Here is a 72,089-nt window from a genome sequence, read left to right as displayed (position 1 = left end):
GAAGCCCGTGGGTCCTTGTACGAAGCCCAAGAGGAGGCTATCCGAGGGTCCTTGCATTGTAAGCCCAAGAGGAGGCTATGGGAGGGATAATCGAGGGTCCTTGCATTGTAAGCCCAAGAGGAGGCTATGGGAGGGACAATCGAGGGTCCTTGCATTGTAAGCCCAAGAGGAGGCTATGGGAGGGACAAGTCGTTTGTACAAAGCCCAAGAGGAGGTATGGTATAGTTGGTTTGAGCTCTTAGAGCGATTTCACCGGGAAACCATACTCTATGTCCTAACCTAAACTAGGGAGATTCTTTGCACGAAGCCCAATAGGAGGCTATGGGGAACCTAGTGTTGTACTAAGTTGAACAAGCATACATAACACAATCACAAGTATGAACAAGTACGAACAAATATGAACAAGTACATGAACAAATATGAACAAGTATGAACAAGCACATATATATGACAAGGTGTGTGTATACAATGGAGTTTATGAAGGAAATATACCTGTAAGCATGATCCGTTTGTAAACACGGGGCTCGGGACTTATACTCGGGGAGAGACCCACTTGAGTTTATTCAAAAGCTATGTAAATAAGTATTTACAAAAGGGCTTGGGACTTATACCTACATGGAGGCCCCTGGTATTTTTGGGAAGATTTAAAGAAAACCTTCATTTTTTGATTTGTTATTCAAAGTAAAAAAAAACAAATTGAACGAGATATATACAAAAAGGTGTGTGTACAATGAAATACCTAATTTCATGTACAGGAATGGGACTTATACCTATGTGGAGGCCCCTGTTTTATTTACATAAAACATGGTTGATTGTTTTTTTTTTTGAAGTTTTGTTGTTTTGAAAATGATTTGAAAACTGTTTGAAAAGGTTTTGTTTTGAAGAAGTTTATTGTTTTTTTAAAAAAACTGTACAAAAAGAAAAGAAATGGGACTTACACTCTCTAATATTCGAGAGGCCCCACATCGTTTTGAAAATCAATTGATCAATCAAAGAGATTTAATCAATAGTTTCTTTTGAAAAGAAAAATCAAAAAGAAATGGTTTATCGTTTTGAAAAGAATCGTGATCGCTTGTTTAAAACGGTTTGAATTTTGACAAAAGCCAACTTAATTAAGTTAAAAAACAAATTTTAAAGCTTAATTAAGACCTAAAAAATTAGGGTTTGATCACAAAAATATTTACAAGTGATTAGGTTTGAAAAATCAAATGAAAAACAATATTTAAAGTATTAAAAAACACTTAAAAACATGTCATTTTAAACCTAATTAAAAATGTATTAAATAAATATTTTTTGGTGATTTTTTTTGGTATTCATAAAATATATATATTAAATGAGAAGTGTGTAAAAAATGAATAAAAAGTGAGTTAATTTGATTGGTCAATTAATTGAATGAAGTTGTTAAGAAAATGAAGGAAAAAAGTGTTTAAAAAATGGTTTTGGCCCTGCCAGGGTTTGAACCCACGCCCTAAGGTTCACCACTCAAAACAACAACCAACTGAGCTGCGCGCGCAGCTTGTTAATGACACACACTCATTTAATTATATTTGAAAACTAATATTTGAAATTTCTGAACAGAAAATGGCGCCAAGAACACCATCCCCATTTGATTTTGAAAATTCTTGAAACTGGATTGTTTTGATCAAGTGGATAGTCTAACTCACTCAAATTTTAACAAGGAACATGATGGTACCATTTAATTTCATTTATTTTCACTCTAAGATCATTAATTCTCTGATGAACACGAAGAACCCTAATATGACAAATCATTGTGAAATCGTGTATGATCATGATATGATGCAATTGATTGAGGGTTAATGATCCTCATAGGTGCAGAAACAAGATGATATATCAATATTTCATTTATGATGCGTGTATGTATGAGTTTGAAGTTCATGAGCACTTACCTCAAAAACGGACAAACTGAGAATTGAATTTTGATCTGGAGGTGTTACAGATGCTTTGTGATGATCTGGATAGCTTCAATGATGATTATGGAAGGTGCCTGGATGCTTGGATCAATTTGAATTCACCTGTGCAAAGCTATGGAACCCGATCTGCAGAGCCTTGGAGTGAGGATCGAATTTGAAAATTCTGATGTTACAAATCATATGCGAGTGTTTGAACAGTTCATATGTGATATATATGAGGTGTTGGAAGTGTTAGTTTGGACAGAGATGAGCTAGAATGGATTTTGGCATGATAAGGCTAGTGTTATGCATATTTGGGAAGTGAGGTAGTGATTTTGAGGTTTAGGTGTTTTTGGGGTGTGTGGATGGATCAAACACATCCCATATGATGTTTATGAGTTGTTGGAACCACCATCTTGGCCAGAACTTCAATGGTTTAGAGGTTGGGATTTCTACCTCTTTGAAACTTAAGAAACTTGCAATTCAAGAAAGAAAGAGAAAACCTATAATTTGTGAGGTTTTGGTGTGATTTTGGAAGTGATTTGAACCTCTATTTATAGGCCAAGAGTTCTGAACTCAGACCTTTGCAAGTTGATCAAGAAGTGATGATTTGGCTTAAGAGATAAAATGGAATCTTTCACATTAAATGCAAATGGTTAAAAGTGACTAAACCATGGTTAAATCTCAAGCTTCTTATCCTCTTCCATTCTGATCTCAAACCAGAAAAATATCTTCCAATTATTGCATTGGTGTGTCATCACTTGGATTATAGATCATGTAGTATTGAAACTTAGTGAAAATGGTTTGAAATTTCATGCATAATGACCTCTAATGACAAAATTCAAAACCATGGCTACACTCCATATTTTTTCATGCTCTTGGACATTTTGGAAAGCTCATGTTATGTACTTCAAAACCCTAGTTGAAAGTTTCTTCAAGACCTTTAAGGAAATGGGTGAAAAAGATCCATGAACTTTGAAGAAAATGAGATTTTAAGTGAAATTTTCAAAAGATACCAACTTTGAAGCTCCATATCTCTTAAATGGTTGATCTTATGGAAAAAAATTATATGTGACAAAGTTGTTCATTGGATCAAAATCTACAACTTTCATGTTGGAAGTTTTTTTCAGTTTGTAGGTGAAATTTTGAGTTATTCCCTTCCAAAGTTTGGAAAAAACCATTGAAAAACACTTGGAAAATTTTCTAAGTATGAAAGTCAAACTTTTGACTTTTTGATTCTTGCTTGATTTTCTTGATTTTTCTTGACCAAATGACTTCATATATCATATATTGATGATTCAAAACTTCAAAAGTCATGGTTGACCAAAATTCCCCAAAAGTCAATGGTGATCTTGTACAGTTGACTTTTTCAGACGAATCGCGTTTCTGGAGATTTCAAATGAATCAAGCTATCCTCATCAAATGAGTGGTATGAATGGATCATATTGAGGTATTGGAGGATATTGAATCATAGTTTGAGTTGTGACACCATGTCCTGATTAAAAAGTCAGTTGTTCAGATGAATTAGGTCAAAAACCCTAATTGTCGACCAGATGAAATTGATGACTGTAGGTCTTGAATTGAGATAAAATTTCCATTGGATGTTGTCATAGGGATTATTTGAAGATGATTGAAACATTTGAGTGACTTCCTGGGGATTCTTAGGGTTTCCCAAATGTGATCCCTGATTTCAGTCCCTGATAGTTCAAAACCCTAATCTGATGATTTGTTTGATCAATCTCTGTGTGAGGGATGTCTTGAACCAATAAATTAGGTCAAAATGATGTACTTGGGGTCTTGAGGTCATGTCCCAAGTAATTAGGTCAAATCCTGAGCAAAAGTCAGGAGTATACTGTCTTCAGTCAAAACCCTAATCTGGTTGAGTCACAGCTTTTGCTTGTTGAAATGAAACTTTGAGGACTAAATGTTGATTTTTGATGAAGATGGTTCTTTTGAGATGAAGGGAGAACAAAACCCTAATTGATTGTTGCTTGTACTGATGAGTGATTTCTTGATTAAACCCTGCTGAGCACAAATAGCAAACACAAGCTATGCAATTTGTTAGAGATGCAAATGATGCATATGCAGATGATATGAGGTGGTATCTTAGGTCAAAAATTGGGGTATGACAGATGCCCCTATTTAAGTTTCTTCAACCTGAGATATGAAGATTGAAAATCTTCGTTTTGATAGGGTGGAAGAGACTTAAATATCAGAAGACGCAAATTTTGGACCTAAGATACCAAAATTGCGAATGATGCAAGGATATCTTTACCGAGGGGATATCAAGAACTGACTCCGCTGGGGAAAAGAGATCGGGAAGGATTCCTCAATCCATTTTAGAAAGAGAATCCGTTTTTCGGGAAAGCAAGTGTATGCTTCACCGGGGAATGATAGCTTTGCAAGAAAAGCTTACCTATCGACATTATCGACTATCAACATGGGGATAGACTTGTTTAATAATGCGAAGGTGAAAGGTATGAAACTGTGTTACCGACTATCAGCATGGTGATAGACTTGACAAGGTAAAAAGAGTTTCAAAGGTTCGGTTAATATTACCGACTATCAGCATGGTGATAGACATGTTTAATAATATAACCAGAACAAAAAGGTTACCGACTACCAGCCTCGTGATAGTGGTTCTGAAGACATGATCAATTATCAGCCGAGTGATAAAAATGATTCTGGAGACTTTGCTAGGGAAATTACTGGTTATTCAGCCTTGTGAACAGTAATAAGGCCCTGATTGTCAAATGGTCTTCATGATTGATTTCCTAGAGAGGAAAAGTCTTTTGAAAGAGACATAAGCTGCTCGAATGATGAGGCTATTGCTTATTGTCTGTTTTTTTTTTCACGACTCTGTTTGAGGAATCGGAATTTGAATCTCTGGTAAAGACAAGGTTCTAACCAAGAATGAATTGGAAAGAAACAGTCAAACAAGACTTTGTACCCAATGAGGAATGAACTCGACTGGGGTTTTTCTCCTTCGTTTTGAGAGGAGAAACTAAAGCAACATTCTTCCACAAGGAATGATCTCAGTGGGGAACTGGAGAAAGAAGATGTTCTTTCTGCTTATGGGTGACAACCTACTGGAGAGATGACACGCCCGTACCTGTTTATTTTTTTCTCTTTCTTTTTCTTTTTTTTGCTTTTTCTCTTTTTTTTTTTTTTTTTTAGGATAGATATACCCTAAACAAGTGATTTCAAAGCAAACATTGAAAAATGCAAGAATTCATAAATGATGCAAATATGTATGAATGATGAATGTCATGAATGTCGCATGCATGTTGACGATACTGACAGACAAAGAAGTATATACTGGAGACGGACCAACGTCGCAATACAACCAGATACTTGGCAAATGTTCTTCAACACGGTGTAGATAACACAGGTGATGAATGGTGTTGCGTGCTTTAAACTTCTCTGGGGAAGACGAGCATCTTTTCTCACTAAGATGGAAGAACTTCTTCATTGGAGATAGAAAATCTTCGTTACTGGGGATAAAAGACCTTCTTCACTGGGGATAAAAGACCTTCTTCACTGGGGATAGAAGAGCTTTTCCTATCATAATCTTTGATTCATCCTATGGAGATAGCTGTTGATGTTCCTTCTGTTGTTCACAACTCAAAGGAAAGTTTCGCTTTTATTTTGAAAAAGAAAAGTAAATTCATTTAAAACTTTTTTTTTCTTTTTTTTCTTTCAAAAGTGAATAACACAATTAAAGCGTCATTTTGCAAGCTGAAAGAAATTAAAGATTGCAAACAAGTGGGCATCAGGCTCAAATTTATTTAATAGGATGGTAATCAGCTAAAGGCGTGATTCCATTGAGTATTTACAAAAGTTGGAAATGGTAATTATGCGGAAAAGGCTACATTGAAAGCAATAACCACTATTCTCCCTAACAACTTTGAGTTCCAACTGTGCTTGTCGCTTCAGATTGGCGATGATTTGATTGAATACCCTTTGATGAAAATACTCTTCAGGTGACGAAGTACGGACTGATGCAGTTACTTTGTCATAAATCCCTAATTTTTGCCTAGATTGCCCTTTCAGGTTTTCAATCTACCAGGATGAATTTTTTCTGTTTATTGTCTCTAATTTTTGCCTGGACCGCCCTTTCGGGTTTTCAGTCCACCGAGACGCTCATTTTTGCCTAAGTCGCCCTTTGCAGGTTTTCGACTTACCGAGCTGTTCTTTTGTTCTTTTTTAGACAAAGTATTTCTTGACTGCGTCAGCATTCACAGGATGTGGGAGTTCATCACCATCCATGGTTGCAAGAGTCATGGCGCCGCCAGAAAATGTTCTTTTGACAACATCCGGGCCTTCGTAATTAGGAGACCATTTGCCCCTAGAATCTGGTTGAAAAGACAAGATCTTTTTAAGCACGAGGTCGCCTTCTCGAAATTCACGAGGTCGAACCTTTTTGTTGAAGTCTTGTTTCATCCTTGCTTGGTATAACTGTCCATGGCATAGAGCAGTCATACGTTTCTCTTCGATTAAGTTCAACTGATCATATCTGCTTTGACACCATTCAGCCTCTGATAACTTAGTCTCCATGAGGACTCTCATTGATGGTATTTCAACTTCTACGGGGAGCACAGCTTCCATGCCGTATACTAGAGAAAAGGGAGTTGCCCCTGTTGAAGTACGCACTGAAGTACGGTACCCATGTAAAGCAAATGGCAGCATTTCGTGCCAGTCTTTGTAAGTGACAACCATTTTCTGGACGATCTTCTTAATGTTCTTGTTAGCAGCTTCAACGGCGCCGTTCATTTTTGGTCTGTAAGGAGAAGAGTTATGATGCTCAATCTTGAATTCCTCACACAATTCTTTCATCATTTTGTTGTTCAAGTTTGAACCATTGTCAGTAATGATCTTGCTGGGAACACCATATCGGCAAATGATGTTATTCTTGATAAACCTCACAACCACTTGTCTTGTAACGTTGGTGTAAGATGTTGCTTCGACCCATTTGGTGAAGTAATCAATTGCCACTAAGATGAAACGATGACCGTTTGAAGCTTTCGGTTTGATCATTCCGATCATGTCGATACCCCACATGGAAAAAGGCCATGGAGATGAGAGAACGTTGAGTAGAGTCGGTGGCACATGGATCTTATCTGCGTAGATCTGGCACTTGTGACATCTTTTCACATGTTTATAACAGTCAGATTCCATTGTCAACCAATAGTATCCTGCTCTTAGTATCTTTTTGGACATCGCATGCCCGTTTGAATGAGTTCCAAAGGACCCTTCATGCACTTCATGCATTAACATGTCTGCTTCGTGTCTATCCACGCATCTGAGCAAAACCATGTCGAAATTTCTTTTGTATAGCACATCCCCGTTCAGTAAAAACTGCCAGAAAGCCTCCTTAGAGTTTTCTTATCTTTGTTTGATGCCCCAAGTGGGTACTCTTGAGTTTGAAGGAAGCGTTTGATGTCGTGAAACCACGGTTTATCATCGATGACTACTTCAGTTGCAAATACATAAGCGGGCCTTTCAAGGCGCGTGATTCTGATTGTAGGCATATCGTTCCAATGATTGAATTTGAACATGGAAGATAGAGTAGCCAAGGCGTCTGCCATTCGATTCTGATCTCGAGGTATATGATGCAATTCAACTTTGTTGAAGAAAGTCAACAGACGTCTTGCATAATCTCTGTAAGGAATCAAGCCAGGGTGGTAAGTTTCCCACTTGTCTTTGATTTGGTTGATCACAAGGGCTGAATCTCCATATATGTCCAGGATCTTGATCCTTAAGTCAATGGCTTCTTCGAGACCCATGATACAAGCTTCATATTCCGCGATGTTATTGGTGCAATCAAATAGTAATCTGGCGGAGAACGGGATATGAGTACCCTTGGGAGTGATGATGATTGCCCCAATTCCATTGCCAAAAGTGTTTACTGCTCCATCAAAAATTAGGCCCCATCTTGATCCAGGATCAGGACCTTCTTCAGGTAACGGTTCGTCACAATCTTTCATCTTTAAGTACATGACATCTTCGTCAGGAAAGTCAAACTTGAGAGATTGATATTCATTAATTGGTTGATACGCCAAGTGATCGGCAAGAATGCTTCCTTTGACCGCTTTTTGAGCACGGTACTCAATGTCATACTCAGATAACAGCATTTGCCATCGGGCAATCCTTCCTGTTAAGGCAGGCTTTTCAAAGACGTACTTGATCGGATCCATTTTGGAGATTAACCAAGTAGTATTGTTGATCATGTATTGGAGGAGACGTTTTGAAGCCCAAGCTAAAGCACAACATGTTTTTTCGAGCATGGAGTAACGAGACTCACAGTCTGTGAATTTCTTACTCAAGTAATAGATGGCATGCTCCTTCTTACCAGTTTCATCTTGATGTCCAAGCATACAGCCCATGGATTCTTCCAACACGGTAAGGTACATGATTAGTGGCCTTCCTTCAACTGGAGGAATCATTATTGGTGGTTCTAACAGGTATTCCTTGATACTGTCGAACGCTTTCTGGCAATCTTCAGTCCATACAACCCCTTGATCTTTGCGGAGAAGCTTGAAAATTGGCCCACAAGTAGCAGTCATTTGAGAGATGAATCTGGAGATATAGTTCAATCGTCCGAGAAATCCTCTTACTTGCTTTTCAGTTTTTGGTGCAGGCATCTCTTGAATAGCTCTGACTTTGTCGGGATCTACTTCAATACCTCTTTGGCTGACAATGAAACCCAAGAGTTTTCCAGATCTAACCCCAAAAGTACATTTGTTAGGATTCAAGCGAAGCTGATATTTCCTTAGTCGTTGAAACAACTTCAAAAGGTATTCAATATGTTCTTATTCTGTGCTGGACTTGGCTATCATGTCGTCCACATAAACTTCAATTTCTTTATGCATCATGTCATGAAAGAGAGTAGTCATTGCCCTTTGGTAAGTTGCACCTGCATTCTTTAATCCAAACGGCATCACTTTGTAGCAAAAGGTACCCCATGGGGTGATGAAAGATGTCTTCTCCATGTCTTCAGGAGCCATCTTAATCTGATTATAACCGGAGAACCCGTCCATGAAGGAAAAGACGTTGAACTTAGCGGTGTTATCAACCAGCATGTCGATATGCGGTAATGGAAAGTCATCTTTTGGACTGGCCTTGTTCAAGTCACGGTAGTCAACACACATTCTGACTTTTCCATCTTTCTTCGGAACTGGCACTATGTTGGCCAACCATTGAGGATATTCTGAGGTGACAAGAAAACCTGCGTCGAGCTGTTTATGAACTTCCACTTTGATCTTGTTAGCCATATCAGGGTGAGTCCTTCGCAATTTCTGCTTAACTGGCGGACATTCTGGCTTCAATGGCAAGTAATGCTGAACAATATTGGTATCCAACCAAGGCATGTCTTGGTAAGACCAGGAAAACACGTCAACATATTCTTTGAGAAGGTCTGTCAACTTACTCTTGATATCAGCATCAAGCAGCGATCCAATGGTCACTTCTTTTTTGTCTTCTTCAGAACCCAAGTTGATCTTTTCTAAAGGCTCTTTGTGAGGCAGAATGGCTCTTTCCTCGTGCTTAAGTAATCGAGAGATCTCGTCCGGGATCTCCTCGTCTTCCTCTTCTTCGGCTTCGAACACAGGAAACTCAAAGTTGGGACAGGGCATAGGGTTATTGCATTCAATGGGTTTATTAATAGTTAATCTGCACATGTGATTTATATTTATTTCAGAAAATTTATGAATGCAAGAGTGTATGCAGATTTTTTTTGAAAAAGTTTTTTTTTTATTTTGGTTTTTTAGGATTACCATTTCCAGAAAAAGCAAAAATAGAATATATAATGTAGGGAATTCAAAATGACGCTTTATTTATGATTCATTTTTGAAACAAAGCCCTAAACACAAACTCATTTGTCTTGGGCAGGACAAAGAGGGAAACTTTTAAAACAAAGCCCTATACACAAAGTTATTTGGGCGGAACATTTAAAAGCGAAGCCCTATAAAACATCTCTCTGCTTTGGGCAAGGCAGGAGGTCAAAATAACAGCGAGGTGATTACTTTGAGCGGCGAACAACATTCTGAACGTCGACAGCTTTCCAGTAGCAACGAACTCCTCTGTGTATTATGTATTCAGGAAAATTATCCCCAGAATTATCTTCAGTATTGACATTGACCGCTGGTCGAGCAGGATTTGAAGGTCCTGGTTTGTCACCCTTGTTCTTTGTAGAGTTGAAACGGTCTTCTTCTACTTCTTGAAGAGCATAAGACGAGTCACAATCTTCAGAATTTTCAGGATGTATTTCCCAGTCTTCAGGATGAAGAGACTCATTGTCAGAGACACTTTCCGAGTCAACCGCGGGACCATCCTCCCCTTCATCTTCAAAAATGGCATTTATGTGATAATAACCATCTTCAAGATTATAAATCTTGGTAGATGCGTTGAAGCTGAAATCTTCAGTAATTTCAGGCTGCTGAGAAAATTGACAGGGCTGATAAGCCTCTTCTGGTTGACTATTATATTCAAAGGAATCTCCTCATCCAGTTGGTTGGATATCTTCAATCGCAATCTTTGAACTTTCAGGTGCAGTATATTTCACCATATAATCATATTTTCCACTTGGTTATCCCAAGGTGTCCCAGATTTCTGCAGGAACAGGCTCAGTTTCTTTAGCACTTGTTTTCTCTGAAGGAGGATATGGTTCTTCCTGAGATATGTATCCTGAGTCATTGAGATAACATTTCCATTCTTCTTCAGTATCGGAGAGACCTTCTTCGATGCATTCTTCAATAAGGACATTGACCTCTTGAGGAATTGGGTTAAGGAATCCTCCACTAATGAATGTTTCTTTGATCGGACGAAGGGTTTCATCCTTCTTGGTGCAGTTTGAGAACATCGGTGAACATCCGAGTCCTCCTCTAGTTTCATTCTTGGTAGGGATCACAACTTGCCCCCAGCCAGTGGTAGTTCCATCTTTCACTACTTTTACTGCCTCTTTGTAAGAAGAGATTGATGCTTTCTTCTTGGAAGATTCGTCTTTTAAAGAGAGACCTTGGAACTGAGTTCCTTCCACATCATCAGCACCAATGAAAGATAAATTGGATAAATGACTCACCATTAAGGCTTGTTCTCCACTTATCGTTACCAATTTTCCATTTGTTACAAATTTTAACTTTTGATGGAGCGTAGAAGTTACTGCCCCTGCTTCATGGATCCATGGTCGTCCTAACAGACAGCTATAAGCAGCTTGAATGTCCATGACTTGGAAAGTGATTTGAAATGTATGTGGGCCAATTGTCATGGGAAGGTTGACTTCACCGATAACAGATTTTCGCGAACCATCAAATGCCTTGACTACTACACCACTGAACTTCATAGGCATTCCTTGGTAAGACAAACGAGCAAGAGTCGTCTTTGGCATCACATTCAAGGAAGATCCGGTGTCTACCAACACATTGGACAAAGAGTCTGACTGACAGTTCATAGAAATGTGCAAAGCAAGATTATGATTTTTACCCTCCTCGGGGAGTTCTTCATCACAGAAGCTTAAATTGTTGCAAGCTGTTATGTTGCCTATTATCCCATCAAAATGGTCAACAGTCACATCATGATCCACAAAAGCTTGATCCAAAACTCTCATCAGGGCTTCCCTGTGGGCTTCTGAATTCAACAGCAATGAAAGTATTGAGATTTTTGAAGGAGTCTGCATAAGCTGATCCACAATCTTGTATTCACTTCTTTTGATAAGCTTCAAAATTTCATCAAAGTCAGGATTGACATTGGTTCCACTGGATTGACCAACATCAGTGTTTGTATTACTGACAGGAGTTTCCTCGGGATTCCCCACTGGTGTATTAACAGGATTTTGTCCGGTTGCAGGAGCAACAGGCTGTTTTGAAGGTAGTGGAGTATACACACGTCCACTTCTTGTTACTCGACTCACATCGGCGATATTTACGACAGATGAAAGAGTAGGTAAAGGAACTTCTTGTCCATTCTTTACCATTGTAGCATTGTAGTTGTATGGAACTGCCTTGTCAGAGTCATAAGGAACAGGTTCAGGTAGACAAATGATCAAAGGAGCAACAGGAACCTTTGGCTTGTTGTAGGTAACTTCTATGCGCTCAGGCATGTTGAAATGAGGAACAATGACGTTAACTTTAGGCATTTCCGAGTTGATATCTGAGACTAAAAGCTCATGCGGATAACATCCTATCATGTTAACTTCATCTTCATTCCTATTTCTGTAGATCTGAATAGTACCATTATCCAACAGAACTTGGAGATCTCTTCTCACAATCGAACATCCGTGAGGATCTACACAACATATGCTACAGGAACCGTAGTGATGCTGGCGAAAATTCTGCCCTTGACAGAGAGTAGCGTGCATTTGTACCAAATCTTCTCTTGAGAAATTGATATTATAGACTCGGTATGGACCAGGACATCCATACACCATGTTTACAACATGCCCTCCATGATTGGGCAGCGGATTTGCTTGCACGTTTGGATTCAAATTTCTGAAAGAGAGGAGATTAGATCTAACCAACCTCTGAACTTCATATTTCAAGGCTATGCAATGCTCGAGATCATGGCCAGGTGCTCCTTGATGATAAGGGCACGAGACCTCGGCTTTGTACCACCATGGGAGTTTCTCAGGTACGGGTGGTGGTGCTTTAGTTTGAACAAGACCTCTTTCAATCAAAGCAGGATACAATTCTGTGTAGGTCATTGGAATCGGGTCAAACTGTGGAGCTCTTTGTACACGATTTTGATTATTGTTAAACTGTTGAACCTGTTGTCGTTGAAACTGCGGGGTAAATCCCGGATTCGGTGCTGTATTAACGGCTGGTGCAATAGCAGCTACCTGTCGTTGACGATTGACATTTCCTCTTGGCCTCCCTTGGGATACCATGTCAACACTTTGCTCCTTCTTCTTTGGGAAACCACTTCCGAACTTTTTGGTTCCGCTTGAAGATCCACCTTCTTTAGTTAGACGTCCGGTTCGGACCCCTTCTTCTAGACGCATCCCCATGTTTACCATTTCGGTGAAATCACTTGGAGCACTAGCAATCATGCGTTCATAATAAAACAGGCCAAGAGTATTCAAGAAGATCTTTGTCATCTCTTTCTCTTTTAACGGTGGATTAATCTGAGCAGCAGTTTCTCTCCATCGTTGGGCATACTCTTTGAAAGCTTCATGGTCTTTCTGAGCCATGGATCGAAGCTGATCTCTGTCTGGAGCCATATCCGAGTTATACTTGTATTTTCGGACAAAGGCCTCGCCTAGGTCATTGAATGTTCGAATATTAGTGCTATCCAAGCCTATGTACCACTTCAGTGCGGCACCAGTCAAACTGTCTTGAAAGTAATGGATAAGCAACTGATGATTATCTGCATAAGTAGACATCTTCCTAGCATACATCACAAGATGGTTTTGTGGACAAGAACTACCTTTGTACTTCTCAAAGTCAGGGACCTTGAATTTAGCAGGTATTTGTACATTGGGAACCAAACATAGTTCCTGGGCATTCTTTCCAAACAAATCTTTTCCACGGATAGCTTTAACTTCCAGTTGTATCTTGTTGAACTGCTCTTGGAGATCTTCCACAAGGTTTCGCTGATTTGTGCTATCACCTTGATCATGATAAATCTCATTGTCTCCGTAAGGAACAGTATGAACCATAGGAGTCGGAATTGTCATAGTGGGTTGAGAAAGTGCCATAGTGATTTGGGAAAAAGTTACCCCCTGATTTGGAGTGAACAGTGAACTTTGTGCAACGGGCGCTTCAGTTGTGGTTGTTTGAACCCCAGAGAAATTATGGCGAAAACCTGCACCAAAGCTGAAAGGCGTGCCCCAACCTTCTGGCATGGAGAAAGATGGAATACTGAATGCAACTGTAGAAACTGGAGTAGTGACTTCAGATGTTACTGTTGCTTGACTGTTGGGTGGCGGCTGCTGATTCTGTGCGGCCATTAGGGAGTCAACCAGAGTAGTGAGACTTTCCAACTTTTCCTGAAGGGTGGTCACCGTACCACGAAGCTCAATATTCTCTTGTTCAGAGTGTTCCATTACTCTTCTTCTGCTTGAACGAGTATTGTATCTGTGATCTGATTGCGAGCGCGGTCGAGAAACTTTGAGACGCGACAGCTTGACGATCTATTGGAGAAAGATCCAAAAGATGAGACTCTATACAACAGACTCGATATGATGTATGATGTATGCAAAAAGAAATTTATGATTTTTCCAAATATTTTAAAGATTATTTCCTTGCAAACATTTGAACACAAACTATTCTTTTATTGAATAAATGGGAAATGTTACAACATTGGAGCGTAGCTCCTTACAAAAGCAAATGATAAATAAAAAAGCTAAACAATCCTAAGCATCTTCATCAGACGAAGAACCAAATGCATTGTGCAGCTTGAGCTTCATGATTTCTTTCCCATAGTAAGCTTTCAATTCGGCCTTTTCGGTCCTCAGTTTGTCAACAACATTCTTCCAATCATCAGGAGTCGGAGCGTTGCTTGTTGAGCCTTCAAGATTCTTCTTGCTTTCTTTGATGTACCTCTTGATTGCAGCGTCTTTCTGACGAATCCTCTCATCTTTGCTCATGAGCCATCCATCTTGATAATAGAGAGTTTCTTCGTGATCTTTCACTCTTTTCTTCAACTTTCTATTTTCCACATCAGTTCTACGAAACTTTTCTTCCCAAGCGTCTTTTTCTACCCTCATCTTGGCCAAAGTGTCTTGATATTCCTCCATAGTGGGAATGTTGGGTCGTTGAGACACTGCAGGAAACATGGGTTTTTCACAAGCATAAGGCATTTGGAACTCTTTTGCTCTTTTCTTTACCCAGTAGGTGTAGGCGTCCATGGCAATGCAATTTCTTGCCTCACCTTTTTCTTTCCATCGGACGTCGTACCAAGCTCTCACCATTCTTGCTTTCAACCTTTGAGGATTATCTCCTTCTCGGTAGAAGTAGCCTTCCACTGAGGGACCAATGGGTTTAGTTGAATTTGCATACCCGAGTTGTCGTCGGGCTAGGACCGGGTTGTAGTTAATTCCTCCTTGTGTACCAATGAGGGGTACGTTGGCGAATTCTCCGCAACAGTCAATGGTTTTTGTACCACAGCGAGCCAAGGTATACCAATGAATATCATGATTAGTAAGAGACATAAGTCTTCGAGGCCAACGCAAGCCTTCTCGGTTTTCCGTGAAGATAGGAGACTCAGGTAAGTGTGAAACAATCCATTTGAACAACAGAGGTGCACAACATACAATGATTCCACCGCCTTGGCGATTCCTATGATGGACAGAGAAATACATGTCACCAAGCAAAGTCGGAACAGGATTTCCATTCAAAAAGATTTTTATGGCATTGATATCGACAAAGTTGTCGACGTTGGGAAAGAGAACTAACCCATAGATGAGCAAGGCTAGTATAGCTTCAAAAGCTATCATGCTACCAGTTTCGATGAAATCAAAGGCTTTCTTTATTAAGAAGTATGAAATTAAACCCGGGAGGTTTCCTTTGGTAGTCCAATTACTACCTACTTCAGACTTCTTCAAGTGGATACTTGCTGCAATGACGTGTGACTTAGGAATGGCTTCCAGACCATTGAAGGGTATTTTGTCAGACACAGGAATACCCAAAAGATTGGCATATTCTTCCAAGGTCGGTACCAACTGGTAGTCTGGAAAGGTGAAACATCGGTAGACGGGATCATAGAACTGAACTAGAGTTTTGAGAAGTCCTTCATCAACATGAGTGTTCAAGATAGGCAAAAGCTTTCCATAACTTTTCCTAAAATCGGGAGGATCTTGTACAAAAGATGCCAACTCTCTCAGTTTTTCCACATCAGGCGCTTTGAAACCGTACTTTTTGGTATACCTTTTTACCCCTTCCATAACTTAATCCTATAATGTTTGCAAGGAAAATTCTCTAAATTTTTTTGGAAAAATCATGTTTTTATGGAAAAAGATGGGTTTTTTAATGAATGTATGAATGCATGGATGCATGGATGCCACATATTCAAACATGGTAAAACAAACATGGTAACACGAACATGGTAAAACATGGTAATACAAACATGGTACACAAACATGGTACACACAGGTTCAAAGGTCCAGCGTCACGAGCATGAGGTCAGAGAACCAAAAATGGGATAGTTCTAGTTAATCACCTGCACAACATGTTCTACTGATACGTCAGAGTCTACATTCTTCTTTCGGATATTACCGGCTTGCACAATTAAACTTGTGAGCCAGCAATATTCTCAAGAAAAACTCGTCTGAGTGTGGTTCTCCGCATGACAACTAATCCAAGTCTTCACCTGAATAGTTTCTGCACCACAACCTAATAAGGCCAGGATGGGTTGGGGTTCTACGGCCAACTCATCTTCTACAGTTCAATGAAAGTAATAATGTCTTCGCTACGAAACATGCTAAACATATATTACCAACAAGGAACCTCCACTGAGCGGAAGGATTCTCACGTACGCCTGTACATGACTATACCCTCCACCTAATTCTTATGTGTACTTAATCCGGGTTAGGATTTGTCCATAATGTATCACTTGTAACAGATCCACACAAGTAACAGAACCAGAACCACACATGTAACAAAAAATGAAATAAAAAAATATAGAAAATAGAATTAACCATTCCTTTGGAAACAATAAAAAGATTTTCCCCAGTGAAGTCGCCATTTTTCTGTCGCGGGGAAAAATCGTATCTTTTTTGGGGATGGGACACCTGATGCCTTCTTTGGGCTCGAGTGCTCAAAAAAAATGATTTTTCTTTTGTTCCGACCAAACTTTTTATTGTTTCCAAAGTAGGAAAAGGAAAAAAGCTGCAATAACCTTAAAAAGTGGGGGAGAGATCTTTGGGTAAGAGGGTTGGTTATACGAAGGGAAGGTTTTAGCACCCAACGTATCTATAGTACTCTATAGGTTTCTTTTCTATGTTTTTCATTCCATGTTATTGAGAGGTTCTATTGTGAGATAGGTGGGACCTAAGGTGTTTGTTTGATTATGCTCGCAAAGATCATCGCGATCCTCTGCATACATATCCCTTAGAGGGAATCATAGCATCTGTAGCTCGGGGTCTACGGGTGCTAAGGTTTGAGTGGTTTGAGGGAGAAGTTTTGCTCGCCAAGGATACGACCTTGTGCCTACGTATTCTCAAAGGGATGTTGAGAAAGTCAGAGCAATCGTAGTTCCCACTTATGCTAGTGGAAGCAAAGGAAAAGAGACAAATGTCATCTAAATGTTCGATGTATCCAATCTATATCATCACATACATCTGTTTGTTTTTTGTTTGAAAATCTTTTCATTATAAGCCCTGGGCTGTGCCACTTATGGCGCTTAGAATGATAAAGATGTTTTTTAAGCCAGCCTTGTGGCAAAAACTTTCAATGAAGTCAGCCTTGTGACAAAAAGTTTTGATTAATCAGCCAGCCTCGTGGCAAAAGTTTCAATGAAGTCATCCTTGTGACAAAAACTTTGATTAATCAACCAGTATGGTGGCAAAAAGGTTTGATTGATTAGCCAGCCTTGTGGCAAAAAAGTTAAGTTGATTGATTGATTGATTGATTGTTTGTGATGATATAGAAGAGATACTCCTATCATAGAGATGATAAATGTCTAATCTCCTAGGGTATTTGATTTGGATATTGGGGATGCTTATAAGAAGCCCGTGGGTCCTTGTACGAAGCCCAAGAGGAGGCTATCCGAGGGTCCTTGCATTGTAAGCCCAAGAGGAGGCTATGGGAGGGACAATCGAGGGTCCTTGCATTGTAAGCCCAAGAGGAGGCTATGGGAGGGACAAGTCGTTTGTACAAAGCCCAAGAGGAGGTATGGTATAGTTGGTTTGAGCTCTTAGAGCGATTTCACCGGGAAACCATACTCTATGTCCTAACCTAAACTAGGGAGATTCTTTGCACGAAGCCCAATAGGAGGCTATGGGGAACCTAGTGTTGTACTAAGTTGAACAAGCATACATAACACAATCACAAGTATGAACAAGTACGAACAAATATGAACAAGTACATGAACAAATATGAACAAGTATGAACAAGCACATATATATGACAAGGTGTGTGTATACAATGGAGTTTACGAAGGAAATATACCTGTAAGCATGATCCGTTTGTAAACACGGGGCTCGGGACTTATACTCGGGGAGAGACCCACTTGAGTTTATTCAAAAGCTATGTAAATAAGTATTTACAAAAGGGCTTGGGACTTATACCTACATGGAGGCCCCTGGTATTTTTGGGAAGATTTAAAGAAAACCTTCATTTTTTGATTTGTTATTCAAAGTAAAAAAAAAACAAATTGAACGAGATATATACAAAAAGGTGTGTGTACAATGAAATACCTAATTTCATGTACAGAAATGGGACTTATACCTATGTGGAGGCCCCTGTTTTATTTACATAAAACATGGTTGATTGTTTTTTTTTGAAGTTTTGTTGTTTTGAAAATGATTTGAAAACTGTTTGAAAAGGTTTTGTTTTGAAGAAGTTTATTGTTTTTTTAAAAAAACTGTACAAAAAGAAAAGAAATGGGACTTACACTCTCTAATATTCGAGAGGCCCCACATCGTTTTGAAAATCAATTGATCAATCAAAGAGATTTAATCAATAGTTTCTTTTGAAAAGAAAAATAAAAAAGAAATGGTTTATCGTTTTGAAAAGAATCGTGATCACTTGTTTAAAACGGTTTGAATTTTGACAAAAGCCAACTTAATTAAGTTAAAAAACAAATTTTAAAGCTTAATTAAGACCTAAAAAATTAGGGTTTGATCACAAAAATATTTACAAGTGATTAGGTTTGAAAAATCAAATGAAAAACAATATTTAAAGTATTAAAAAACACTTAAAAACATGTCATTTTAAACCTAATTAAAAATATATTAAATAAATATTTTTTTGTGATTTTTTTTGGTATTCATAAAATATATATATTAAATGAGAAGTGTGTAAAAAATGAATAAAAAGTGAGTTAATTTGATTGGTCAATTAATTGAATGAAGTTGTTAAGAAAATGAAGGAAAAAAGTGTTAAAAAAATGTTTTTGGCCCTGCCAGGGTTTGAACCCACGCCCTAAGGTTCACCACTCAAAACAACAACCAACTGAGCTGCGCGCGCAGCTTGTTAATGACACACACTCATTTAATTATATTTGAAAACTAATATTTGAAATTTCTGAACAGAAAATGGCGCCAAGAACACCATCCCCATTTGATTTTGAAAATTCTTGAAACTGGATTGTTTTGATCAAGTGGATAGTCTAACTCACTCGAATTTTAACAAGGAACATGATGGTACCATTTAATTTCATTTATTTTCACTCTAAGATCATTAATTCTCTGATGAACACGAAGAACCCTAATATGTGAGTGTTTGAACAGTTCATATGTGATATATATGAGGTGTTGGAAGTGTTAGTTTGGACAGAGATGAGCTAGAATGGATTTTGGCATGATAAGGCTAGTGTTATGCATATTTGGGAAGTGAGGTAGTGATTTTGAGGTTTAGGTGTTTTTGGGGTGTGTGGATGGATCAAACACATCCCATATGATGTTTATGAGTTGTTGGAACCACCATCTTGGCCAAAACTTCAATGGTTTAGAGGTTGGGATTTCTACCTCTTTGAAACTTAAGAAACTTGCAATTCAAGAAAGAAAGAGAAAACCTATAATTTGTGAGGTTTTGGTGTGATTTTGGAAGTGATTTGAACCTCTATTTATAGGCCAAGAGTTCTGAACTCAGACCTTTGCAAGTTGATCAAGAAGTGATGATTTGGCTTAAGAGATAAAATGGAATCTTTCACATTAAATGCAAATGGTTAAAAGTGACTAAACCATGGTTAAATCTCAAGCTTCTTATCCTCTTCCATTCTGATCTCAAACCAGAAAAATATCTTCCAATTATTGCATTGGTGTGTCATCACTTGGATTATAGATCATGTAGTATTGAAACTTAGTGAAAATGGCTTGAAATTTCATGCATAATGACCTCTAATGACAAAATTCAAAACCATGGCTACACTCCATATTTTTTCATGCTCTTGTACATTTTGGAAAGCTCATGCTATGTACTTCAAAACCCTAGTTGAAAGTTTCTTCAAGACCTTTAAGGAAATGGGTGAAAAAGATCCATGAACTTTGAAGAAAATGAGATTTTAAGTGAAATTTTCAAAAGATACCAACTTTGAAGCTCCATATCTCTTAAATGGTTGATCTTATGGAAAAAAATTATATGTGACAAAGTTGTTCATTGGATCAAAATCTACAACTTTCATGTTGGAAGTTTTTTTCAGTTTGTAGGTGAAATTTTGAGTTATTCCCTTCCAAAGTTTGGAAAAAACCATTGAAAAACACTTGGAAAATTTTTTAAGTATGAAAGTCAAACTTTTGACTTTTTGATTCTTGCTTGATTTTCTTGATTTTTCTTGACCAAATGACTTCATATATCATATATTGATGATTCAAAACTTCAAAAGTCATGGTTGACCAAAATTCCCCAAAAGTCAATGGTGATCTTGTACAGTTGACTTTTTCAGACGAAATAAATGAGATATTGAACTTTGTCAGACAAGTGTTAGAAATGACTAAATTTCCAGACGAATACTGGAAATGATTAAATGGTCATACGAGTACTGAAATGATTAAATTTTAAGAAAGGAACGGGAAATGATTACTTGGTCAGATGAGTACTAGAAATAATTGAATAGCCCAACGAGTACTAGAAATGGTTAAATTGCCATACAGGAATTGGAAAAATGAAGATTACCAGACGGGTAATAGTTTAAAAAAAAAAAGATTACCAGACATGTATTGGTTTTTTTATGAAGATTATCAAACGGGTACTGTTTTTTTAAATAAAGATTACCAGACAGGTACTGGTTTTATTTAAAAATGAAGATTACTAGACAGGTACTGGTTTTATAAAAATGAAAATTACCAGACGGGAATTAAAAGGAAAAAAAAGAAGATTATTAGACAGGTACTGGAAAAAATGAAGATTACCAGAAGAGTACTGGAAACAACAAAGATTACCCAACGAGGACTGGAAAAAAAAGATTGACATAAGGGTATTGACTTTAAAGTGAAAATAATTAGATTTCCAGACGAGTACTGGTCTTGAACTGCCAAACTAGTACTAGACTCTGGAATGCTAGATGAGTACTGGGTTTTGAGATGCCAAACGAGCAATGGACTTTGAAATTAGGTTGGAAGATGAGTACTGGCTAGACATGTACTGAATTTTAAAATTCAAACTACCATATGGGAACTGAATTTGAAAAGGATAACTGCCATACAAGAATTGGATTTGCAAATTGGACTGCCAGACGGGAATTGGACTTATAATTTAAACTCCTAAATGTGAAGGGCACTTTAAAATTAACTTCAAGACGGGAATTGGAACTTAAAAATTTACCTGCTAGACGGGAACTGGATCCGAAAACAGCCAGACGGAAATTGGACTTTGAATGAAATATTAATTTTTTAGATGAGAACTAGACAAGAAAATAATTAAATTGAATAAATCATGCAGACGCGTAATAGACTTAAAACATAAATGATTTAATTGTTAGACGAGTACTAGAAAAAATTAAAACTGTCAGACGGGTAGTGACTTGAAAATGATTAACTTGCCAGACGAGAACTAGACCTTTGAAATTTAAATAAACTACCAGATGGGAATTGGGATTTAAAAATGATAAACCTCCAGACAGGATCTGGGTTTGAGAATGGTTAGATTTTCATACGGGAATTGGATTTGAAAATGATAAACTTCCTGTCGAGAATTGGACTTTGAAATCTAAGTGAATTCTAAATGAGTATCAGATTCTGAATAGGAAAAGGGTTTTGAACTTTTTCAGACAAGTATTGGTCTTTGCGGGTGCCAAGTGGTATTGGGCATTTTAAATGCCAATGAAAATTGGGCTTTGAAGTTGCCAATGAAAATTGGGCATTGAAGGATTTAAATGGTATAGTGCTGATGACAGTCGGTCTTCAGGAATGAGGGTGAACTCCACAAATGACTCGTGATATGCATGAGATTTTCTTTTATGCATGCAGTATATGATGATGCATGAAATGAAGAATGGTTAATGCATGCAATGTGTATATTTTGGGTTGTGCCATTGAAGGTTGGGCCTTTTGGTTGTAGATGTCTGATTTTTTTCTTGTGTTATAAGGCTTTCAGGCCTTTGACATATGTGTGATGCCATGATGCACGAGATGAGATGCACAGTTTGATGCTAGAGCAGTGAAAACATGGTTATGTAAGGGCAACGCCAATAATAACTAATGCATGATATATGTAAACATGATATATTAATCGTCTTCAGCGTAATGTAGCCTTTCACCTGCACCTGTTCTCTATAGAACCAACCCAGTGTTCCCTTGAAAACTTTTAAGTCATCTAGGTCAAGGCAGAGCCTCATATATTCCAATATATGATATTTGCAGAGCTCCCTTGATCTACCAAAGCTCTGTTTGATTTCCTAATCACTGTACCTCATAATGATAATTATAGGGCCGTCATTGTGGAGGTGGATATCTGCGGCATATTTTTTTGAAAAAGTGATCTCGACCTTTTGCATCTTGGTCTCGCCTCCCTAGGGAAAATCCTCTATATTTAATACTTGGAGAGCATATCTTTTTCACGTTGGGCTAGTCCCTCTACCCACAATAAATCCTCTTACAATAGTATTGAGCTTATGGCGTACGACCTTATCGCCATCTTCTTTGGATGGTTCCTTTCCCTTTTTGGGTATGGGCATTCCTATATCATCTCTCCCATGGGAATTGGAACCACTTGATCCCTAAGAGGATCCTTCTTTGACATGCTTATTAAGATATCCCTCCTAGATCATATGTTCGATCTACTTCATGAGCGAGTATCTATTTTTTGTGTGGTGTTCTTTGAATTTACAAAACTTATACCATCTGTAAGGCTCAAGTCTCATATCACCCTCTTTTGGATATGGAAGTGTAGGGATATCATGCAAATGGATAACCTCCCTTAAAATTTGTGCACGATGAGTTTTTAGGGGCGTTAAGCTCTCCACAACCTTTCCACCTTGCTTGAGTGTAGCTTTGTCCCTGATGGGCGAGGTGTAGTTTTTCTTCCACAAGTGTTGTGAGTCTTCGGCGCTAGGAACACTCTCTTTTATGTCTCATGCCTTATTCTCGGTGTTACTTTCCTCGCCTTATATGTAGCATTCCACTTTTGTGACCACCTTTGCTAACAAAGATGATGACCTTTGTGCGAGAGAATTTTTAAAGTGCCATACTATGAGGCTATTATGAAATGATTATATGAACATTTCTTGCTTCGGGTGGACGAAATTTATGGTGGGCTCGTTGAAACGGGAGAGGTATTCCCTTAGCGACTCTGATTTTCCTGAATGCTGATTGGAGACTTTAACGACATCATTCATCTGAGTGAACAAAAGGGAGGTAATTTTAATCATTATAGGGCAACAACTTTGTTTAATGTCATTGATAAATGAAATTTAGTTGAAGTAGACATGACTGGTGGCAAATTCACTTGGAATAAGCCTTGTACTGGTAATAGAATGGTCTATCGCAAGCTGGATAGGGCCCTAATTGACGTTGATTGGCGCATGGCTTTCCCCAATGCATATGTTGAGGTGTTATATAAATTTCATTCTGATCACAATCCCATTCTCTTTAGGTTTGACCTTCCCTTCCAAGACCACGGGTTGCATCCTTTTAGATTTGAGGCATCTTGGATCACTCACCCATAATACTCCAATATAGTCCAGACTTCTTTAGGGAAATCACCATATGACATTGTAACTTGTCTCCAAAATGTGCAACACGATTCTATCATTTTCAATAAGGAAACTTTTGTAACTTATTTCTTTCTGAGGCTCTTATCACATTTATTCCTAAGGAATATTTCCCCCTAAAATTTTAAAGAACTCACGTCCATTAGCTTGTGCAACACTATATGCAAGCTTATTACGAAGATTATGGTTAGTAGATCACTTCCTTATCTAAATCTGATAGTTGGATTTCATAATAGTTTTTTCCTGGTAAAGGGACAACCACAATTCATTCTGTGTATAAATCTAAAATGAAAAAAATTTGTCATCGTGTTTAAAATAGATCTTGAAAACCCTCTATGTTTATGCTTTGGGATGGGAAACATATACCAAATTTTGTTTCGACTAGAGGATTACGCATAGCGACCTCCTTTCACCCTATCTATTAGTTATTTGCATGGAATTCTTGTCATAGACAATCATCAGGGTAGTCGATGAAGGCCATTGAAAACCTCTTAGGTTATCTCGTAATGGACCCCCCCTCTATCACATTTATTTTTTGCTGATGATGTTCTTGTTTTTGTGAAGGTTTATAACTCTTAGGCAATGATCATTTATGATATCTTGAATAGTTTTACCATGTTTTCTAACCTTAAAGTGAATGTTGCTAAATCAAACATATTCTTCTCTGCTACCACGAAGAGGAGTAAAATGGATTTAATTGTCTCCAACATAGGTATCAAGAGAACTCTTACTCTAGCGAAGTATTTGGTTTTACCTATTTTTCGTGGTTGTCTTCGATGTAGGGACTTTGGGTTCCTAAAGGAGAAAATCAGCCAGAGGTTAGGATCTTAGCAACATGAATTATTAAACAAGGTTATTCATTTCACTTTGGTTAGCAAGTAGCTTGGGTACATCACCTAACTCGTGACTTTATTGATATGATGTCTAGGATTTTTGGTGGAAAGGTAATTGAAACTTTGGTGTGCATCTTATTGGTAGGAATAAATTCACTAAGCCCAACAATCTAGGTGGTATTGGGATCTGGAAAGCAAGAGAGACCAATACTTCTATGTTGGATGAGCAAGAAATTGGAATTAGTTACTTTGAATGCAATTATGAAAGTTTTCTTTGCTCTTGAAGATGGATTAGATCGAGGGATGATAACTCCTCTTTTTGTTTTTCCAATTGGTCTGGGGTAGGGAAAATACTATAACAGGTTCTCTATGTGAATATCTACGATCTAGAAATGCGAGTGATGGTCTTTACTTGGATGAGAATTGGAACTCTAATTTATTATATACTAATATTCTTTCGGTTGTTTATGACGGCTTGAAAGTGTTTCCCATTTGTTTGAATTCTCTGGTGTCTGGTCGATTAACTTGGAAAGGAAATTTAAATGATATTTATACTGCTCGGGATAGTTATAACTAGCTCAACAAACTTGAATTTAATAACTCTTGGAAGTGGGTGTGGCATATTCCCGCTCCTAGAAGGTGAAATTCTTTCTTTGGACGACTTTACTAAAGTCCCTTCCTACGTGATCAATGATGTGTCGTGGTATGCGCCAGACAAATCTATGTCCTAGATGCAATTAGGACGATGAGACGACTCTACACTGCTTGAGAGACTGTGAATTTTCTACTCGCTTTTGAAAATATATCGGCTTCTTGGATCCACTATTCTTCCATGAGAATAATTTATATGATTGAATTAGACATTACATCAGAAACTACCAAACCTACAAGTCAAACAACTAGAATAATCATCCCTCTAATCATACAAATCTACTAAAAATCTCTCCCAATCAAGAACAATCATGACATTAACAAAGGAGAAACAAACCAATCATCCACAAATGGTGAAGCCCAAATCTCCTAAAGATTTTATTTTGAAGAAACCTATTATTAATTCAAGCTTGCAGTGTGTTAGCGATGAGTAATATGTAGTGGTAGATTATCTAAGTAACAACAAAAAGCATGATTAAATTGATTGCTTTAAAATTGTATGAATATTATCGTCCCTCGTCTTTGTAATTAAAAATCGAGTTTTCCTCACTCAGTCTCCATCCCCAATTAAGTTAACTTTTCTACATTAAACTCGAGGCATGAGTAGTCAGATCGGGCCGAATTTGATTTTTTTTTTTTTTTGCCATGCCTAAAAAAACCATCCCAATCTAAATTTTAGATTTTGATTAAAACCTTAAAATATGATAGTAATGATTAAATAATTAACCAAATAATATAAACAAAATTTTATCAAAAAAACAAGAAAAAAAAAAAAGAAAAAATATCCATTGAAAAAAAGTGGCCACGTGTGTGAACCTAGTTAAGGTAGTATGGAAACCGAACATACCGAAAAACATGGTCACGTTTTCTAGAACTCTCCAAAAACTGTTTCATGCTTTCAAACTCTCACTCCTCACTATCTCTTCACACGAACAAACTCGCCGCATAATTTGATCGGAGTTTTCATTCTCCGATGATGGCATCAACGACGTCGTTTTCACATCTCATACTTCACCACTCTCTTCCAAATTTCCGTAACAGAAAAAACACTCAATTCTCTCCGTTTCAAGCTTCCCTTACCTCTCAATTGAAACCCACTTCCCTAAACGCACTTCCTTTGAAGAAAAGAGAAGCTTTTTCAAATGGGGTTGCGAGAATTAGAAGAAACCCTAAACTCTTCACTGTTCGCTGCGCAGATTCAACTGGAAAGGTATAAACTTTTATAACAATTTTCATAACATATAACTTGTGCACAAGTAGAAGCTCAATATATGAGGAAGTAAATATTCAAGCTTAGTTTAATGCTGGAAATTGCATTTGTTTGTAATTTGGGTCATTTGTGATGCTAATTGTCAGAGTCGTCTCAAATTTTCGGAGGCCATGTGTAGATTAGTTGCAGACTCTATTTAGTTATGGTTTAACTGACAAATTTCGGGGCCGTCTTGCCCGCTCTCGAAGATGACATTGCTTATTGTGTCTGGTTGGATTTTTAAAGTATAGTGGGTTGAATTGTTTTTTTGATGCGATGATAGGTTTCACAGCAAGAATTCACTGAAATGGCATGGCAAGCGATTGTGTCTTCGCCAGAAGTGGCGAAGCAGAACAAGCATCAGATTGTGGAGACTGAGCACTTGATGAAAGCTTTATTAGAGCAAAAGAACGGGCTTGCTCGTCGAATCTTTACCAAGGTTGGAGTTGATAACACTCGGCTTTTGGAAGCTACCGAAAAGCACATTCAGCGCCAGCCCAAGGTGATTGATTGACCGAGTCAAATATGCTTTGGTGCTTATGGTTATTTATATCCGTATTTTCTTTCAATTTCCTTTACAGGCATGTTTTTTATTAGTAGAAGTTGAGACCTAAATAGGAATTGTATTGAAGTTTACAATTCTTATTCAATTATGTTAGGTACTAGGGGACTCAGCCGGTTCAATGTTGGGGCGTGATTTGGAGGCATTGATTCAGAGAGCCAGGGATTTCAAGAAAGAATATGGGGACTCGTTTGTATCAGTTGAGCACTTGGTTCTTGGTTTTGCTCAAGATCGACGATTTGGGAAGATATTGTTTAGAGATTTTCAAATATCCCAACAATCTCTAAAAACTGCGATAGAGTCCGTAAGGGGACGCCAATCAGTTATTGATCAAGGTCATTTATTATTCGTCTTCTATTTATAGTTACTACTAGTAAAAAGACGTAACATGCCCGTTTGTGCGCTTTTTCAATGTTTCTATATAATCTCAATTTATTTAAATTTTAGTTTCAATAGTTATATCGTATGTTTTTATATTTAAATTTGGAAAAATTTGTGTTGGAGATGTACTTACTCTAAATATCGTATAGTACTTGAGCTCGACTTAAATTTGTTATAGATCCTGAAGGAAAGTATGAAGCCTTGGAAAAATACGGGAAAGATTTGACAGCAATGGCCAAAGCAGGAAAACTTGACCCTGTGATAGGAAGAGATGATGAAATACGGAGGTGCATTCAAATTCTCTCCAGGAGAACAAAGAACAACCCTGTGCTAATTGGTGAGCCTGGTGTTGGAAAGACTGCGATTTCTGAAGGGTAAGTTCGTAATTATTTTTAGCACGAGCAGGTTATATACTTGCTCGTATCTTATATGGATGCTTTTGTTAATTTTTTCACTAATATATTCTGCACATTGACCTAACTCTACGTTTCGTATAGTCTTGCTCAGAGAATTGTTCAAGGAGATGTCCCTCAAGCTTTGATGAATCGAAGGGTATGTATCCAACTAGGCTATTCTAATATTCTTGATAATACCGAAAATAGAAGAAACAGAGACAATAGCGGTGACAATTTACACTCTAAAATTTGTCTTGTTTTGTTCTCCTTCTTGAATTGTGTATCAGCCAGAGTTGATGCAAAATTGATATACTTTGATTTTTTCAGCTTATATCTCTTGATATGGGTGCACTTATTGCTGGAGCAAAATATCGGGGAGAATTTGAGGATAGGCTGAAAGCCGTTCTCAAAGAAGTTACAGAATCTGATGGTCAGACTATACTTTTCATCGATGAGATCCATACAGTTGTTGGCGCAGGTAATGAGCTTCAAAGTTTCCGACAGTTGATTTTATTACTATTGTAAACGTTGTTTGAAAGGCGATTTATAGTTAACATATGGATGTTGAATTTGAATGCAACTATAATCTATTATATGCTATAGGTGCTACAAATGGTGCTATGGATGCTGGTAATCTCTTAAAGCCTATGCTTGGTCGAGGGGAGCTACGATGTATTGGTGCAACAACATTAGATGAGTTTCGGAAGTATATTGAGAAGGATCCTGCACTAGAACGCCGTTTTCAGCAAGTTTATGTTGACCAACCTTCAGTTGAAAATACCATTTCAATACTAAGGGGGTTGCGGGAAAGATACGAGTTGCATCACGGAGTTCGCATTTCTGACACTGCTCTTGTAGATGCTGCGATTCTCTCAGATCGATACATAAGTGGGAGGTTTTTGCCAGACAAAGGTAGTAACTATTCTGACACCTCTGTAAAAAGGCGTGTCTGTGTCTGTGTCGGACGACACCTACACTTGTGATAATGTTCGATTTATTCATTTTTTCAAGTTATTACCAGTGTCGACGTATCAATGTCGGTGTCCGTTCTTCATAGATAAAAACTCTTATATTGAACAAAGATTGGGAAATTTCATTTTTTCTAGAAAATAATTACAATTATATTCTTAGGATAGGATGCATCCCGAGTTTAATAAGAATGTGGTTTGGATTTTCGGTTAGCACATTTTCTGACAGATTTAAGCATTGATAATGCTCATAAAATTCTAACTGCTAGATATTTATAAATTTCAGCTATTGATCTGGTCGACGAAGCAGCTGCTAAGCTGAAAATGGAAATCACTTCTAAGCCTACTGCGCTTGATGAGATTAATAGGTCAGTTTTGAAACTAGAGATGGAGAGGCTATCACTCATGAACGATACGGACAAGGCTTCTAAAGATAGGTTAAACCGTCTAGAGACAGAGCTCTCTCTCCTAAAAGTGAAACAGGATGAGCTGACTCAGCAATGGGAGCATGAAAAGTCTGTAATGACCCGTCTTCAGTCAATCAAAGAAGAGGTGCGTGTAATCAGATTTTTATCGCTTTTGCTAAAAGTTCTCTTATTTTGTTATTTAAACATGATCTATGAAGCACGAACACCACACAACACCGACATTAATATGTCGACACCGGTAATAAATTAAACCTAATCACAAGTGTCAGTGTCAGTTTCGGACACAGACACATTTTTTCAGAGGTATCGGTGATACAGAGAACATGATTTTTGTTTATTGAAACTTGAATATCTTATTCTGATCATTTCCATGTATTGATGTATGCAGATAGATAGGGTAAACCTTGAGATCATACAGGCTGAGCGGGAGTACGACCTTAATCGTGCTGCTGAACTGAAGTATGGCAGTCTAAATGCTTTGCAACGACAACTCGAGAGTGCAGAGAAGGAGTTACATGATTATATGAGCTCTGGTAAGTCTATGTTGAGAGAGGAAGTTACCGGGAATGATATCGGTGAAATTGTGAGCAAGTGGACTGGTATTCCAATTTCTAAACTTCAACAATCAGATAGGGAGAAGTTGTTATATTTAGAGGACGAACTCCATAAACGTGTTGTAGGTCAAGATCCTGCTGTCAAGGCGGTATCCGAAGCAATCCAACGTTCAAGAGCAGGTCTTTCGGATCCCCATCGTCCGATTGCCAGCTTTATGTTCATGGGCCCCACGGGTGTAGGAAAGACTGAGCTAGCCAAGGCCCTTGCTTCCTACATGTTCAATACAGAAGAAGCGCTCGTGCGAATTGATATGAGTGAGTACATGGAAAAACACACGGTTTCGAGATTGATCGGTGCTCCTCCTGGATACGTTGGGTACGAAGAGGGAGGGCAACTAACAGAGACAGTTCGTCGAAGACCATATGCAGTTATTTTGTTCGATGAAATTGAAAAGGCACACTCAGATGTTTTCAATGTTTTCCTTCAAATTTTGGATGACGGAAGAGTAACCGATTCACAAGGCCGCACAGTAAGTTTTACCAACACTGTCATCATCATGACCTCAAATGTTGGATCACAGTACATTCTCAACACAGACGATGACACTGCACCAAAAGATTTAGCCTATGAAATCATAAAGCAGCGAGTAATGGATGCTGCGAGATCAATTTTTCGCCCCGAGTTCATGAATAGAGTTGATGAGTATATTGTTTTCCGGCCTCTTGACCGCGACCAAATAAGTAGCATCGTCAGGCTACAGGTAATTTTGTCCTCACTAATAGATAGTACATTCTAATATATATTTCATCGTAGTCCTCGATTTTTTAGTTCCTATAGTATATGCAGAAAACTTGCTTGTTACATGCTAAGAGTCGCTTATTTATTTTCATTATTGCAGTTGGAGCGCGTGCAGAAGAGAGTTGCAGACCGAAAGATGAAAATCCAAGTAACAGAAGCTGCTATTCAACTTCTCGCAAGTTTAGGGTATGATCCGAACTACGGTGCTAGGCCGGTGAAGCGAGTGATTCAACAAAATGTGGAGAATGAACTTGCAAAGGGTATTCTTAGAGGAGAATTCAAGGAAGAGGACACAATTTTAGTAGACACAGAAGTCACAGTGCTTGCCAATGGTCAACTTCCTCAGCAAAAGCTGGTTTTTAGGAGGGTTGAAGCTGATTCAGAATCTAGTGCTAAAAACAGCAGGGAAAGCTTTCCTCAAACTCTATGAAGGCAATTTTAATGTTTTTCTTTATATCTTCACATGCAAAGTTTACTCAAATTTTGTGTATAGCTTGCATATAGTTTACAATTATTCATATATTACTTTTTATTGGTTAATACAAATTATCATACTTGAGAAAGTATAGGTTCAAGGTACAATATCTTTAATTTCATGGAAACTGTATGTGAAGTGACATGTATTTTACCACATGTTAGAAATTTTGATATTTGGGGTAAAGTTATGGTTACTACAAAGATATGAAAAAAATTAAGTAATGTTTGATTTTGTCAATGGTGATCAATTTGATTCACATATTATCTTCTATGGATAATGTCAGATCATGTAATACTATGTCTGTATGTGTATCTAAATGGTCAAACCCAAATATTATCTAAGGTAGTTCACTAAGAAATTACATTTTTCAAAGAGCAAACATGTCTAATGATGGAGGGCCAAACCCATTGAAGATAAGAGGTGAGATAACACAACATGGCAAACTACTACTAAGATCATCTTGGAAAACTAACAAACTTATAAATCAAACTAGAAGAACACGATTCAATCTCCTGTAACTGCGATGAGAGGGGGTTGAAATAACTTGATGTCATTAGCTATCTTGAAAACAAAGTCGTGTTTATTCATGGATGATTTAGCACAACGACGCTATCTTGAAAACAAAGTCGTGTTTATTCATGGATGATTTAGCACAACGACGCGATCTCCATTAGCGGCGTGATTAAGTAGAGGCACGACACAATCTATTGTTTTTAGAGATTTCAAAATTTTAAAAGTCTAGGGCCTATTTTGACATTAAGGAGCAAGGAAAACAAAAGTTAGCATTAAAGAATCATCCATAGTCGTTGTAAGTTTTAATTTCTACTTTCTACTTGTAAAATCCATGAAACCTTTAAGGGTTCTCTTAGATTTAAGTTTTTCATAGATGATTTACACCTTACAATATGCATAATGGAATCTTTCTTGATTGTCTCTGTAATGAACTTCTAAAGTTAGATAATTTTATTCGTGTGCAATATTTTCTATGTCTATGGAATTGAGAGAATTGATTTAGATTTCAATGAGATCCAACTCGAGATTTGTTTGCCTGCTTAATAAAAGTATTTGACTCTTATAATTGCTCGAATATTGACACGAATAGTCTCGCCAATTAGTCTAGTTTATGCATTATAAAACTTTCGTTTGATACTATTATATGTTCTCCTAACATCTCAGGGGTTCAGACTAAGTTGGTACCTTGGCCATCGATTTGTTGGGTAACTATATTTTGTAAAATAGACTTATTATTTATGTGTTATAAAACATTCTCAACTTACGATTATATTCCTCAAAATTTTAGGGGGACCACTTCAGACGAAGCGGGTTACTTTGCAATTAATTTGTTGAGTAACTATGTTTTGTAATATAATCATAATTAAAATAAAGTCATTATTGGGTTAGTTATGAGTTTCTCACAAGTAGGGGTAGATGATTCTAAAAGGGTACTTAATCGATTTTATAATCATATTTGTTAAACACTATTTTAGTTTGTTAGTTTCATAACTAGGCACAAATCAATAAACCTCTCTCTGCACACCCCATCACGAGAACAAATTCCATGTTAAAATCACAAGTACATTCACCTTTTTCTTGTACGGAGTTAATACAATTTTTGTAGATACGATAACTTACTTATTATTTTCTGATTTTTTTTTTGCACAACTTCTACAACACGTGTTTTACATCCAATACTAATCATCAAGGAAATTAATTTAGGTTATTGAGGGTTTCAACAAAGGTAAAGATAGTAGCGAAGAAAAAATGAAAGACATGATGGGAAATCAATCATTCATAGAATCTACTACCAATGAAAAGACATGTAGTATGCATCCATAAATGATATAAACTTGTATCATGCAAAATTTACCGCTAACTTATTGATGTTAGGCAAAAGATATGAACCGTTTGGACATGTCTTGTCGAGGTTAGTGTAATCGATGCACTTGCGTCATTTGCTATATGCTTTATTCACAACACTATGTTGGACAATCAATTTATGGTGGACTTCAATGACCTTCTTCGGGACTTCATTAAGCTTATGGCGACCTTTGAAGAAGTGAGAGAATGGACATTCAATTTCTGGTGGTTCTTTCCAAAAAAATAATTTATAATTGCATCTTGAGGAGACCATTCGCAGTAACCCTTGACGCAATCGTTTCAACCGTCTAATAGAAGACGAAATATCATAACATTCATGATGAATTAGTGATTATCTACGCAATCTTACATGAAAATGTCATTTCCATAAATCCTTATAGAGAACCCTAGATACAATTTCCTTATAGCGGAGCGAGATAGTAAAATATGTCATTTCTTGTGAACAACAACCCGTAGACGTCAACGCCACAGACTTCAATGCACATATAAAGGAAGCCACGTTTGAGGATGAACACGACTTGGAGAGACCTCTTCATGGATAGGCTAAATTGAAAATCCCAAGGACGGTCTCTGACAACAATTTATATCCATTAAACTCGATAACAAATTGATACGAACAACATAGATTGGAGCTAATATTTCCAATTTCATGGAAGAGGAGCCGATCAAATGTCTCAAGGCTAATGGTGGCTTGTTCTATGTTTCCACTAAAGAAATCTCTAAAATTAATTTAAATGTTCCCTATTTCCTGTTAAACATTGACCCTTCGTCAACTATGTCTCCTAGAGAAGACGACATCATTCATTAAAGAAGGATGAAGCAACCAAGAGCACTGTCAATGGACTTATCTAGGATAATTTCATTTTAAGGCCGAAGTATATGGAATGGTTGTCCAATATAGTTTTACCAATAAAGCATTTAGAGAATGTCGCGCGTGCATCGATTATACTAAACTCAACAAGGCATGTCTAAAATATTCATAATCTTTGCCCAACATCAATAAGTTAAGGTAAATTATGCATGATACAAGTTGCTATCATTTATGGGTTCATACTTCAACTATAACTAGATTCCAATGCATGAGAAAGATAGAGACAAGATTGCCTTCATGATATATCACACTAATTATATGTACAATGTGATTTTATTTGGTTTAAAAAATGCAGGTGCAACTTACTAGAAGATGATGAATAAGTTCTTCGAAGAAAAAATTGATGACATGTTGGAAGTATATATGGATCACATGATAGTCAAACAAATGAAGTAAAGTTGCACAAAAGCTACCTCACCAGTGATTTTAATCATGGACGATAATATAACATGGGGCTTAATCCGAAGAAGTGCATATTTGTGGTCAAGGCAGACAAATTCCGATGATTTTACTTGATAGAAATAGGAATTGAATCCAATTCAGACAAGTTCAATGCGATAATCAAGACACAGACCTCGACCACAAAGGGAAAGGACAATGAAATAAAATGTGATGTTCACCTCTTTCAACAAATTTATCTCACGATCCGCCAAACACGCGCTTACGCATGGATTTATTATATATGCTTCGCTCCAGAAAGATGCATGGCTAATTTCATTATCACTACCTAAGTTGATGATGACATTTTTGGGTTTTCTAGGTTAGCAATAATTCAGAAAGCTAATGGAAGTTAAAGAAAGAAAAGGGAAAGAAACAAGTACCTAAAATATCCTTGCAAGTTCGAAATAACGGATAACAACGCAATGAAGGAAACAAAGTTGAAGCCCATAAAGTTGCAACAATAATCTTGCAAATTCTGAAGAGCGAAGAACAAGGCGATGAAGAATAAGTAATGTGAAGCCCAAAAAAATTGCAACCGCAACTGTTAGAATCACAAAGAGAGAAATGTAATTGGTATCATTTAAGGAAAAAGAAATCGAAAGAAGAAACCAACCACAATATCTCTGTTTATAGACATAAAGGGCGCCAAGATCAATGGTAGAAAAGAGAAGTAAAATCAAAAGCCCAACCATTAGTCAGGATGAGGCCTCGTTCTTGTGATGACACTCAATTGCAATCAAGTGTCCTAAGTGTGTCGTCCTCTTACTCTAGGTGTATGAGAACACGTGGCGGCCTTACCCAAAGCAACATTTCAATGACATGATGGATATTAAATGCATGTGTTCCCGATGCCTCTAATCCCACTAAACATCACTATGAAGTCTTCTATTCTTCCCGAGGACTTCCTTTGAACGATCCTATCTCCTCAACGTAATTGATGTTTGGAACAGTTTCACAAAACTCCATCATTTGCATTCCTCACTCCATTAATGGTAGCAACTACTTAGGTGCAACTATTTCGCGTGGAAAGAGGCCCGATATGAATGACCTAATTAAAAGGCATAATCCAACCAAAGCACCTACCATATGAAAAATATGCGTACATTTGCTCTAAGACATTGCATAAAAGTAGAACTCACATTCTCATTTCCACAGTTGATCTACATCTAACGATCGCTCGCAATCCACATAAGACGGGAACAGTTCTAACTGCTTCCTCTATATAAGTGTGATCATAAGTCATGCCCATGTAGTAGTCTTGGTCACACTTGCATAATCATATCTCTTTCAAACTCTAACTTAAGTGTTTAAGTGTTAATCTTGCATGTACCTCTCTCTAACCACCATAAACTTATACTACCTTATTGAAAGACCTTTTATGATGACCATCTTCAACCTACCATCATTTTCTATTCCGTACAAAATATATCATATCATGTAATACATTTTGACCACCAAATGTGCCTTAGGCTAAATTTAGATATTTTTAAATGAATGAAGTAGAATGAAAATGAGTTGAATGGAATGGAAGAGAGTGGACTATACGTTTCATTCCATTGCTTGGGTATTTTATGACATAACAAAGTTGTAGTGTTATATTTGCAAAAGGCCTTGTCTGGGGCGATGTCTAGGGACCGTTCTAGGAAAAGGCGACAACATAAGGTCGCCTGAAGGGGGGGGGGGGGGGTATCGCCTCGCCCTTAAGTCTTTCTCGTCCATGGATGAAAAAATGTGGGGTAAGACATGTCTTGGATAAAGAGAAAGTCACGGTCGTTAATGACTCACACCTCCCTCTGAAATAGGGATTCAACTGTCCACCATTTGACTAAGTAGGCAGTGACCTTTTCCGAGGAAATTGTAGGTGTTGTGAACTCCTATAAATACATTATCCCTAAAGGAAAAAGACAAACTCTAAGTCATACACACTCTTCACTACTCAAAGAGCATTACGCTCCCCGTAACCCTAACACACTATCAACCTTACCGCCCCTGCAACTTAGCAACGTCGACCACTAACATAGACTCTCACCTCACGTAAACTGGTCCTTTAAACAACCTTAAAAACCACCACACATGACTTCTCGCCGTGGTAAGCAAGCCCTTACTACCTAACACATGTTATATACCTACAAAAATCTTTGGGTCTTCATGCCCTTTGTAAGGAGAACATACACACCATGTACTTCTTAACAAGTACAAAAGTCATGTTCTCATTCCGTCCAAATTAGAGGATAAGAAAGTAATAATAATTAAGTGATGAAATGAGATGTAATGCATTTCATCATGTTAGATACCATTCCATTTTTTCTATATGTGCAAATGATAAAATATAAATATATTTCATTAATCCAAATATAATAGCTTTAATGTTTAGAAATCATATAAATGCTTTAATGTTTAGAAATCATATAAATCAGAATTATTTTTATTTTCTTTAACCAACCTACCTCCTTAGGTATCGATGGATGAACTTATCATATTTCATAAGAGTTAAATCCTAAAACAAACTAAAAACTCAAGCTATATTTTGTAGATTATAAATAAATTTAGCCAACTTCCTACATAATAAAAAAATAGTTAAATTCTCCTAACATTTTTATTTTAATAAAAAAACATAGATATTTACAAAATGATCCTACACAACTAAATTAAAAATAATACTAGTACATTTATCAAATATAATAATCACGTCCTCAATCAGTGTGAAGAGCTCTTGGAAGTTGGAACTATCAAAGCCTAGAACTCTAGATCAAATGATGATTGAAAAACTTTTGTACTTAATGCATTTATTATAAGAATAATAAAATAAAAAATAAATAGTACAAGCAATTAAAAAAAGGAAAATATTACTCTTAAAATTATTTTTGTGACCTTTCCACTACTAATTTATATTTGAATTTGTAAAACATTACGTTGTTCAAAAAAAATGAAAAAATGAAATATTTGGAGGGAAATAAAAAAACTATATAACCGTTCTCTTCTTCTTCAATCGTACGATCTTAATCGGAAACTCGTTGAATCGCTGCGAGTTTACGATCAAACTAAACCGGGTTCATCGGTTCGGTTTTTTTACCCGGTAGCAGAAACGTTTTTCTTTTTTAGTTTAAATAGAAACCCTAACCCTAATCACTCCATTGTTCTTCTCTCTCTTTCTCTGCCCTAAACAATCATGAGTTCCAAAGCTTCTACTGGTTCCTTCTCTGGAAATGGAAATGCTAGTGTGGATTCTGAGATAGAAATACCCAAGGATGTTGCTGATAAAGTTTGGGAGTATGGTGTTTCAGTAGACGGAGAAGATGCAATCCAGTGCAAGTTTTGTGATGATATTGTAACCGGTGGACTTTACCGGTTTATTCGTCACTTGGCTGGATCGGAACACGGCGGTGAAGCTTGTGAGTATGGTTGTTATGGTGATGATGATGATGATGATGAGGAGGAGGAGGGGTGTGCATGTGTAGGAGTTGGTGAAAAAAGAAAAGGCGGTGAAGCGGTTGATAATGCTGGGAGTTCTGAAGGTGTTTGCAAGAAGATGAGAGATAGGGTTGAAGCCAAGAGTAAGGGGGTTTTGAGAGAGGAAGCGTGTGAAGCGATTGCGAGGTTTTTCTATGATTGTGCAATACCGCTTGAAATGGTAGAGAGTAAGGAGTTTATTGAAATGTGTGATGCGGTTTCAGGATATGGCGTTGGGTTTGAGCCACCGTCTTGCGATGAGATCGGCGGGAAGTATTTGAGGAAAGCGGTTAAGTTGACGAATGATATTTTGGAAGAACATAGAGCTGTGTGGAAGGTAAGAGGGTGTAGCATAATGGTTGATGCATGGACTGATAAGAAGAAGAGGAGTATACTAAACTTGTTGGTGAATAGTATAAAGGGAACGGTATTTTTGAAGACTATTGATGCTTCTGATATGTTGGAGTCGTCTGAGAAGCTCTTTAAGATGATGGATGACATTGTTGAAGAGGTTGGGGAAGAGAATGTTGTTCAAATTGTGACGGACTATACACCGTACTATAAAGCGGCTGGTGAGATGTTGATGGAGAAAAGGTCTAGGTTGTATTGGACACCTTGTGTAACACATTGCATTGAGATGATATTGGAAGATTACGAGAAGAAGGTACCTGTGTACGATGAGACAATTAGAAAGGGTAAAAGGATTACGACTTTTATTTATTCGAGAGCTTCTGTTGTTTCGCTATTGCATAACTTCACAGAAGGAGTAGATTTGGTGAAACAAGCCATTACTCGTTGTGCCACGTCTTACTTAACTTTAGCCTCTCTTCTTGAGAACAAGGGAGCTTTGAGACGAATGTTCACATCTAAGGAGTGGAAGTCGAGCCAGTTTGCGAAAACAATTGCAGGGAGATCTGCGGAGGATGTGGTTTTGGACAAAGAGTTTTGGAAAAACGTTACGATTTGTTTAAAAGGTGCAAATCCTCTTATTGACGTGCTTCGTTTGGTCAATTCAATCGGGAAACCAGCCACCGGTTTTATTTATGAGGCTATGAAGCAAGCTAAATTGGAGATACTGAAGAATCTCTCTAAAGGTTGCGTAGAAAGGTAAATATGTTTGATTATGAACTTAAGTTTTTATAATTGAACTTCTATTTTGGTGTCTTTGATTTGAATTGTGAAAAGTAATTCTATTTTTTCATTTTATTTTATAGTCTTATGCCTCTATGGGAAATCATTGATGAAAGATGGGACAAACAACTCCACAACCCTTTGTATGCAGCAGGCTATTTTCTCAACCAACAATTTCACTATAGTTATGGTTTTAGAGAAGATAATCTGATGATTGAAAGTGGTCTACATCATTGTATAACAAGGATGGTGACTGATCCTGAAGAAAGGGCTAAGATTGAAACTCAACTTGATGATTTCGATAAACGGGCAAACCTTTTGGGTCGCCCAACAGCCGTAATGACAGCTCGTGATGAGGTTCCATCAGTTTGGTGGGACGCTTTTGGAGGTGAACTACCAGAACTCCAAAAACTTGCGTGTCGTGTATTAAGCTTGACATGCAGTTCTCATGGGGGTGAGCGTGATCGAAAGGCCTTTGAGATGGTAAGATGAAAAAATATATATTAAATGTGAATTGTAAACTGCCTACCACTTGCTTCTCTTATTTGTGTTTGTATTTGTTTAGGTACATGCCAAGAAAAGAAACCTTTTGAGACAAAAGAACCATAATGATGTTGTTTTTGTCACGGCTAATTCTAAATTGGCTGAAAAGAAGCAAGCTAAAGGAGTTAAACTAAATCTGGATGATATTGGAGACATCGAAGGTTTAGATGTAGACGACTTGGATTTTGATACTTCATACCAGAAGTCTCTAGATGATATGATATCTGATTTGGATGATGAATTTTCTAATGGAGATGAACTTGGAGATGAAGATGGTGACGGAGTTTTTAAGTCTTTCTCTGATTTGATTGATGATTTGCATAATCGACATGTTATTGAGGATGAGGATGAAGATGAAGATGAAGATGGAGATGAGGACGAGGACGATCAAATGGAAGATTATGATTTAAGTTGAAAGATTTTCTAGATTAAATACCTAGAGTTTAACTACTTACAATTGGTATGTTTATGTCTTGGCACTTGTTAGAAGCTTAATACTATAGTTTTAGGTTTTAATTTGTGACTTATGAATTGTGCGTGACATTCTCGTGGGTTTTGATTTAAGTTTAATTACGTGTTTGTAGTGAACTTCTTATTTATGTTATTTTACTAGTAACAAACCCGTGCGTTCGCACGGGTTCTAGTACGGGACGCGCATTTGTTTTAGATGTATATTTTTAATAGAAAAATGTCTGACATCTCTGAAAAAATAATAATTAAATGTATAGAAAAATATCTAGTACCCGTGAAAAATTATAATTGAATATATAAAAAAATATCTGGTACCTGTGAAAAAATAACTATTGAATGTAAAGAAAAATGTCTGGTACCGGTGAAAAAATAACAATTGAATGTAAAGAAAAATGTCTGGTACCTGTGAAAAAAAATGATAATTGAATGTATAGAAAAATGTATGGTACCCGTGAAAAAATAATAATTAAATGTATAGAAAAATGTCCGGTACCCTTGAAAAAAAATAATTGAATGTATAAAAAAATATTTAATTTGGTATTATAAAAAAATAAAAATTATCATAGTAAAATACTATTTTCAACAACGAAATCATTATTTTTAAATATATATAATTATAAGTAAACAAATTATTATTTCATATTCTCTTCATGATAATAATAATAATTTTTTGTTAGAAGTCTCATTTTTTTTTATCAACAAATTAAACTAAATATAGACATGCATACAATGAAATGGTCATTTTGGATAACAGGTAACTATGGCTCACATGCTGATAAAAACTATGACCACAATACTTTATCTGAGATAAAAAACATCAACTACAGAGACATGGTAGCTAAAGATGTTGCCATGGCTACTAATTTGGAAGGAATTTCTAATGACCCTTTTACTGGAATATGCATTTCCAACGTGACGATTAGTATTGCAGCTAAGGCTAAGAAACAACCATGGACATGTAGTGATATTCGAGGGATCACAAGTGGTGTTAATCCTAAGCCTTCTGGTTTGTTACCTGATCAAGGGACAGAGAAAATTACAGATTGTCATTTTTCCTCCGATTATCTACCTATTAATACGTTGGAGCTTAAGAAATGCAGCTACAACATCTAATCTATATGTTGTGTTTATTTACCTAAATTAAGAACATGTATTATTTATCTATTTATTTACTTTTTAAGTATTTTATCATGTTGTGTACAAATCATTGCTCAAGTTGAGGATTAAAAATTATGATTATGATTAATTCTTAAAATGAAAAAAAAAAACACATTACAACAATCTTCTCAGTATTTCCAATATGTTACATAATTTTGTAGAAAGCTACAACCTTTTGAATACTAACAGAACTCATCAATTAGCCATCAAATACTTTGCTAATCATATGCAAAGAGTAAATACAAATACAAAAATCTCAGTGATTTGGTGGATCAGGATTGAACCTCACAGACTCTTTAATGATGAGTTCCTTGATATCTTCGGTGAACATCAATTCCTCGAAGTCAAAGCTGAATAAATATAAATTAGAAAATAAATAAACACAACTTATCACTACTAACCTATCATTCAAATTTCAGTTACCTATTAATAGTTCACAAGTGAAACTAACGCAATCAAACCACTAACAGTTTCAATACCATGACACCATCTTTTGCAAACTAAGACATTTCACTAATCAAACTAACATTCAACCCCAAATCCCATCAACAGTTTCAATACTAACATCTAACTGTCAAATAACAACCTATCATGAACAGCCTAGTTTGGATATCATGCATAAGCTCAAGTTGAAAGTCCATATGCCTCAGATTCAATATTTTCAAACAAATGCTTAAACAGCATGGCCACCGCAGCCAAACTTTAAAGGAGAATAAAGAAACTCAAGAATGCAGCAACATTGTCTAATTGTATATACTTCTATAGATAGAATTTCAATTGTAATAACAGGGAAAAGAAAAGAACTTGATAAAGTGCTAAAATTCGATATAACTCAATATTACAACCATCATAATGATTGATAACTATGAAAATATTTAAAATGATTGGAAGAAAAAACTATAGAATTGACAAGTTCACTTATGATTGATGTCCTATAATAAACCATACCACAAAGCCAAATGTTTTTGCTGGTTGGTCAGAATCAAGATCCATCCATTTGAATATCGGTGACATTCGGATTAGGTGGATTTGTACTAAAAGAATTTCCAGTAACATTCTGGCCGGCTCCAAATGTGAACTCGGTAGGAGCTATATCGAGAGGTGGTCGGGTGAAAATTGAAGGAGTTCCAGCACAGCTGAAGGCGGGAAAGGCGGGAAGTGAAGGTAGATCGTTGGGTTTCGGGAAGCCGAAGCTAAGTGAAGATGGCCCTGCTGGAGGTGAGAAAGCAGTAGAAGGCAGAAGAAAGGAGTTTCCGACTGATCCAAAGAGAGTTTTCTCGTATTCCTGTAGATGCTGGTAGGCGGCTGCATTAAGAAAATATGAGTACTTGTCAGAAAGATGGTGTTGAGATAAGAAGCAAAACTTTGCCATTCAAAAATAAAAAAGTAAAGAAAATACCTTCGGATAATTCAACGGATGGTCTGCGTTCCTTTACCCACTAATAACTCGGTGCAAGTCTCCACCCTCTCGACTTCATCAAGTAGCCAATCACAACAGCTGGGGACCTGGAACAAGATATCCGTATGTAACTCGCATGTTACATAAAAACTTAACGGGCTAACATGTTATGAACGTATAACTAAGGTATTTGGCCTATCATATATTGCAACGTTATCTTACCGACTCTTTCCTGACATGCAATGAACCAGAACATGCTCCTTAACCTTCTCACATTGCTCTGCAAAATGATCTTGCGATGTTGATTTCAATTTCATTATAATGTGTAAATATAACATCAACAGTGAAATAATTACTCTAATTATTTGTTTTAGCTAGCCAAGTCAAATATAATGATCAAGACATATAAATTATCAGTACACAGGAAGGAACATACCTAGAAACTGGTTTGCTTCATCAAATTAGAAACCTTTGTCATCTGGGAGGTAGTGATATGTAAATGAGTTCTTTTAAATGTTTTGACAAGAAGGGACGGTCTGCACAAAGAGAATAGTGGTTAATATGAATTCAGCTACGCTGCATTGCTATAACACCATTATAGCCACTCTATGTAACGACTCCTAAAATGCTATAGCGGTATAACGGATAAAAGGATAGCCGCTATAGCAAAGACTAAAAACCAGTATACAAAATAAACATAAATACTCAAAAATAGACTGATACACAAAATTAAAGCGAACATCATAATTAATAGTTAAAGAAGCTAAAGTATAGAGTAATAAAGCTTCAGCAGGGAAGAAAAATAAAACAGAACTGAACTAAAAAGTAGAAAGAAGAGCAAAGTGTTTATTTGTGAGCAAGAACATAACGTTACTCTTCGAAGGGTTTGGATTGAAATTTATACTCTTAAAAGAGATCAGTTAAAAAAAATTGAAGAATTTTTCACCATAATTCAAATAGTGGATGCAATAGCAGCTGCGATAGCATGTGGGGGCCGCAATTAGCCGCCGTTACAACCGCTATTGTTGACAGCAATGCTGCAACATGGCGAAATTTGAATACCACCCAAATCTAAACAATATTGCAGCTATCATGAGTCGTGATGTTGCAATGTTGCAACGTGGCAAAATTTGAATACCACATAAACCTAAACAATATTGCAGGTATCGTGATGTTGCAATGCTGCAATGTGTCAAAATTTGAATACCACCCAAATATAAACAATATTGTGGCTATTTTGACGTTGAATGCACAGCTGCAACGTGCACCTAAACCTAAACAACAATTGTGGCTTTTGTGACGTTGCAGATCGCGGCAAAATTTGAACAAATTGCTATTGGTTTGCTAGATTACAAAATAATTTCAAATAGCAGCTATAACAACAACATAATGTTCAATCAAAGATATCTTTCAATAGGCACACTACAACAACAACCAAGCCTGATTCCATTAAGTGAGGTCGGCTACATGGATCAAATTACACAATAATGTTCGATTAAAGATATATTTCTATAGGTTCACTATTGCATATAAATTTAATCAAACCAATACTTTCCTGGATCCAATGATTGACAACATTGAATCCAAAACAATACACAACAACCCTAATGCACAAACCCAGTCTCACCACCACATTAAAACAATCAACACACTCATGATTTCAATACAAAAACATCAACAAAAAGAATCATCATCAAGAAAAGCCAATCATTGAATAAACAGAATCATAATCATCAATCCAATCATTGAAAGAAACATCAAACCAAAAATAATAAAACTGATTCTTACATTGAGAATCCGTGAAATCCCCTGAGTTTTAAGAAGCTCAGACCGCGAAGCATTATCATAGCTCCCCAAGTAAAGAAACTCCGGCAAGATCACAGAAGGAAAAACACTAACTTGAATCGAACTTTTCTCCGATCAAACAGGAATCCTATGCCCACAAATCGAACACACTTCACCTTCTTCATATTTGTGATAGTGTCCATATACCCCACAAGGGTTTTCCCTCTCTCTCTTCCTCATTATCAACACAATCAAGCAGTTTCCCTCACACCTTGATCGAAAAACACAGCCTTTCACACAAATCAAACCTAAAAATCAGATCTTCATCCAATTTAACAAAAACCCAGATGAAAAAATCACGATTGAACTCTTACTGAATTTCCACTGAATCTAACCGTGCAACCCAACTTGACGACCTACAATAACACGTTGAATATAAAAGCCTTTTAAATCGGCACAGTTTGCAGGCGATGTTCCATCTCTCTTGAACACAACTTTCCCATTATCAACAACAAAAACTGAACAATCCTTAGATAAATGGACAATCTTACCCCGAAGCACCTTGTTGCACGTGACATCCCCACAAAGCCAGACCAAAACCCCCTACACCAGACAGAAGCAACACATCAGATGATTCTATATATTTTTAACAGCGGGAAGAAAACAAATATCATCTTATAGAATCAGGAAAATAATTATGATTGGCGAAATCTTCAAACTGAAAAACAAAAGAATCATAAAATCAGGAAAACAATTGATTCAAGCAAAACACCAAAGCCACACATGATGCTGAATCAGATATATAACCTGCACAATAATTTTCTCTCCATTGTTCTGCTTAACTGCATACATAAAGTTGTCTAGAAGCTCTGCATATTCCTAAACCACGATGAACAAACACAATGTTAGATATATAGAAATTTCACACCCAATGTATAAAATCCAGTGAGTGTTAGGAATGATCAAACCTTCCCAGTTGCTCGGTTATGTCTAAGGCCAATGTAAAACTCATCATTCAGCAACTTCTCATTGTTTGTGCCAACATCGATCGTTATCACATGAAAAGAGAAAGTGGAGTAATGTTAGAACAAACATGAATATGAATAAGAAGTCTCAAGAATATTCATAATTCATCATTAGGGTTTATGTGAAGGAATCATAATTTTTAAGGGGAATGATTCAAATCATGTTTAAAGACCTCATACAGTTTCACAGAACAATCATCGGCCTAATCTTTACTGCAAATCACAAATAAACTTTGGTTCACAGTAAAGAGAGAAAGAATAAGTTAACATCTGAGTCGAATTTTTTCACTGTAGAAAATCAACAATAACATCACAGTTACGGTTCAGTACCAAGGGATTACGATTCAAAACCCTAAAATTCCATCATCATCGTCATCCTCATCTATACAAATTTTCCAAAAACAATGAGAAGGAAAAAAAAGAAGGCAGTTCATATTCAATAAACCTGATAAAACACTAACATTCATGAAACCCTATTTCATCATCATCTTCCTCATTTTTTACACAAACCCTTCAGAAAATATTGAAAGAAGAAGAGAGATTATAGAACTCAAAATACCAAAAAACAAAGAAAGATCTCACCGATTTGTTGTGACTTTCAGCGTCACCAACATCATCATCAATTTTCACGACCGTAACCCTCAACAACAACCATTAACGGTTCAGAATCAACATCACGATATAATCAGCAAACGTGTTCATCGTCACCATGAACATCATATTCATCATCGCGAACTCAGCAACAAACCCTCAAAGAACAACAAACCCATCAACCAACAACCAGATTAAATAACAAAACTGCATGCACAAATATCAGAAGAACAACGATATCTGAGAAAGAGTTAGGAAAATGATTTATTTTTCGGAAGGAAAATGAAGAGAGATAGGGTTTGTATTGATTGGAGCAAAACCATAGTTGCAAGTAATCTGAAAAGTTGAGCCTGCAGATTTGATAGGGAAAGGTTTTCATTGAGTGAAAAGGTGAATAGGGTTTTGCGAAAAAAGAGAAACAGGAAGATGGGGAAAATAGAGAAGAGAAGTGAAATTAGAAAGAGAAAGCAACATGATGCAAAGAGAGTATACACGTGTATAGTCTAAATGAAGAGGAATTGAGAAAAGGGCATTTTTGATATTTCCAGAACAATTAACTTTCTTATATGATAGATATGGTTTCTTGTTCCCCAAGTAAGACTTTGTTCTTACTCCCATTTTAATCTGTGTCTGAAGTATTGCTTTCTTGTATACCTGTTATTAAATTTTATGCACTCTTGTTCTGTGTGTTGCTGCTTTGCATAGGAAATTTAAGAAGTACAGAAACTACCCTTAAGTTCTTATGTAAGTCTTTCAGCTTGAATACCTTGTTCTGTGTCTTTCAATTAAATATTAGGTAGTCGAAATCTCTTAGTTGAAACTGGTTCAGAATCTACTGCTAAAAACAGAACCTATCAGAAATATGAACCATGCACATTCATTCAAAGCTCCAGAGCAAGCTTAGTGATACTTTGAAGAAATAATGTGGTTTCAAACATCTTGTTTCAAGTGGACCAGTGATGGTGATAGGGACATGCAGTATTATCATCTCAAGACATGAAATAAAAAGTGTACAAGGTTGTTTTGCTGTTAAGGTTATATGAAGAACTTCAACGAATATTAATTTGATGGGTAAAAATGATCAATCTTATTATGAGTTTGGTGACTGATGTGGAAATCCAATGTTAAGTGGATCGGTCGGAAACATGGATATTTTTGCCTCTAGAAAGGTATTTGACAAGGAAATCATATTTCATTGTATCTGTTTGTTTCACTGTATTTGTTTGGTTTGTGTTTAAACAAATTATGTCATTTCATTTGGGGGATTGTTTATTGTATTTTAGTTGTGTTCATGCACCTTGGTGAAAAATCAATAATATCTCTAAAATTTGAAAAAATATTTTTAGAGCACTATACCACAACATTTCGTAAGTGAATCACCCTTGTTTTGCCGAAAAAATAGCTTGGAAATATACCTTTGAAATAAACCTGGAAGTATACTTCTGTAAGGGAGATAGATAGGCTCAAAATTGAAAGAAATTTGTCTAGTCAATCCAACAACAACAATCAAACCTTATCCTACTAAGTGGGGTCAGTTACATGGATAAATTTCTACCATAATGTTCTATCGAGGATCATGCTTTTATCTAAATTGTTAATCTTGAGATCTTTCTTAATAACTTCCCTTATAGTTTTCTCAGGTCTTCCTCTACCTCTAACTATTTGATTCCTCTCCATCTGATTTACTCTCGTTACCACAAAATCTGCAGGATATTTTCTACTATAGATGCTAGTGCTACCCAATACTCTCTCTAATATTGTCATTTGACTCATTTTTAATCTTATCATGTATAGTCTTACAACACATCCAACAAAATATTTTTCTCTGCTACACTTACTTTATTCTCATTTTTAATCTTATCATGTATAGTCTTACAACACATCCAACAAAATATTTTTCTCGCATGTCTTACCACAATCTGTTAAAAATTTCATTTCAACTTGAACGACACCTTTCTGTCACATAAAATCCATAAAGCCCTCCTCCATTTCAAGCACATAGCTTGAACTCTATGGTTTACAACCCTTATATTTCTCAATTGTTTTGTATTATAGATCCTAGATATTTAAATCGTGTGACTCGTGGGATGATATGGTCTCAAACTTTCACTTATAGGTTAGAAACACTTCTCCTTTTGCTCAACTTACCTTCCATATATTCCGTCTTACTTCTACTTAGGCGAAGCCATACGTTTCTAAAGCTCGTCTCCAAGTTTCAAAACTTTCATTTAAATCCCCCTTCGACTCTTCTTGTAGGATTATATCATTTGCAAAAAGCATGCATCTAAGTGCTAGCTCTTAGATGTGCTTCGTGGATACATTCAAAATTAAAGTAAAAAGGTATGGACTTAGGGTTGAACCTTGGTGCAAACCTATTGTAATGTGAAAATCATTTGCTTCTCCATCCTATGTCTGCATACTAGTCGATACCCTTCATACATATTTTAGATAACTCGAATATATGCAATCCTAACCCCTTTCTTATCAAATAATTTCCACAAAATCTCTCTAGGCACTCTATCATACGCCTTTTCCAAGTCAATAAAAATTAAATCCAAGTCTTGTTGGTCCATTTGATACTGCTCCGTCACCTGTCGTAGTAGATAGATTGCTTTCATGGTTGATCTCCCAAGCATAAAACTAAATTGATTCTCAGTGACTTGAGTCTCTTACTTAGTCTCTGTTCAATCATTCTTTTCCATAACTTTATGGTATGACTCACCAGTTAAACCCTCTTATAATTTGCACAATTTTGTATACCTCCTTATTCTTATAGATAGGAACTAAAGTGCTTTTTCTATATTCATCTAGCATTACTTTGACCTCATAATTTCTTTAAAGAGTTTGGTGAGCCACTCAATACATCTATCTCCAAGAACTGTCCACACTTTAATAGGTATGTTGTTTGGTCCAACCTCTTTACTGTTACTCATCCTTTTCAAAATTTCTCTTGGCTCTTATTTATGACTCTGACGGTAGTAATTATAATTTCGATCCTCTTCCCTAATGTTGAGTTTGTTAGAGTCTGTTGAAATATCATATCCTTCATTGACTAAATTGTAGAAATACGTCTTCTACCTATCATTTATATCTTTTTCTTGAACGAAGACTTTTCCTTCTTCATCTTTAACACACTTCACTACACCCAAATCTCTTGTCTTTCTTTCTCTTCCCTTAGCAAACCTTATATATCAATTTTTCTTCTTGCTTGGTTCTCAAAGATTAGTATAATATATCAAAAGTTTGGGTTCTTACTTCACTCACCGCCTTCCCAAGTTTCAACATTTTTACACACAAACCATTCTTTAAAACAATAATTTTTAACTATAACTTTACTCTGAACACTTTCATTTTACGACCACAATTCTTTACCATAGGTCCAAAACCTCTTAATTTTCACAATGTCTTTTTAGCTAATTTTCTAATCTATTGGGTCATCTTGTTCCACATATCATTTAATTGTGTTAGCTTACTAATAGATAAGAAGCCTTAAAACAAATTCAAAACATGCAATCCATCTTGGATGATTGTTAGAGGATACTAAACAATAGAACATGTTGCCACAATTGAAAGAGAGTCGTTGACAACTTTAAATTTGAAATTTCTTATAAATAATTTATATTAGAAAAATAAACTAGATTCTTCGGTCATGTGATCGATAGCTCAATAATAATAAAAAATCCAACTATGATTAGGAATGCCACTAATGTGAAATGTGTGAAAAATTACTTATATAGACTACAAAGCATGAAATAGTTTGTACGATTGATTTAATTGTTCCTTTGTGAGAAGAAATGCAATTAAGGATGATGTGCAACAAACTTTGATGGAACAAATCTCCGTCCACCACCTAGGCCGAACTGGTGGAACAAATTCTCGTTCACCACTTAGGCGAAAGTCTAGTAGAACAAATTGTCACCTCTACTGCGACCTACAATATGAACTTATAGAATGTCGCGATCACCTCTGCCTTGATTGTTACAACTATATACGACCAACACCGTTTTTTTTTCTACATTGTCGTCACATGATTGACACTACCTTTGCTTGGAATTTCGTATCCACCACTGACACCTATCTTTGATTAACGATTGAGTTAGCATCGATAGGACTTCTAGTGAAGAAGTGAGTGACAATATGACCTAAGGATTGGATAAGATCCACCATTTATAGGGTCGGGTCCTAAAACAGAATGACATGATAAATGATAATGATACTCATTTTAAAACAAATTTTATTTGCTAAAACGATAGTTATTTTGAAACGGAATGAGCATAAGATATTTGACACGTCATCATCGATAGTAATAAAAAAGAATTGATAACATATAAACATACATGTAAGTTCCGTGCCAGACACGTAACCATGTTGGACACTAAGAGCATATATATATATATATATATATATATATATATATATATATATATATATATATATATATATATATATATATATATATATATATATATATATATATATATATATATATATATATTTTGATGATTTATTAAACGTACAAAGTCATCCACCCATGTTAGTAAATAATATTATCATTTTTTTTTCTCTTTTAGCCAATAATATATTGAGTTGGAGTATATTGAAACCTAATTTAAACTTTTAAGTGAATTATATGAATATTTGAAAAATATAATTTAATTCTTTAAATTATTGAAAAGTATAAAGAAATAAAATATATTAAGTGAGGTCTATTTATAAGGTCCATTTATACCACCAATTTCAATGTGCAAAGTAATCTTCAAATGAATCTGAATGAGAAAATGCAACTGAATCAAAACCATTCTTAACAAGTATATGAATTATTGCATTACCAAATTGGTCACTAACATTCACAAATCAACACACCAATAAATATACATGATATATACCACATAGTTCATAGTAACATCCTTAAATCTGATTCATTAACAAAAATGTCGGTAAAATACATGAGAATCATCAATATCTTACTTACTCCTTCTCAGACACCTCTTCTGAATCAGACAATGGCAACAATGTGCAAATCCCAACCATGTGTCCATTAAGACACACATAATAATCGACACATTCTTCATACGATCCCAATCTGCAACTCGCGGTCTGCGGTATCATGTTAGCCTGCAGCATGCTCCACAGCCTCGCCTTACAATACGGACAAACTTCTGTCGAATGGAGCCGAGCGCCTTTGTTAATAAGCATCCTCCGAATGTTTGTAGTAGCAAACGACTTGAAAACTCCGCGGAAGAATCCTATATCTCCTTCTTCGCCTTGGTCAAGATGCTCACAAGGATCAGACACATACAAAACATCGTTTACACATTGTGGCAAAAGAAAGCTCTTTCCCGATGTTTTAGAGAATCTCGTCCTGTAAACGAAATGGCCGGGGATATGAACGTTGTTGAACAAACCGCCTCTTTTGCATCCGGAACAGTGTATAAGCAGCTTCCCTAAGGCACTCCAGTTTCCATCAATGCTGTGAGTTCCACTAGATTGGAGATCAATCATCATCTTAGGAGCTCTCGTTCGACAAAACTCTTTCCATAGAACTCGTTTGGCAAGATCATCGAACCATTTGCATACGCACGACAGAGTAGCTATTAGCTTCGGGTTCCAATTCAAATTGTTAAACACCAAGAATATCACGTCTTCGCTTAAATGACCTTTTGTACATTGGCAAGAAGACGAGTGTACGCATCGGTACTGCTTCGTGAGAATCATTTCCTTCACCTGAAAAAAGTTTCCACAAAGAAAGTAATGCACAATGCATTTCAATTCAAGCAATAGCATTGTAACCTAAACAAGACTAAATCAATGCAGTATTCAGAGCCGTCTTTGAGAGCGTACAAGTCAGACTAACCGACAGATTCAAAATTTGTCACAGTTAAACTATAGCTAAATAGAGTCTTCAAAAACTTAAGACGACTCTGACAGTACTATATGATAGCAAAATTTGAACAAACCGCAATTGACAATACTAACCTTAATTTGTTCAAAAACTCAACAAGCAACATAAGTTCAGAGTTTCCCCAAATTCCACATGCACAAATATAGCAGAAAAAAAGCTGAAATATGAAAGCAATTAAAATTGAAATATCCCAAAATTCCAAAAACAAACAATAACACATTGAATTAACATGAATCTGTTACTTTACTAGAGACAAATCCAAAATGACCCATCACTAGATTTCACAGAGTCCCTACACAAAATTAGAAATTCATGAAAATCATTTACAATCAAATTCAAACTTCAGCACCAAAAATTGGATTATGCAAGCTTGCAATTAGATTAAAAACAAACAAAAAAAATCCAGATTGTGTGTTATCTAAGGTTAAAGGAACAAGCTTTATGATCCATTTATAAACCCCAAAACCTTAAAAGGGTGAAAAAAATGAAGAACTAGACATGCAATTGGAAGAAATAACAAAGAACAAGAAAGAGAGCAACTTGATTGTAAAAGTTGCAAAGTAAAGATGTAATTTTCACCTCTGAGTAGGGGCAATTTGGTCCAAGAAAATACACACTTGAAAGCTGAGAAATGCAGAGAGAGAGAGAGAGAGAGAGAGAGAGAGAGAGGTGGGAAAGGAAGAAGAAATAAAAAAGGAAGAAAATCAGAGCTTTGCAAGAGAAAGTTTAACAATTTGATAATATCTAATATAAAAATATACAATTTACACTATCTATTTTTTAGTAATTAAATTTATATTTTTTTAGTTTAGTAGCTTTATAATGGTCAAAATTTTATTTTTTAAAAGTGTGTAAAGTGAATTTCATGGATTTGAATTTTCATTCTACAATTGAATATTTCTATACAATATCAATTGAATTTATTTACAGAAATTTAAATTTATATATTTTAAAAAGTGAAGAAATATAATGAGAATAAGAGAAGGGTAGGTTTGGACAAAATGTATTGTCAAGTGATGTTACATTGGTTCTGAATCATGATTACGTGTCATTCGGGCAATGGTAGTGTTTTAACATTTCCTTAAAATAATCAAAACAACACAGTGTTTGAATTCAACAAGTGGAAAATGATTCTTTCAATTTTGGTCCACATCTCCCACTTGTCAGATTATAGATTGAGGTTTTCATTATCATATTTGAGATTCCCTCATGATCCTAACTAACTTGATACATATTACAAGTATTTATTTTATAATGCAGTAGTAAGAATCTTATCTATTTCTCTACCAAAAATAATTTTTTTTTATTATTATAGTTTTGGTGTAAATAAAAAATATATTTGTACACATTTCAAAAAACAGTGACATTAATTATATATATTAAAATTATAGTAATTGATACCTCCCTTTCTTTTGAAAAACGGAGATGATCTTTACTCGTAATTGGATGTATAATATTTAAATTGCTGCTAGTATGGTGTTGCTTTGTGGATCATTACTTGAGAATAAATTGAGGAATGTTTTCTAAACCAGATTGAAGACATATAATGTTAATTGTATGACCCTATTTCAGAGAATTTGTGGACTATTACAGTTATTTTTAGAGGTTTTGAATTGACTATAGAATTTGGTGTGATTTTTTTTTTTAAGATTAGTCATAGCAGTTAAAGTGAATTTTGTCTTTCTATCCTTCGTAGAATTTGGTGTGAATTTGTAATAGTATGTACAAATAATGATATAGACTATGATTATTTATATATATATCCCTGATTGGATTTGAGTTTAGACAACTTTGATTATATTTGATATTATTATATTAGATTATATTTGATATTATATATAATATCTCAATAATATATCAATCTCAATAATATCTCAACAAAGATATCTATAAATCAAAGAACATACTGGGATTATGAGTTAGGAATTCATGACTGGTCAATCGTACTCTTTTAGCGAAGTGGAGATGAATGATGCTTATAGGGGACTTAAGTCTTTCGAGGAATATTCTTATAGTTAGATATTGAGATTATATTGTTTCCTCTCTTTGTGGGGGAAGACTACAGGTTTTTGTTCTAATTCTTCCTAATGGAAAGATGTGTCTCTTCTTAGATCTAAGGACGATGATAACTCAAATTGATTTATGTAGCTGGATTAAGCCCTAATAGACAATCAATATTAGTTGTATTTTCTTTTTTATTATGACATTGTATTTATTGTGTTCCTTATATATATATATATATATATATATATATATATATATATATATATATATATATATATATATATATATATATATATATATATATATATATCATGGTCGATCCAACACATCTCAAGACCTAAAGTAAAATTTAAATTAAATCTTTTTAACATTATAATAACAATTTCGTCAAATTAACATATTTTTATTTAAATTGAAATGAATTTTTTTAGATGAAAAATTATTTATTTAAATTAATAGAATAAAATTTTCTTAATATTTATTTTTCAAGATAATAAAACTAATCCATTTAGATTCTCTTCTCATATTTTAAAAAAGTAACTTAAAAAAGTATCGTTAAAATTTCTAAAAATAAAAATATTATGCAATAGGTCTTAAAATTGTTATATATAAAATTCATTTTCAAATTAACAAATACACATTCTAGATATATATTATTGTTTAATTGTCATAAAAAATAAGTTAAAAATAATTGATTTTTTTCTATACAAACAATTAGATTCTATTAGATAAGTAAAAAAAAGTTCTTAGAATAACTAGTATATTTAATGGTATATTAAATGCGACATAATATTGAGATTCTTGTAAATATAAATACATTATTCTTAAAGTATATGTAATCAAGTTTTACTATCATATAGGAAAACAATTATGCATAGAGATTATTATGTGACTTGATTGATGACTGTATCTCAGAGGTGTTGGCCAAGTTGTGTTTATATTCAATAGTATTTTGTGGCCCTTTTTTCACTTGGTTTTATGGAAGTTTTATGACAAAACTCTAATTTTAGTGTAGATATTTGAATTGTAGCTTATTCTTGTAAATATTGTGTCGTTTGATAAATTTCAATTCATTTTGTAGGTTTTTTTTACATGATTGAAGCTTTGGGCACCCTAGGGCAAAAGAACTAGCTTAAGAATGCATTTTGGATGAATTTGTGCAACTAGAAGCTCGCTTAGTGTGCCGTGGCGCACTTAGAGGAAGTTCTGGCATAGACAAACTCTTTTAGCGCCATTTTTCTGGGCTAAGCGAGGTTTGTGGCTGTTTACATTAAATACCTTCGCAACCGCGCTAAGCGTGCCCTGCTTGGACTTAGCGCAGTCTACTTTTCCTAATCCTATAAATAGAGTTTGCCTAGATATTTTGGGGTTAGCTCTTCATTTTCAGATAAAAACACATGAGAAAACTTGATCAACTCATAATCAACAACTTGGAGCATCAATCCTCGATTCTTCAACTTTGATGCTTGTGAATCTTTCTCCTTTCCTTTTCAAGCAAGATACCATGTCAATGGATAGCTAAACTTCTTTAGTATCAAGATTAGATGTAATTAATCTTCACTTGTATGTATTTTCTTTAAGCTTTTGTGTGTGAACAACTTGATAATCAATATAGATGATAATCTTTGCTTTTATTGAATATTTATGGTTTAAAAGATTGTGAGATACATCTTCTATATCTTGATCTAAGTTTATCATCTATCAAAATCTAAGTCTAGACATGGAGTTAAAACTTAATATTCACTTTTGTATCAGTTCATAATGTTATTTGTGTTTTTTAATAGGTTGAGATATCATCAATTAAATAATACGGTAAAAATCACAATACCGTTTTAGACATAAGCGATATAGATGAGCGATACATGGTTATATTGATTATAAATGAAGTTCACATGCTTGATTAATCAAATACATGTAAAATAGGTTGATGAAATCTAGTCTTGATATGCTCTTTTAAAACATTAATCTTTCTAAACTTTACTCATTACTATAAACTCTTATGAATGTTACTTTTATCCAACCAAAACCAATCGAAACCCTTACTTAAAACATTATAAACTGTAGAACGATGGTAATATCACTTCAATCCCCGTGGATACGATAAAACAAATACCTACCGTGAAATATTCTCAACAACAGGTCATGGATATGAGATATCAAGTCTTCACATATATATAAATATTAGGAGTTATATTTATACTGAATTGACCCACCATGAGAATAATATATAATATGTTATGTAAGTGTCATAAGTTATTCTCATAATGATAGTGGTGTATATCACCGTGATGTAGGAAGGCTGACTGCGCGTATCAAAGAATAAATCGCGCGTTGGAAAATATTATGAAGAAGAAAAACCATACCAGGAAGAGGTTGATCATGGGAATCGACAGAAAAACCATGACTATCGAGTGAAAGTTGATATTCCATTATTCTACAAAACGATGGGAGTGGAGAAGATGAGTTTACAAAGTGTATGAACTGTGGCTGAGGCATCCACTTTACCTTTAAATGCATAATTGATGGGTGAAATTTCTCATTTTTTAGAAGGTACTCACCCTAGAATAACTTTGAATCAGTAAGTGACAAGGAAAAGAGTGCAACACCCGAGATTCCAACCCTAGGAATAAAGGGGCTAGCAGATCTAGCGGTGTACAGCAGGCTAAAACACCAATCCAAAGGCATAATAATCCATATGATAAACCCACTAGAGACACATGTTATCATTGTAATGGAAGAAGCCACCTATTTAATGTTTGTCCAATAAGGAGAGTCACTGTTGTTGTGGAAGAAAGGGAGGAAGATGAGGAAAGAGAAGATATTACACTTAAGAACGATGAATATGTTGATGCTGAGTCTGTAGAGGAAGAATCTAATAAGTAAATTTTGTGTTGCAGAAAATTTTACTATCATCCAAAGACGAAGGGCAACACAAGAATTTGTTCAAAACACATTGTTTTATAAAAAACAAAGTGTGTAATCTGATTGTGGATATTAACAGCAAGAAGAATATGGCATTGAAGAAATTGGTATATTATTTGAAGTTGTTCATAAAACCTCATGAGAAGCCATACACCCTCAGTTGGGTAAGGAAGGGCTCTAAAGTTCGAGTAACACTAGCCTGCAGAGTTTTTATCTCCCTCGGAAAACATTACAGAGAAGAGGTACTCTGTGATGTTCTTGATATGGATGTTTATCATATTTTACTTGGTAGACTTTGGCAGTTTGATAATTATATCACTTATTGAGGACGAGATAATATGATGGTGTTTACATGGGGCATACATAAAATTTATATGGCTCCTATTTTGCACTTTGATAAGAATCCAAGAGGAAAAAAATTTAGTTTCTCGGTGATGACGCAGAGTGAAAATGAGTTTGATGAGATTGTAAAAGAAATTGAATGTTTCTGTTCAATGGTGACCAAAGGGATGATGAATGTTGTAAAGAAGGAAACAACGATTCCAAAAGAAGTGCTAGAGTTCCTTGAAGGTTTCAAGGATTTGACTGTAGAGGAATTGCCAAATGATTTGCCTCCCATGCAAGATATTCAACATCAAATTGACCTCATCTTGGGGTCTAGCTTGCCAAACCTTCCTCACTATCGTATGAGCCCTAAGGAGAATGAGATTTTAAGGGGGCATATTGAAAATTTGTCGAAGAAGGGATTTATTTGTGAGAGCATGAGTTCCTAAGCAATACAAATCCTTTTAGTCCCTAAGAAAGGAAATCAGTGGCGAATGTGTGTTGATAGTCGAGCCATCATTAATATAACTATTAAGTAGAGATGAATGGAAAACATATTTTAAGAGCAAGGATGGATTGTATGAGTGGTTGGTGATGCCCTTTGGTTTGTCAAACGCCCCAAGTACCTTCATGCGGTTGATGAATCAGGTTTTGCGCCCATTTACTGGTTCTTTTATAATGGTTTATTTTGACGATATTTTGATTTATAGTAATACTAATACATAATATTTGCAACATGTTAGGAAAGTGTTGCAAGTCTTATAGGTGAACCAATTGTACATTAATCTGAAAAAATGTACATTCAGCACCAACAAGTTACTTTTCCTAAACTTTATTGTTGGTGAAGATGGGATTCAGGTTGATGAAGATAAGGTGAGTGCTATAAGGGAGTGGCCTACACTTAGATCTGTGACTAAGGTTTGTAGCTTTTACGGCCTGACCACCTTCTATAGAAGGTTTATCAAAGTTTTCAGTACCATCACTGCACCTATTACTGAATGTTTGAAGAAAGGGAAATTCAATTGGGGGTTTGAGCAAGAGTAGACTTTCACACTAATTAAGGAGAAAACTTCCGGATTTTGACAAGGTGTTCCAAGTTAAATGTGATGCTAGTGGAGTGGGAATAGGAGTTGTGTTATCTCAGGAGAAGAAATAATTGGCGAAGACATTTCTTTTTTTTAGAGAACTGCCATTTTTTATGAACTTCTATCTATGCTTTAGGATGTCACTCTTTTCCTAGATAGATATTAATGGACTTCGAAGCATGCTATGGAAGGTTCTTTCTTGGTGGCCTTCACTTACCTTGTTTAGAGGGTTAGTTCAAACTCTTCTGCGTCACCTCTTTTGGAATAGATTTGTATCGAACCCCCTTTTTCGGATCAGTTGGGCTCCTTATAAGATCTCGGTCTTCTTTTGACAAAATTTGAAAGATAGACTTTTGTCAAGAGAGAACCTGACTAGGATATTGGTGATTTTTATCCTAGTAGGATTTCTTGTCCATTGTGTGGGTATTTGGTTGAAACAGTTTCGCATCTCTTTGTTACTGTGAAGTTAGAACATATCTCTTTAGATCTCTCTTTCTTTGTATTTGGCCATCAAAGTTAATAATATTAAACGCAAAAATTAAAAAAAATTTAAATCTCACATTAAATAAAAATAAAATCTTATCAGGGTTTATAATGATAAAAAATTTCAACTTAAATTTTACACGTTAGTTTTATAAAAATTTACTAGAATAAATATAAAAAAAACTAATAAATAATATTATTTTATTAATTCATAATATGAAATTATAATTTATTAATATGAAATACATAAGTGATTATTATCTTTTTTATTATTATATAATAATAATACATTTTCTATTCAATATTAATAAATACTCTTAGAAAGGATATAATATTAGTTTGGTGGATAAGATGAGAAAGTTAAAGAACAGATTGATACTGATTTTGAGAGTTTATTCTTACTAATTGTCATTAACAATAGTAACATTGACTATTAGAAAGTAAAATTAATACTTTAGATACAAGTGTATAAATTTATTTAGAACTTGTCTCATGTCTATGCCTATAGTCAAGTTTTAAGTTCTAATTATCTTCATTGATAAGTCAACTAATTTTCCCACTAGGGTCTTATAGAAAACACAATCTTAATATAAGTATTGGTTAGTTGCAAAGAAGATATTCATAAGCTGCCAAGAAAACTTGAGCTGGAATATTAATTGAGAACAAATGGTGGATATTTTCAATAGTTTCACTATCAAATAGGATAAGAGAGAATCATAAAAGAAAGTATGGAAACAAAAATATCTAAAATAAGATATAGTTGAAGGATGGTGACTTCAAATAAAGCTTCCTATCATATTCAAGTAGTCAAAATCAAATGAATCATGCAAATAACAAATTTTGTAAAGTATGGGATTAGAGTATGAATATAGAAATAATGCATCAAAGTTATTCTCATATATATTTTTCATAATTTTTAGATATATTTTACCATTTTCTTATGTTACAACATTAATTCCTAACCATAAAAATAGTATTATTAGAATCTAAACAGTATGATTCAGTTGGCAAAGTTAAATTTGTAAGTTAGGTTTAAGAACTAAATCAATAATAAGATAATTTAATTCAAATTAATTAAATGAATTCGTAATTTTTAAAAGATTGATTTAAACCAAACTAAGTCAATCAAAACCGATCTAAATTAGTTCCAACACTGGTTTTATGAAATTCAAAATTGACTATAAATTGAACCAAACTATAATATTTATTATTATTTATTTATTTTTCAATTTTTTTTTTAAAATCAAACTAAAATATAATAAAAAGACTAATAGAATAACTCAATCCATACAAGGAGTGCTAGACTAGGACTCAAAGTATGAAACAAGCAAAGTTAAAAAAATACTAGCCAAAGCTACAAAATGTGAAGACCACAATGAAATTGATTAATCCACCATTGATAGAAGTCAAGAGTTAAATAGTTGTTCTTCGCTTTCCACCATTGATTAATCCAACAACTAGTCACTCACAAACCTGAATTAACCTGAGTGCACCCACATAAATAAAGAAACCTTCAATGGAACTGCTTTTAACCAAACCATATCAAAGAGAAAAGATCTATTTCTTGTCGAGTTTGTCGTAAAAAACGGATAAACTCCCTGAAATGTGTTTATCATGTGATCTAGCTTCCATTTCCAACTATCCTCCTCATCAATCTGCAAAACAAAATGTTAAACAACAAAAGATAAGACTCATTCACTTGCTCCTCCCCCCAAGATAATAACCTCCTCATACACTTCCATCCATCTTCCCAACACCCTATCCTAGAGAACACATCTTGACCACCGTCACCAATTTTTATCTACTAAATCAAAAATCCTTCTGAACTAATCCCACAACACACCTCCCTGTATCCACTGATCGGACCAAATTAAAGGTTGGTCTCCACCAACCGGATAAATCAATGACGGCCAAAAAACAGATTGACTAGGGTCACCACCAACCGGTATAACCAGATACAAAAAAGGAATAAATCCAATCTTACAATTCAACACCCCCGATGCCTCCCAAACCAAGACTTATATATATATTTACTCTAATTAATGAGCTTTTACGAAAATTAACCTTTAAACCCGAAATTACCTCAAAGCGCGCAAGAATGGCTCTTAACGCTCTAATAATAGCCCAACTTTTCTCACAAAAAATTAAAGTACCATCAGCAAATTACAAATGGCTAATATTAACTCTCTCCTCCCTTCATACTTTATAATCCAAGAACAACCCCGCTTCAACAATTAAATTAAGCATAATATTCAAACCTTCAGCGCCTATCAGGGAGAGAAAAAGATAAAGAGGGTCATCTTGTCGAAACCTTCTTTCTAGGATATTTATCAGTTGGACTCCCATTAACTAACACCGATGTTGTTTCTGTTTTCTCACATTCCATAATCCATATTTGCCAAACAGTTGAAAAATTCATTTTTTGCATTACCGTATTCAGGTAATTCTAGTCCAATGAATCATATGCTTTTTCAAAATCCTTTTTAAACAACACTAATTCCTTCTTGTGTTTACGCACTTCATCTAGTACCTCATTCGCAATAAGGATGCCATCCAAAATTTATCTACTGTGAACGAAAGCGGACTAGGAATCTCAAATGACACTCCCAATAACTCTACGTAATATGTTTACATACACTTTTGCCAAAAAGTTATACAAACACCCTACAAAGAAATTGAACGAAAATTCCCCAAACATTGGGGATTCTCCACTTTATGAGTTTTACCGTCCAAAAAAGTACAGGTGTGTGTTATGTAATACCCCAAATTTTGGAATTATTGAAATTATTTAATTTATTAGGAATTTTTTGTACTTATTTAATTATTTAGTAATATTAATTAAATAAATATGGATGATAGGAGTGTGTGACACTATGGTGGCCGTGTGGGGAGTAATTAAAGGGGACAGAGGTTGATTAAAATATTGGAGTTTATTTTAACAGTTAAAATAATAGTATTTTATTATATTATTTAACTTAAATAGAAAATAAAGAATTTTGGCCAATAGTATAAAATAAGAGAAATATAGGGGAGGAAGGAATAATAATATTGGTAAGTGAGCGGTGAAATTATAAGTTGAATTAGATTATCCTAACTTTATAATTTAAAGGATAATCTAGGTTTAGGAAAATTTTGACAATACATAATAAGAATTGTGAGAAAGAGACTAGAGGAAAGAGTGAGAACTTAGAGCTTTGGGGTGAGAGGACACCATTTAATCCAATTTAGATTTCTCGCTAGGAATTAAGGTAAGGGGGAAGAATAACCTTAATAAAGAGTATATGCATGAGGGGTATAGTAGAGTAGTCCTTAACCTCCAATAGGGTTGGTATGAATGCGTATGTTTTGTTGTGTTATTATATGAATATGAAATCTGGTAACCTATTGATTTTATAATTTTTTTTAATGATGAAATTTGTGTACTACCATTTACCATGAAACTATGTTATGTATATGTATTGTTGAATTGGAATAATGAACATGAAATTGTATAGTTTAATCCATGAATGTATGATTAAATTATTGTAGTAGATGTATATATATATGTGTGTGTGTGTGTGTGTGTGTGTGTGTGTGTGTGTGTGTATGGTTGTCTGTTTTGACCAGTATACCATGTCTATAATCGAATTTTGGGGGATAAGGATCCAAAAGTTGGAGCTTGAAGGTGATCAATGGCAAAAAAACATCGATTTATGCCTTCTGGTTCAGGGTGACGGGTGTCACCAGCATGACGGGTGGACTGTCAAGCGCTTTGAACCGATAACGATCATCATCGACCTGAAGGGGAGGCCATCATGGTCTTTAGACTTGGTTTTCCAAGTCGGTCGTCACAGTGTAACGGGTTGGGAGTGACGAGCTCATTAACAAGCATCACTGGGGTGACGAACAGAGCATCATGGCTCTACAGTTCACGTAATAAGCCTGTTTATAAGTGTATAAATGCATAATTGGACTATTTGACTTCTAAGTGATTGTTGGACTACTTATGGGGTTGGGATGAGGGAACTTAATTAAATTAAAACTATTTAATCGAGCAAATGTTTGTGAATGTGATTTTTGATGTTGTATTGAGCATGAGTTATAAAGATGTCGTGGTGTTTAATAATGTAAATTGTGATTTTTTGTTGTTGTATGTATGAGTTAATCGAGAGGAACTACTTAACCCTAAGTTGCATTGATATTATGTACATATCTGATTATTATTGTGTGATAACCCAGAGAGGGGGTTACGAGAGTTGTCAGTGCACTATGTTAAGGTCTGAGAGGAGTCTTAATGCAAGTGTATTGATCTGTATGATTCATATATCATTTGATTTATCTCAAAAGGCATGTTCACTAGTTCATATAAGGGACTAGTGGCTTGTCCCAGGCTTAAAGAGGGGGCTTGGAGCTCAGAGAGGGGACTCGGTTCCTGAGAAAACCAAATGTTGAGTTGGTACCACATGCATATGCATTGAGTTGCACAGTTAAGTTGCATCATAGAAATGAGTCATTTGAATAATATCTATTTTTGTGTGATGGTTAAGTTGGATGTGAGGATGTGTTGTGCGATGATACATGTAATTATCTGTAGAATATGTATGTGTTTTATACTCAACCTTGGACTACATACTGCTAACTTTATTGATGTGATTTCTTACCCCCTTTGATTTTTTTGTGGTATGTGCTCCTCTTTGGAGTACAAATAAGCAGGTAGCTGAGGAGCTTTTTAGAGCGAGAAGATCGCGCGATGCTTCATTCTTTTTTGTTTTGTGTTCTTAGAATTAAGTTGCTCTCGTCTGTTACACTAGGTAGGGAGAATGATGTTTTTATTATTCTGTTTATGTTATTTAGAGAGTTGGATGTTGTACTCTCCTTGTTGTGATGACTATGTCTCTTTAAAGATATTTTTATTGTATTTGCTTGGGTTTTAATAAAGTTTTTTATGAGACTTATATGATTTGTGAAGCATGCTTATTTTTATAATTTCGCTGCAATGATATCCTAAGTCAAGGTGAGCATGCGATGACAGGTATTGAATGTATTATTTTAATTATGTGTTACATGACAAATGTGTTTGATATCGAGTAACATCCTAAATGAGAATATGGGTTTTCTATATGCTTTATTTTATAATAATAAGCGTGGGGTTATTAGGGTGTAACATGTCCCCCCTGCAAGGGCAGGGAGACTCCGAGGCCCTTGTGCGTATATTACATGTTTGAGGGTGAGGGTTATCTCCTAGCAACGAGTAGTCCTCTATGGTGATTTTTGGTGGGAGGCCTACTAGTGGCCGGCGTTGCTAGGTTGAAAACAAGAGGTTTGAGTTATGTGGTTAAGGTTAGTCATAATGGAGTGCTCTTTGACTAGTGTTTGAATGTTTGTAAGTATTTGTTACTTGAGAGTCCCGCTATCCCCAGGGAGGATAGTGTATTTTTAGGATTTTTCTGTAGCCTATGGTTTATGGCCCCGTGGACGTGGTCTTAAACACTCCCTTTTATTAAGGAGATATTTGACCAACTATATTTCTGGAGTCAACAAGGACTTTCTCTCACTTGACTAATGCGTTGGAAGACGTACAGGAGGTTTTATTGGATTCCGTCCAAGAGGCCCATTTGCTAGGTGATGTGCTCCCTAATCCAGGGCTTGCCACATAGAAAATTACATAGTCCCTCAAGCATGAGGACTTTCCTGTTAAAGAGCAAAGTGTTTTAGAACCATTCTCCTTCACTGAAGGCTCCCCTCTCCCTACCAATGATTCCTCTGGATGAGGACGACATTATGGGGAGATGCCTTCTTTCTAGCGAGTCCATCGGTGCATGGAGGCTAAAATGGCAGGCGAGTCCCTCAGTGCGAAATGCACGAGTTCGTAGATGCCTATGTGACTTAGGCGTTTTAAAGGGTCTGAGGAAACGTGTTGATATTGATGTGATATCAACTAATTTGGCCAGGTTGAATGTTGGAATGGAAGAGGCATGGGTGACATTTAATGCACTTCATGATGATATTTCTCGAGGAGATAAATTGGTCTACCATGTTTACACGTGGCCCTTAGTCGTGGGGATTTACCGCTTATGAAGTCAATCTAGTGGATGAATGCGGTGCTTATTCTCATGGCCTTCCTATATATTCTCAGAAGTAGCGCTTCACTTATTCTTCTTTTCAAAAAACCTCTCGCGTTTAAGCTTTTCCTTATTCGAACCCTTACTTTCCCTCATTATGGTGAGAAAAGCGATGTTTATCCATGTGCACGACATAGCCTCCTTGTATTCTAATGCATATATTATCAATAAGTTTCACCATGGCAATAGTTTTTCTAGTTCAAAATGAGAGAGGAATGTGCTCATGGAACAGTGTTCGAGAACTGATGGGAACACCTCCAGGGATCCGACCGTTTTTTATTTCTACCTCCAACTTCCTGTTACTTACGACTTAGGGTTTTTTGGTTCCTTTTACCTCCTTTGAAATGGAGTTGTTCACCATTGTTAATGTGGCCCCTTCCTAATTTACATTAAATGTTTGGGGAATTCTGAGGGCCTTTCAGATTATCTGCTGTCATCTAGGGGTGTCCCCCACCGTTAGAGTATTCTTATGTTTTTTCAGGACAAGATTGCTTCCTTACAGTGGTTGGGTGACTTTTCACCCTTTTTCATCGGTGGGCTTTCTAAAACCCTTTGCCAACCCCTATGACGACTGGAAGGACAAAGTCGCTCGCATAAGGGGGTAGAAAATGTATCTCCCATGTTGGTGGGAGTAGGAGGCGAGCCTTTGTTCCATTTTTCTTGGACCCTATATCCTAAGTTCAGCGTAAGGGTGTATTCATGTATCCTCCCTCCCTTGGAGTTCTTTCGTCTCATAGAATGCAGTACCCTTATTGTTTGAGACCGGCAAGACAATAGCAAAGTGGAGGAATACTTGGGTAAGGGAAAATATTTTATTGGCACTTCATTTATGTCGGTGTATTTTGATAGTTTATCATATATAGTCGAGAGAATGGCGGTGTCCCTTGATACAAAAAGGGAGAGTTTATTGAAGATGCAATCTATTTATCGCACTACCTCTGATGCCCCAATGATATCGTAAGGTGAAACTTCTTAGGCGGGGGAGATCCGTCCTCCTCTGGTCTAAAAGATGGAAGAGGGTTTCTCTAACCCATAAGGGAATCCTAGGACATTTTTTGGTGTGCAGAAGTCATTGGGCATTCATCCTTCTCTTGGACTTCCTTTACAGAGTAATCTTGATTTTGACGCATTCTTTTTTACTGATCACCTTTTTATTTTTCCCAGAATTCCGCAGGCGATTATCAGGTACTTACCGCCATGTCTCCTACCCAATTGTCGACTTTGTTGGATGTCCAATTCTTGAGGTGCTTCTTGGTAGGAATATCGCATAGGGAAAAACGTTATGACACCTTGGAGAATATTGTCGAGATGATCAACCTGGACAAGCGTACCCGGGAAGGTAGTGTGGCGTTGAGGCAAATTAAAGAAAATATGGATGACACGACGATATTTGCCGACTAAGAGGCTGCCTGAGCACGTATCCAACAAGAATAGGCGGGGGATTTGAAGAGGTTACTAGAGGAAGCCCATGGTGCTTTTGAAAACTTGGAGGGACACATCTCTTAGAGCACGGACGAAACTGTAGTGACCCCTGTTAATCATTTTGAGGAGGCAAGGAGGCAGATGGCCCTCCTTTATCCCATCTGAATTTGAGTCCCCTAGACCCCTTTAAAGTGGTTCTGAATGGGAAGTTGGTGGATAAAGAATAACTCCTCCGGGGGCTTTTGTAATTGTAATTGTTTGAGATAGCGGCGCCTCTCAGGGAGCGTCTCTATATTAACTATTTTTTACCGTTTGAATGTTTTGCTATTTTTTATTTTTAAATGTCTCACAATCATGGCCACCTTTCCAGGGAAGTAAGGATCCACCCTTAGGGGGATCCAGCACATATAATCGCCACTATGGGCAGAAAGGATTCACTCTTGGGGGATCTAACAAATATAATTGTCCTCATCGGAGGCAAGGATCCATCCTTGGGCAGTACTACAAAAGTGTTTTTAACCTCGGACGCGAAATGAATTTTACCTCAACTAAAGAAGTGGGGTAACAAAGAGCATCATGAAAAGTAAGGACTTAACACCTCGGTTTTTAAAAGAATGAATGGTAAATTTATTTGTACATGGGTTTGAACCCCATCATCTGCACTTTTATTATTTACAAAATAAGTGTCTCATATATCTCGTTTTATTAAGAAAACCGAGGGGTAAGTTAGCTTTTTAAAAAAAATTAAAACATGTTACATTGTTTACACATAAAATTAATAAAATAATTTATTTGCAAACTACAATGTTTACCCAGAATAATACGTTGTTTACACATAATAATAAATTAAAAATTAATTTGTCCATGAAGATCATATGTTGGATCTTCAATTCCTTGATATTTTGGGCAAGATGAAACGATGGGTGTCACTATATTCTCAATTGCTTTTTTATGCATTTGTTTCTGATATAAAAAGATTGTTAGATTAAAAAGGGTTAGATTAATAAATGATTTTTTGCTCAAATAAATATTTAAGAACACAAACCTTAAACTCAAATAATTTTCTGCTCTTGCTATCCATCATAGAGAACTCTTCATGGAAAATACTCTTGCAAACCTCAAAGTAGAGGATGTAGATAGTTTCAAGCACTCCATGATGTTTCATTATCAATTTTTGATATTCATAATGCTTTTATAATGGAAGTTTTCTATGTTTCACGCGGATCACTAATGGTAGTGTCTTAAGCATTGATAGTCATGAAATGGACGTCAATGATTTGTTTAATATCCTCAATTATTACACTATTTTTTTTTTGAATAAATTTATTACACTATTTTATTACCCCGATTATGATAAAAACTGAGGTGAAAAACTTCTTTTTTCATAATACATTGTCCACACGGAATATTAAAGCACAATATTACAACAAATCCAGATTCTTGGAGAACAACAAATCGTTGATGTAAGGGGTTATCTATTCCAAACATTGGAAAATGTTATATGGATGGAGTGCATCCAACTTCTAAAGGAGATATCTCTTCCAACCATTAGAAAAATGTTTTTCCTACACTGCAATCCATCGTAGAGAACTTTATCAAGCTTCTTAAGTTCCAAGATTTCATTATCTTGCAATCCATCCCAAATAATGATGCGTACGAGTTAGGATAAGGGTATAATGTGTTTAAGGAGTGCTTTTATAGTAAAATCTGATTATTCTATCCCTCAATAATTAATAAAACCGACGAGATAGATCATTTAGTTTACAAATAAATAATATAATAAAAAGAAAGTTTCCTGAACTCTTTTTCCCCCAGTTTTAAGAAAATCTGAGGTTAGATATGGTTTTATTTCTAAAAATATGCGCTTTGTAATCATATCACTAGAATAACAATTATCATCCATATTCAAAACGTAACGTATCTTTTGGATTTTCAAGGAGGATTTTGAGTTATTTAAACAATATACATATTTTTAACATCTCATTTCCAACTCTTTGTGTCTTCAAACCTATTTTCAAAGTCTTATCTTTTCTTCAAAATTGGATGAAAATCTTTTGTTCGTTATCAATGAAAAGTTTATTTATTTGGATTATTTCAAAGACAAAAGTTTTGATCTAAGGAAAACTATTTCTAAACAAAATTTGCATGGTTACTTTGACATTCTTCATGACCCCATCTACATTAATCTCGTTAAAGAGTTATGGTTAAATGCCTTTGTCACTGGTCATGATACTGAGGCAATCCAGTCATATGTCAATGGCTCTCCTATCACCGTTACTCCATCACTTATTGCTCAGACAGTAAATTGTGAAGAGAAAGGTAGTTGTGTTGAACATTCTAGATTCAACAATGTCTACTCAACCCACCTTCACCTAATTTATGCCAACATAGATAAATCCACCAGTCCTGCTACTCTACTCCCAAATGCAAAATTTTGGTTTTAACTTCTACTGTCAAATCTCCATCCAAGAGAGAAACTACTGAAAACAGTTACTTTGGATAATAAACATCTCTTGTACTTCCTTACCTGTAGAGTCAGAGTTAATCTTCCTCTAACCATTTTTAACTTCTTAATGGAAATGATAATCATCTCTCGGAAGAAAATGACTTTCCTCATCCCATATGGAAGAGTTCTTTCTGAAATTTTCTCTCAGTTAGAAATAGTTAATAGGGATAATGTTGAAGTTGAATGGATTCAGAAGTTTGAATATGTTGATAATTATTATCAATGAAATATTTCCTTTTCTATTATTGCCTAGTATTATTGTTTATTGGTATAATAAATATTTTGAGAATTACTAATTAACAAAGAAAAACATAGAATCTGGAAATACGCCAAGTAAGAAATCCTTGGAAAAAAACTTTAAATGAGCGAATAGGGATTCGAAGCGAGATCCCTTATATCTATAATCCCTCAGTTTTCCAAAAAAGCGAGGTAAAAGGTTTATTATTTTTTTATGGATAAAACATGGTGCTAAATTATAGCTATGTTTTTTTGAGAAAACCGAGGGAAAGATTGTTTATTTTCTTTAAAAAATCAAACATTGCGCTCCCAAGACTTATACTCTCGGTTTTTAGCATGTTCGAGATGAAAGCTTCGTCATAGAAGTGTTATTTGTAGTAGTGGAGGATCCAGCAAATATATTTGTCCCTACGGGCGACAATGATCCACCCTTGAGGAATCCAACAAATATAATTGCCCCTACGGGCGTCAAGGATCCACCCTTGAGGGATCCAACAAATATAATTTCCCCTACGGGCGTCAAGGATCCACCCTTGGGGATCCAACAAATATAATTACCTCTACGGGCGGAAGTGTTCCACTCCTGGGGGATCCAGCAAATATAATTTCCTCTATGGGCGGAAAGGGCCCCCCTTTGGGAGGATCCAGTAAATATAATCGCCTCTATGGGCGGCAAAGATCCACCCTTGGGGGATCCAGCAAATATAATTGTTTTTCTCTCACGGAACTAGATTTCCTGCATAGATATGGGTTAACGACATAATCATAGATAAACGTTAAAAACCCTCACTCCCGAGAGGTGTGGAGGGAAAAAGTGCATTTCAACCACTAACGTTTTCTTACAACTGACATAGTTTTAATACTCGCCCACGAGAAAATATCAGCTAAGCAAATGATAGAAGACTAAACAACTAGATAAATAACAAAAACGAAACGACTATATTAAGTGCTCTTGAAGAAAAGGAATTTCTTCTCTCTTTCAGGCTCCCTTGTGCTTTGGGGATGGATGAGGGGCCTCTTTGCCCTCACTTATTTCACCGGGTGGTGTTATCCCACGGTTTCCCTTTTTCGCTCTCACGCCTAAAAGGCACGTTTTCTTTAACTTGAGGCTTTATGTATAGCACTTTCTAGAAATTTCCTGATCTCCACGTATGAACCCCGCCCACCCATTGGGAAGCGTGTATTTCATGCATAAATATAAGGTAGATAAAGTGGCTCTTAGTCGGTTAAAGGTTGGTCGCCTAATAATCATATTAATATGAAGAGGGGGCGTCAATGACTAAATACTGAACCTTTATTTCATTGGTGTGGACTCTCCAAACATGATCCTCAGGATAAGGTAGTATTTCCCTCGCACCTGTTCTCATGAGAGTCTAACCAATGATCCCTTGAAGGGATTCAGGTCCTCGAAGTCATAGTACAGTATATCGGCAGAGCTTCCCTGATCGATTAAGACTTTTTTGATCTCATATTTTTCGCACTTGACACTGAGAACTATGGGATCATCTTGGTGAGGTTGAACGCCGAGGGCATCTTCCACAAAAAAGACGACTTCGCCTTCTAGCATCTTCGTACTTTCCATCTCGGGAAGGTCGTCCATACTCAAGACTTGACGGTTGTTCTCGCTGCCCTAGACGAATCCTTCGACTATGGTATTGAGAGTGTGACGCATCGCTTGCTCACAGTCATCCATAGGCACTTCTTAAGCCTTGTCCAACTACGGGCTTCTGGTATCTTCTCGTTTATGCAATTTGAGTTGTTTGTTTAGTTAAAGGGACCGCCCTTCACGTACTTCTAAAGGTGTCCCTCTAGTACCCGTTTTTTTATTTCCTTTTTTAACTGGTAGCAGTCATCTGTATGATGCTCTTTGACTCTGTGGAATTTACACCATCTTTCTGGTTCAGATCCCATTACCTCAAACCTAGGAACATGTGGCATCAGGATGTTGTGCATGTGGAGCACCTCGCGCAAGATTTTATCTTGGCATATGTTCATAGGCGTGAAACTCTCTATCGATTTTCTTTCCCTTTCAACATGTAGTTATTCTTGATGGGCGAGATTTACCTACTCTTCCTTGAGGGACGATATCTCCCGGCATTGGTGACACACTCCTTGGCGTAACAAGCCTTTTTTTAAGTGTTGCTTTCCTCGCCTTTGATGTAGCATTCCGCCTTGGAAACTACTTTGAAGAGCCTGAACGCAGGCTTTTTGGTGAGGGATTCATTGAAGTGCACTACCTTTACTCCATTTTGAAATTCTCCCACAAACATTTCTTGGTTTAGAGGGATTATCTTGATGGTGGCTTCATTGAAAAGGGCAAGGTAGTCCCTTAGCGATTCCGACGGACCCTGGCAAATATTGAACAGGCTGGTGGTGGACAACTTCTGTTAGAACAAGATTTGTTCTGATCAATTATCTTAGTTTTGATGATAACAATAATATGAATTTTGCTTAAGATAATATGGTACTCTAATCCAATGCAATTTCCGTTTCAGGAAATATATAAAGAGTACGCATAATTCAGCGCTCAGAAGCTTTGTCTCAAAGGGTTCAGCATGCAACATCAGAACATGGTCTGGCAAGACATCAGAAGATGGTCGAAGCAGAATCAGAACATGGGTCTATGGAAGCATCAGAAGAACAAGAGAACAGAAGCACTGAAGTTCTGATGGTATCACGCTCAGAAGCACTTCAAGGTCAGAAGATCAGAAGATGCTATGCACCAAGCTGTTTGACTCTGATGATATTCAAACGTTGTATTCACAAACATCAGATCAGAAGAAAGTACAAGTGGCAAGCTACGCTGACTGACAAAAGGAACGTTAAAAGCTATTCTAGGCTACGTCAATAGACACAGCGTGAACAAGGCTCGAGGTAGTTGACAAAAGCGTATAACATTAAATGCGATGCTGTACGGAACACGCAAAGCATTAAATGCATTCAACGGTCATCTTCTCCAACGCCTATAAATATGAAGTTCTGATGAGAAGCAAGGTTAACGATTCTGCACCAAAACAACTCAAATCAACTTGCTTAAACTCTGTTCAAATCAAAGCTCAGAATCTTCATCTTCATCAAAGCTCACTACATTGCTGTTGTAATATATTAGTGAGATTAAGCTTAAACGTTAAGAGAAATATCACAGTTTGTGATTATCGCTTTTAAGAAGCAATTGTAATACTCTTAGAATTGATTACATTAAGTTGTAAGGAACTAGAGTGATCGTGTGGATCAGAATACTCTAGGAAGTCTTAGAGGTTATCTAAGCAGGTTGTAACTAGAGTGATCGTGTGGATCAGTAGACTCTAGAAAAGTCTTAGAGGGTATCTAAGCAGTGTTCCTGGAGTGATC

General features: G+C 36.0%; 4 protein-coding genes and 1 pseudogene across 5 annotated transcripts; 3 read left to right on the top strand and 2 right to left on the bottom strand.

Annotated features, from left to right (window-relative positions):
* The first annotated feature begins 26,041 nt into the window (after positions 1 to 26,041).
* LOC131594568 (chaperone protein ClpB3, chloroplastic-like) lies at positions 26,042 to 31,094 on the top strand. The gene is made up of 10 exons (XM_058866738.1): positions 26,042 to 26,405; positions 26,728 to 26,946; positions 27,104 to 27,341; positions 27,566 to 27,761; positions 27,885 to 27,939; positions 28,110 to 28,260; positions 28,386 to 28,694; positions 29,037 to 29,302; positions 29,567 to 30,493; positions 30,632 to 31,094. The coding sequence occupies exons 1-10, from the start codon at positions 26,169 to 26,171 to the stop codon at positions 30,959 to 30,961; spliced, it is 2,928 nt and encodes a 975-aa protein (XP_058722721.1). The 5' UTR covers positions 26,042 to 26,168; the 3' UTR covers positions 30,962 to 31,094.
* A 6,109-nt stretch (positions 31,095 to 37,203) lies between these two features.
* Positions 37,204 to 39,886, top strand: LOC131598872 (uncharacterized). The gene is made up of 3 exons (XM_058871442.1): positions 37,204 to 38,756; positions 38,864 to 39,263; positions 39,346 to 39,886. The coding sequence occupies exons 1-3, from the start codon at positions 37,369 to 37,371 to the stop codon at positions 39,736 to 39,738; spliced, it is 2,181 nt and encodes a 726-aa protein (XP_058727425.1). The 5' UTR covers positions 37,204 to 37,368; the 3' UTR covers positions 39,739 to 39,886.
* A 628-nt stretch (positions 39,887 to 40,514) lies between these two features.
* LOC131598870 (probable polygalacturonase) lies at positions 40,515 to 40,907 on the top strand. Its single transcript, XM_058871441.1, has one exon. It carries the CDS (start codon positions 40,515 to 40,517, stop codon positions 40,905 to 40,907), a length of 393 nt encoding a protein of 130 aa, XP_058727424.1.
* An 840-nt stretch (positions 40,908 to 41,747) lies between these two features.
* On the bottom strand, positions 41,748 to 46,078 carry LOC131598869 (protein-tyrosine-phosphatase IBR5-like; annotated as a pseudogene).
* A 4,528-nt stretch (positions 46,079 to 50,606) lies between these two features.
* On the bottom strand, positions 50,607 to 52,373 carry LOC131598868 (EID1-like F-box protein 2). 2 transcript variants are annotated; one of them, XM_058871440.1, is made up of 3 exons: positions 52,234 to 52,351; positions 51,729 to 51,811; positions 50,607 to 51,476 (listed from the first exon to the last, which is right to left on the bottom strand). In XM_058871440.1, exon 3 carries the CDS (start codon positions 51,465 to 51,467, stop codon positions 50,721 to 50,723), a length of 747 nt encoding a protein of 248 aa, XP_058727423.1. In that variant the 5' UTR covers positions 51,468 to 51,476; positions 51,729 to 51,811; positions 52,234 to 52,351; the 3' UTR covers positions 50,607 to 50,720. The 2 variants fall into 2 exon arrangements, with proteins under 2 accessions (XP_058727423.1, XP_058727422.1); XM_058871439.1 differs by lacking the exon at positions 51,729 to 51,811 and having other exon boundaries at positions 52,234 to 52,373.
* Between the last annotated feature and the right edge of the window lie 19,716 nt (positions 52,374 to 72,089).

The sequence above is a fragment of the Vicia villosa genome, linkage group LG4, assembly GCF_029867415.1.
Source record: "Vicia villosa cultivar HV-30 ecotype Madison, WI linkage group LG4, Vvil1.0, whole genome shotgun sequence".
NCBI classification, from domain to species: domain Eukaryota; kingdom Viridiplantae; phylum Streptophyta; class Magnoliopsida; order Fabales; family Fabaceae; genus Vicia; species Vicia villosa.
This window is presented reverse-complemented; position numbering and strand designations above follow the sequence as displayed.

Excerpts from the sequence above, each read along its gene's own strand:
- LOC131594568 (XM_058866738.1), top strand. The coding sequence starts at position 26,169 with ATGATGGCATCAACGACGTCGTTTTCACATCTCATACTTCACCACTCT. Across the intron at positions 27,940-28,109 it reads AAGCTTTGATGAATCGAAGG|CTTATATCTCTTGATATGGG; the intron begins GTATGTATCCAA and ends TGATTTTTTCAG. Across the intron at positions 29,303-29,566 it reads TTCAGTCAATCAAAGAAGAG|ATAGATAGGGTAAACCTTGA; the intron begins GTGCGTGTAATC and ends TGATGTATGCAG.
- LOC131598872 (XM_058871442.1), top strand. The coding sequence starts at position 37,369 with ATGAGTTCCAAAGCTTCTACTGGTTCCTTCTCTGGAAATGGAAATGCT. Across the intron at positions 38,757-38,863 it reads TCTAAAGGTTGCGTAGAAAG|TCTTATGCCTCTATGGGAAA; the intron begins GTAAATATGTTT and ends TTTATTTTATAG. Across the intron at positions 39,264-39,345 it reads ATCGAAAGGCCTTTGAGATG|GTACATGCCAAGAAAAGAAA; the intron begins GTAAGATGAAAA and ends GTATTTGTTTAG.
- LOC131598870 (XM_058871441.1), top strand. The coding sequence starts at position 40,515 with ATGCATACAATGAAATGGTCATTTTGGATAACAGGTAACTATGGCTCA.
- LOC131598868 (XM_058871439.1), bottom strand. The coding sequence starts at position 51,467 with ATGATTCTCACGAAGCAGTACCGATGCGTACACTCGTCTTCTTGCCAA.